Raw genomic sequence first — 71,116 nt, forward strand, 5'->3', positions numbered from 1 at the left:
CTTCCTACTTTCACGGGTATGAAAATAGTGTCTGACGCTCAGTGACACACTCGTGCTCTCACCGGGCTGGGCAGCCAATGACGAATCGGCTCCGTTCACTGAAATAAACACAGAATCTATGGACTGCTCGGTGTTCATGGAGCACTGTGACAATGCAGACACAATGACCTGATAAAACACATTTAAGGCATGGAAGAACTCTGCAAATGCATATTTGTTTTATGCAAATATAAAAATGTCTTGCATTCAAAATGTTACTCAAGTAAAAGTACAGTATTATCAGCTAAACTTTTTTTTTTTTTTTCAGGATATCCTCTTAAGGAGTGTTATATATTCTATGATTGGAATATTATTACTGATTCATTAATAACAATATTTGTATGTTGTAGTTGACCGAGGTGGAGCTAATTTGATTTATTTTACATATTTAGAGCAGAAACAGCAGGATGGCGACGGATCACTCTCTTGAGCGTGATCAGGAGAGTTTTTCAATTAGTAAAATAACTCAAATATATTAATTAACCTTACAGCGTGTTCGCACTAAGCACAAAGTGCAGATGAGGCTGATGGGAATATCAGTAGTTTGCATGTATTTAGTCATAAAGGAAAGTTGTGACCTGATGACGACGGTGGAGGCCAGATCAGTGGGATCACCAAAGTTATTAAAATGTTTCTTATAGGGAACATGAGTGCTTGCACCAAACCAGCAATCCACAGAATCATTGTCGAAACATTTCACGGTATAGGAAAATCCAGGAGTTCACCTAAGTCTGTAAGGTTCATCCTCTGGGGACCGTGCATATCGTACGTCTCATAGTTCAGATAATTCAATCTGTTTTAGAAATGAACTTATTACACATTGTTCTCTGTTCATTTTTCAATGTCCACTGGACTTGCTTATTGTCTATCTCTCTCTTACACACACACACACACACACACACACACACACACACACACACACACACACACACACACACTGCCAAACAATTATGACAGCTGGAGGAGGGAGTCCATTTAAATGATAATCCAAGTGGGGCCCACCATTTTGGGCCCCACTTGGACGTTGGGCCCCATTAATGGGTGTTCTCCCTGTCGAAGGGCCCAACAAAGTAACAATTGAGAGTGCACACACACACACACACACACACACATGCACACACACAAAATAATAAAGTCTACATTAAGCAAATCCTTGGTCCCTAACCAAATATTGGTCATCAATCTGAAAATTACTGCCAGAGAGCAACTTTTATCCCCAGTAATGCCAGATCTCCAAATGCTGAAGCTTTCCCCAATCTCATCCATTATTGCCCTCTTTATCCCTCCCATCTGCACGCTGTTTTTTTCCCCTCCTGATACGCAGTATATATGAATCATACGTGTGCTAAACGTGAACATGATCTGAGAGATTGAAACACCGTTGGCAGCTGTTTGCTCTGTGTGGCCGTGCTTTAACGAAGCACCTGCATATTTACAGATGTTAGCATCTGTTGCAAGTGCCCTGGTTTGGAGGTTTAATTTTAGAGGAGCAGCCAGATGGCGGACAAGAGGATTACCGCACTAAGCCTTTGTCATCTGCTGCTACACACTGACTGTTTATCAGCAAATACAAGGTGGACCTCGCCGGTCCCTCACAGTCTGGTCAGAGCTGGACGTGGATGACGAATGGTAAAATATAAGTAAGTTTCGGCTCATGCAGTGACAGCTGTGGACCAAACTTTCCACCAACTGACTCGAGACACTGCTCACAATTAAGTGTTTTGAGTGTTTTTGCAGGTTACTGAGCTCATTTGTAATGCTAATGGACAGGCACCTAAAACTCAACGATCGCTACTATTAGACGTTTTTCATAAAATCGGGTGGATCATACTAAGTCCATTGTTTCCAACATTATCACAATACGAACGCCAGCAATCAGACGACATGTTCAACCAGGATCAATGCAATTTAATACATATTTTGGCATCGTTTTAATGTAAATGATCAATTGGCATTCCAAGAAGATAATTGAGGGACTATGAAAATTACATTTAAGAAGAAATTTTAAGAACCAAAACTCTTATTATAGAGTCCAAGTGTGCAAATATGTATTTATGACAGATATGGTGCAACAGGTGGTTTTGGTGACCCGTCTTAGAAGCGAAAGCAAACCAATGGCTTTGTTCTATTCAGGTGACAGTGAGCCAGCATGCACAATAACAGGACCCTGACACCGAAGCAGACATTAATTGTACTACTACATTAATAGTAGTAGTAGTAGTAGTAGTAGTAGTAGTATTATTGCTCTTCCTACTGTCAAAATGTCAGGAACCCTGTCTGCTAAACCTCTGCTGGATTTTATTATCACTTTACAAAACAGCTAACAGCAACTTCTGACAAAACACACTTTTAACGTATTTATTGAGTGATTCAATTATTAAAATGACTTCATATTTTCTCAGAAACACATGAACAACAAGGGCAACAACAAGGTATACTGGAGCCAGAGCGCAGTCGATGGTTGATGTGTGTGTGTGTGTGTGTGTGGCATGTCTGCTGCGTGTACCAGATGCTCTTGAACTTCCATTCGTATTAGAAACAGACACCATCAAAAGTTGAAATAAATACAAAACATACAGAATGCAAACGATATATATCTGAGGCAGGCAAAAAGACGCTGACAGATTGAACCCATCTGTAACCCCCAGAATAAACCAGACACTCCACAACCGAGGTAAGAGCTCTCGGTATGTCATCAATGTCTTCTTTCCAGAGAGTGCAATCCTCTTCTTCACACTCTTGCAAAGCAATCATGTATTTTGAACAAGCTAGATAAGACTTGTCACTAAGAATTAACACCTGGCGTGTGCTGCTGGTAATAACATATGATTTTGTTCAGCTCTGCGGAGGGTTTGAGCCACAGCCAAAATGCTGCTGTTTACTTCCTTTTGCCACCGCCGCCAGACAGAATCATCACCAGCCTCATGAAGATGTTCAGCGTGTCCATGTAGATCCCCATACACCTGTGTGATAAAGAAGAATATGAGACCCGTACATAACATTGTTCTGCTGAAACCCCCCCCCCCCCAAAAAAAAACTGCGTTTAAAGTGAAATTGAATATTTTCTGTGAGTGACTTACGCGTTAATGGGGTCATATTTCTGCACGCCATAGAGCGGGTGCGTCTCTGCCCTCTTGACGACCTTCTGTGTGTCATAGAGGAGGAACATGCTGAACAGCACCAGGCCGCCATAGATGGCAATTGAGTACAGGCCTGCTCCGAACGCCGACGTGGGCGGCAGGAACATTGATCCTGAAGACGACAGGAAGATTTGAGAAGTACGGATTAAAAGAGATACAGAGCTAAATAATTAAGTCTAATTTGAATATGTATGTTATGAGGGCGAAAACTGCAATAAACCGACCAATAGAGGAAGCGAAGACCACTCCGAAGCCAACGGCCAACGGCCCGCCCATATTGAGGAACTTCTCACTCGGGGCACACATGGCCACGGTGGACAGACCTCCCACAATTCCTGCCGTGTACCAGGCGGCCCTCATCATCAGAGGTCCTCCGAGGAGAGTGAGGGGAGCGATGACGGCACCCATCACACCTTGTCAATAAACAACGCGAGAAGGACACCTCAACACCACATTCAAAACAAACAACAACAACAACAGATGTGTGCCACACGTCTAAATGTAGTGGTTACTCTGAGCCTTTACATGACTTCCCTCTAGTGTCCAATTGAGGCAACTACATAAGCAAAATAGAAGGTGAGACGTCGTAACAGAATAATCATGTCCCCACTGGACATTGTCTTACAAACCTGCATGGAACATCCAAGCGAGGTGTTTGGGCATTGGGCTCTGCTCATACGAAATGGACCTAACCAGCATGCCGGCACCAATCATAGCCGCAAACGTTGCTCCAATAGCCTGGGATAGGACAAACAACAGGCATATATATATATATATATAACTGTTGCAAAGCAGTGAGGCTCTACGTATGGTCTACTTGAGTCACGTAGCTTACCAGCCAGGAGCCTCTCATCATCAGACCCATCAGTGCCGGGGTTCTGCTCACTGCTACAGCCGACAAAGCCGTCAGTCCGATACTGCCTGCGAAGTACATGTAGGTGGAGTGGATCCTGTCCTTCACATACTGAGGCCAGATCCTGCAGAGAGAGAGAGAGAGAGAGAGAGAGAGAGAGAGAGAGAGAGAGAGAGAGAGAGAGAGAGAGAGAGAGAGAGGTGAATATGGAGCTCTTTGGAGGGGAACAAATGCTTCCTGCCGACCCGTGATTCAAAACTAAATTAAAGCTGCTACTCACACTGCTTTCTCAATGGCACCAATTTCATTGGACATGCCGAGTCCATAGTAGCACAGAGCTCCAAGGCCAACTGCTGCACCTCCAGCCAGAATAATTCTTCCCATGCTGTCAACTGTGGACACAACAAGATTACCTAAATACTTGATGTTTCACAATGAAACAAAGGGGCCGTCAAAAAGGTAAAAGGTTTGATTTGTGCCTCAAAAGGAAATTTGGCGTATTGGCTATTTAGACAGCCTTTAAAGAAGACTATGCGAGTTTATTGTATGTTGGCACAACCTTGGCATTTTCAAGAGAGTGGGTATTATAAAACTCCAGTCATGTAACAGCATGTAATCGTATATTTAACTAGTATATGTAATAGTGATTACTTCTAATAGCGGTATTTGTTGCTGGCTCAAACGCTGCTTCTTTGAGCTGGTCTCTGGTCCCACGGCGGAAACCGAATCTGGCCTTAGAAGAATAACCCTGGGGAAAGAAAAACACACGTTACACAAAACTGAAGTTGTTGATTAAGTGACCGGGATTTTTACACCCGGTCTTATCAATCAAAACAAGCATAAAAATAATATTGAACTTCATTTCAGCTATCATTACACAGTCCAAATTTCCACTGAGAACAACGGGTTTATACATGTAATCAATAGCTGATCTGCTGCAGAGTTCAAAATATGTGACCCCTTAATTACAGGGCAGTTGTTAAACCTTCTGTCAGGCCACTGAATTGCTGCCAACATCTCCGATTTTGTAACGACATCACTGGGCCATTCATTCTGAATATCAGGCTGCAGTTCCTTACCCTGCAGGTCCCTCTGAGGCTAATAACTTTGCTCCCACCCACGGCCTTGGTAGAGGCAATTAGTCAAATCTGAGGCATCAGACGTGCTTCAAACTAACGTTTACATACACGTTTAGTCTGTTTTCTCTCCTACATAGACATTGTTTGCTGTCTTTATCCATCATTCATAAAAGAAATTCTAGAAAATTGAGATTTGACGTATCATATGCAGTGTTTTATTTGCATTCAGTGTCGACTATCCGATTTAATCTAGAATAAATCAATATCTACTGTGATTCAAGAGTATTGCAGTCTAATCTCAGTGGGAGAGGTACAGAGTAATAGTAGTTGTATGCGCGTTGTAAACCTATGAATGCCATGCTGTCGGTAGTGACTGTACAGTACCTGCTGGGGCCTGAGCAGCGGTGGACAGGCCTTCAGGGTGGGCGCTCTCTGTGTCAGCACAGGACGCAGCCCGGCGAGAGGAAGACTCCTCAGGCACGTCAGCCTCGCCACCAACATGGTCACAATGTATTATATCCTGTCTGTAATATAAAGTGAGCGTCAGGTAACGTTACAGTAAATGACAAGACAGCAGTGTGACATAACTAACGTTATGTAACTACGATTACAGTCACAAAGCCGGTAAGGCAACACCGTTAAAGTAATGTAGTAATAACAGCTACGGACGTTATCTTTGATATCATAACATTCTACGTCAGTTAAGTAAGCTAGCTAACGTTAAAGTTAGCTAACACCACATAATGCTAACTGCTAAACGCAAAAGTCTTTGGGAACTTCCGGTATTACGGTGTTTCGTCTGACCAAATAGATTAACCGTTATTATGTTCTGATGTATGAATCTAACTTCACGACATTTAGATGTAAAGCAACGTCAATGTTACATACCGAGAGAGAAGCGTTCGTCGTTCAACCTTTCCAGAAACTACTGCGCGATTTTCTGACGCAATTGTTTTTGCAACCCTTCGTGACGATGCTTCCAATTAGTGCGTCATCATTAAGCGACAGGTTTGTCCGGAAATGGAGTTCTTTATTTTATAATCGTATAATATAGTGACAGTAATCATTGGTTTGAAGAAGTATTCAGGTCCAAGAAGCAAATAACCATATAAAAATGTTAAAAAAATTAAAACAGGTGTTATCCGCAAATGGTACTACTCAAAATAAAAGCTGCGCAAATATGCCCTTTTAGAGTGTTATTACGTCACTATACACTATCATTGTTTTATTATAACTCATGCAGTAATGTGTTAGGAGTGCTCAATCAGACGTAATTTAAACTACTTTACATATAAATACAAATATACACAACATAATTCAACATATATGATGGTATATATGCAAAAACATATGTCAAGTAACAAATGACAGTTGTCAAGTGTAGTGACCACAGGTATAGTAGCCTACTTGAGTAAATTACTTGTTTTTTTTAATTTTATTTGATGTAACATGAATCACGTTATAGTCAGAAAACAAGTGTTTTGGAATGATTTCCACATGCAGTCAATGTAGAAATAGAGACGCACGTCGTCCACTAGGTGGAGTGCTTGCCTCTTCTTTGGTTGTGACTACATCATAAATTACAAAAAAAAAAAACATAAAATAGACCAAATGACAGCAACACATAATAACAGTATTATGCCTTTACCATTTCTTATCGTGTGTTTTATATGTGTATAAAGTTTGTTTGTTATTCATTATCACAGACTATTATGGTCTGTGTGGGGTGGTGTCGGTGCGCCTCCTGCGTGAAACTCCGCTCCTTCACACCAAACTTTCCCCATGTGATTCACTGAGGCGCAACAGTTGGACCAACTTGTCATTCGGTTCAGCGGGCAGCCCGACCGGCACCCTCCTCTCCAACATGAGTCCATCTGATCCACAGGGTTCACTTCCTAAAACCAGTCGAGCTGCGTCTTCTTCGTTCGGATCGGATAGTTTTTTGTCACACGAGTGAAGTCTTGTTGGGAAGTAATGGATTTAATTTCTACCCGGAGTCGCTCTTTGAGGGAAGGCTGATCAACCGAAGCGGGAAGCCTCCAGACACCGCATCATGATGGTGGGTATGGAGAGTGGACTTTGAGAGGCTACTTTATAAATAACTAAAAGTATAAACTAATAATGTCACATGTTAGGCTCTAATGTCACCCTAAAAACAACATAGAGTGCAATAAAATCACCATTAAGTTGTCAGGGATGAAGGAAAGTGGCTTTTTCTTTTCAAGTGTCTTCCTATTAAGAAAGCATGACTTCAGTTTTGACGGATTGTCCCTTTGACCTTTAAATGCAGCGCATGCTCTGCAGAGACCCTGCACACTGTTGCATTAAAAAAGTCAGACTTTTCCAGTCCTTCAACCGGTTTATGAATTTGTAGTGACATGTTGCTGCATGGCTAATACACTGCTGCGTATTTAAAGTAATACAATGCATGCACTTTTATTTTCATTTTGCACTCGTGCTGCACTGCCACTGCGCTAGATCTATTATCAAAGTGCAAAATCACACACATTGGCCAACACATATGCTATCAACAAGTATGACTCTTCAGCGACCTCAATTAAACCCGTTGCTTGCCGCTCTCCTTTTAAGGATTTCTTAGGCAACATTCCTTCTATAGGCTACTAGTGTATATGATCATCTCCAAGAAAGATCTGGCCAAAACCTCTTTTTGATGGTGCATGATATACCGTAACTCTCACTAAAAACCGGCCAATCAAACAGTCTACCTTGTTTTCCTTTGAGGGGTCATGATAAACATTCTACAATAAAAAACACTCCATATAGTATAGATAGAAGACAATGCACTATCACAGTACAGGCTTGTCTTGTGTTCTACTGTATATCATGATTGTAAATTTTGCTTTTTCTGGAGAGTAAATTAAGAAACATTTCAGATGTTCACTGCCCATAATGACTTCAAACCAAACATAAAAAATGGCAATAATAGACACCACAGTATAACCGGTTTAGCAAAACAAGTTTGTAACATCTCATAGCATAGAGTGGCATGTTGCACAATCTTATTCTGCCAATACTTTTCAAAAGTTTTGTAATTTCTAGTCTGTTATTTTTGTATTTCGAGACACACAGCCTATAATTATCTCGCCTACATGCTGTATTTAAGAGAGGATCTAAAAATAATCCCTCTACCTGTTGTTAAGGGATTGGAATGGAATCGCACTGACAACATCTCAGACATTAGTGGGGTTTGGCTGGGTGGTGTTTAATTTGTCTTCACGTAGATTTACATTAAATAAGAGGCGGCTATTAAAAGCATTTGTAGCGAGATGATAAATGGTGCAGTGCCGGTTTCGTTATGAGTAGATGATCAAAAGTGTCATATGCCTCAGTGGTTTGTGAATATTCAACAATGTCAGCTCATGTGTGTTTTTCTTTTCTTTTTTTTTTTCCCCCACTTTGCACAGCAGATGCAATACGCTCAGATAATTGGTGTACATCTAATTTACCATATAAATGACTAAACCTCAAACCACTTATTTTTGTTGATGTGGCTTTCTTTGCTTTATTTAAAATCATACAAGGAGAAAACTAAAAACTGCTTTAATACATATTGTAGTACTCTAAAAGGCATGTCAAATTAACTTTTTTTTCCCCACTGAAAGAACAGTTAATTGTTCACTAATGTCTTATTCATTAGGTGGAATCTAGTTTGTCTTAATCTGTTCAGGTACAGTAGAAAATAAACTCAGATCTTCTGGTGGTTAACTTACAAACTGTTCCTGTAACTGCAGTGTTAAATAACCACTGAAGACTAGAGGACCGAGTCGTTTCCTGTTGTGCAACCGACTATCTGACGTGCACCATGTGACTTGTAGCATCAGGGGGTTACTCACTGACCCCCGTGACGTGTGAGCAACCTGGCAGTTTATGTTCCGCGATCTCAGCCCAAAGGAGGTTTTAGAGTCACCCCTGTGTGTAAAGAGACCTTTGTGGTTGTGGCATGCGGCAGGGTGGTGCAAGACAGAACTGATTTTTTTTTTTTTTTTTTTTTTCCTCCCTGAAGAAAAACGTGTCTCAGTACACAAGCTGTTCACCTTTTCATTACACGCCGTTCCACGTCAACAGTGCTCTATCGGTGCTGAAATACTTCCCATTCCCCCCCTCGGAGAATTTCGCAGGCAGTGTCCAACCATTTCCCTGCGTTGAGTTTTCGGGTCGATTGGACTGGCTTCTGTGCTCAACACGGGCCCGGGACAGAGGTCGCGACGGGATGTGAGAACTGGGCCTCCAGACGTGCAGAAACTCAAAAGACATTCGGGCTCATCATCGGAATTCAGAAAATGATGCTCATGTCTCAGGCTTCCGACGCAGCGCTGCTCGTTTCTTTGTGTCAAACGTGCGACTATACCTTGCTGTAGCCATCGAGTGAAAAGGTTGGGTCTGTTGGCTTTTTGGCTCTGCTGATTAATAGCAGCAGTTTCGCTAATGTGTCGGGGCCCAGAGGCTAAACCTGCAATCGTTTAACACTGATCCATAAGAAATCACAGACGCACTCAGGAGTCTGTGCGAGAGCACCTGAAGGGATCCAATAAACAAATGTTTTCACGGACCCAGACGTCTGATTCAGGATTTATAAAGACCGACTGTACAGTGCACCCTCTCTGTGTGTGTGTGTGTGCCTTACTTATATGCTTCTAAATTCCTAACATGGCATTTTTGTGGGCACACATCAAACTGACACCCTGCCAATTTCCTCAGGGTGGAGACGATCTCATTTAGCCTCGCCGTGCTATTGACCCTTTCTCTGGCAGACGAGGTAAGGCGGGATTATGCTAAAATCCAAAAAGATTAGTCAGGGATCTGAGCCAAGCTGCCATTATCTTAAAATATCATCTTTCAGGAATGTGTAAGACATCCCCAAAATACACACATAGGCACCGTTAAATCCACTCTTATCTTCATTTGACTTCCTCGCCGTCGGCCGTCTGCAGAGTAACACGAGTACCGAACGGCCCCGCAAAGGCTCGGAGCGCTGCAATTTATGTCTCAATGACAAGCAGGCTCTCCCCTTCAATTTCAGCACTCTGCAGTTATACCTTTCAGCGTTTGGACATGTGTCCCCTTCAGTCTCAAATCAGAAGCACAAAGACACATTATTGGGAAGCTAGCAAAGCCATTAGCCCCGCCACCAGATGGTCTACTGTACTGTGTCACTGAGGGCCTCTGTTGAAAGGATCTCCTCCCAGTGTTGACATGGAGCAGCAGCTGGTAGTTTGGACCACACTGGTACTATCAGTGGGCGGTTGGATAATCACTCTAACCGAGACAAGTTTTTTTTCTTTTTAAACAAGCGGCTTTGCAGTTGTGAAATTGCAGTTTAATTACAAAATTGTGCGCGATTGCAGTCTCTGGCTCATATTTCATTTGTGCTGTTGCAATTGTTTCTGACTCATAAATACAGCTTCTTTATGTGCCCCTCTTCGGTCTTGCAGGGTGGGTGGGCATGTTCCTGAAACGCACTGGCGCACTTAAAGATAACAAAGACTTCCTTGTAACAACTGGCTTAGATTCCAGCCTTAAACACTCGGCTATGTTCTATTCTTACCCTCTTAAGATATGATATTTTCGTCTCTGAGTAAATAAGGCCTCCATCGTTGGTTTTGCATTACACTGTACAGTGATGCTGTGTGGGAATGGAAAATAAAAAAATAGAAAAAGAAAAAAAAGGCATGAGAAGGAGAAGCTGTACTCTGTAACCGCTACTCTGACTCGGCATCACAGTGCAGTTTTACATATGCAGCGTTATATATACTGTCAACTTCCCCTCTTCCATGAGTGGTTAAAACAAATTCCTTGATGTGTTTCGACAGAGTGAATTGAGACCAAAGTAGGTTTACTCACCGCCGTGCTCAAATGTGCAAAATGTGTAACTGACAGGTCGATGTTCATTTCATTTACAGGGTGAAACATCGCCTACAACGGGGAATACAAATAAGTGGAAGGCTCTTTAAGAAAGGCGACTGGAGACTTGCAAGATTGGCAGAACCCATTAAGAAGCAGTCTGTAAAAGCATATCCGGGCACAGCTACATCCAAGAATGAGGATCAAATACACAATATCCATCGTCTTTTTTGTGGCACTTGTTATCATTGAGAAGGAAAACAACATTATCTCAAGGTAAGTCCATTTCAGTGATCAATGGAGTGCTTTAGAGATTCCCAGCAGGTTTTGTGTGCGTTTATCTCTTCCCAGCTCGAAAGAAATGTGGAGTTAAATAACACAGCCGTGACTTCTTCCGGTAAAAGATAATGCAACTTTGTGATTCCTCTCGCACTTTCAGGGTGTCAGATAAGCTCACCTTAAAGCAGACCCCCCAGACCCCTCTGCAGCCCAGTGGTTTCTCCCACATACTGCTGAAGCGCAATGGTTCCTTCACCCCACTCGGCAAGACGAACTCTGCCTTCACGCTGATGAAGCGGCGCCTGGAGGACTACAGCCAGCACCAGGAGGTGGCGACGGCCGGCGGGAAGCACATCCTCCTGTTAGCCACCACCAGGACGGGCTCCTCGTTTGTGGGCGAGTTTTTCAACCAGCAGGGCGACAACATGTTTTACCTGTTTGAGCCGCTGTGGCACGTGGAGAAGATGCTGACGCTGGAGACCGGCGGCACCAACGCCACGGCGGCAGTTAAGGCCTACCGCGACGTGCTCCAGCAGCTCTTACTGTGCGACTTCTCCCTGCTGGAGAGCTTCATCGACCCCCGACCCGTGGACCACGTCACCCCCGCTCTGTTCCGCAGAGAGTCCAGCAGCTCTCTATGCGAGGAGTCGGTCTGCAGCCCCGTCGTCAAGGGGGTCTTTGAGCGTTACCACTGCAGGACTAGACGCTGTGGTCCCCTGAACTTGACCATGGCGTCTGAGTCCTGCCTCCAAAAGGAGCACAGGGCCATCAAGTCGGTGAGAGTGCGGCAGCTGGAGAACCTCCGTCCTCTGGCTGAGGACCCGCGCCTTGACGTGAAGTTCATTCAGCTGGTTCGGGATCCTCGGGCTGTACTTGCCTCGCGCATGGTGGCCTTTGCAGCCAAATACAAGAACTGGAAGCAGTGGGCTATGGATGGGGACGTGCCAATTGACGACGGCGAAGTGAGGAAGCTGAAAGGGAACTGCGACAACATCAGGATGTCGGCCGAGATCGGCCTCAGGCAGCCGCCGTGGCTGCGCAGGCGTTACATGCTGGTGCGGTACGAGGACATCGCTCGGTTCCCCATGAGGAAGGCGACGGAGATGTACGGCTTCACCGGAATTCCGTTCACTCCGCAAGTGAAGTCCTGGATCCTGAAGAACACCCAGGCCTCCAAGGAGGCCAGCGGCGTTTACTCCACGCAGAAAAACTCCTCAGAACAAGTAGAGAAGTGGAGGTTCACTTTGCCATTTAAAATAGCCCAGGTTGTACAGAAAGTGTGCGGACCAACACTGAAGCTTTTTGGGTATAAATTTGTAAGCAGTGAAGAAATGCTAACAGATAAGTCTATTAGTCTGATTGAGGACAAAGTGTTCAACTTTTCATAGACTTTCACGGACCCAGAATACATTTATGTATTAAGGTAATTTATCCAGATACAGAGAGCCATATATTTTCTGTGTGCTATTTAAAGGTTTGTAATATTTAAAATAGTTTGATGAAGAAAATGTATGTGTTGAGCAGAAAGTTAATATAAAGCTATATATATATATAGAGAGAGAGAGAGAGAGAGAGAGAGAGAGAGAGAGAGAGAGAGAGAGAGAGAGAGAGAGAGAGAGAGAGACGTTACATATGGGAAAATAGGAATCTTTTGTTTTTGCACTCCGGACTATTTTCTCCGTCCAAACTGTATCGTCGTTCTTAGCAAATGTCCAAATCCAGGAACCTTCATTAGTTTCTTTTTTTAGCAACTTCAGTTAGCAACATAGGCTGCTTTTACACCAAAGAAACTTGAAAGGAAATGTTAATGCACAGCCAAAAAAAAATAAAATAAAAATAGCTTTGTATAGCAATGCTTATGGCAGGATGAGGAAACGCCAATGTTTTGTTATTTCTACGCATGAGACTTAGAAGTAATGTCCCATGTTAATTTATTTATTTCTCTTTTGCCGAGAGTCGTAATGACTCCAGCTCTGAATGTGCACAGCTTCTTTTGCCCTCTGTAGGCGCTTTTGTCTTGCACACATATACTGTAGTTTGCTGTACATGCATGTTTTGTAATTGGCCAAAAGTTGTTGTTTCTTTTTAAAGTTGTCCTCGCGAACGGAAGAACCCATTCCGTAAAAACAGATGTTTACACTGCCACTGTATGCGAACATTCCAACTGCAGCTGGTTTGCAGTATTGTGTGAGGTTTTTTTGTCGGCAGGTCTGTCTGTTGACACAAGTCTCTCGGCGGGTGATACAAAAAAAAAAAGAGGCCCTGATGCTCTGCCCCGCCAGACTGTTTGCTGATGTCCCAGTCTGCTCCTTTCTGCAACTTGTTTGTAACAATAAATTCTTTTACATTAACTGTAAAACACCTCACTTTTGGCATGAAATGACTGCATTCTGTCCTGAGTTTCACATTCAACTGACATGAGCACAACTTCCCCATTTCGTTCGTTAATGATCAAAGAGGTTAGCGGTGCGAGGAAGTACATGAGGCTGACCTGTGCAAAAGATAACAGTGTTTGTTTTTAAAATACAAGGAAAAACCCGTCAATGCAGTAAACAGCTGACCTGTAATAAACTCTACCTTCGTAAAGCTTCTAAGTGAGCATCGGCGTTAGTCGGGGGGGTCTGCTTTTAACTACAGCTTGTCGTTGCCGATGTATTTATACCAGACGTAGGAACACTGCAGTAGCAAAGAAGACTCACCAACACTGACAGATTCATAGATTATGTGTGTGTAGGTGTGGAGAGATGGGGTTTCTGAAGCTATTCTGACTCTTCAAAGCTCTTCCTGTTATTTGCTCCATTAGCAGTAAGACTTTATGTTCATACAAGAGTTTGCTGAGCAAACAAAAGAAAGGAAGAACAAACATTCACAGTTCATTCCATACTTTCAGCTGTGAAAGACCACTTTCACAGCTGGAAAATTGGCTTTTTACTCGGTTCTACTTGAACCGAATATTGAAGCTTTCTTGCACACCAACTAGTTTGTCTCTTAGGAGCCAAGAAGGAAGCAGCTGCCTTGACTCACAGTGTGTTTACCGCTGTGATCCCGGCTATTTAAATCTCCAAACCTAGTAATTACCAAACTTTACATATAACGTGGTCCAAGTCATTTTCGTCCACCTGACCCCACCCGCTTACAGAGACGCAGGGAGCCAGTCATTTACAGTCTCTCTGTCTCAGTCGCTCTCTTTTACATTAAGGAAAAGGTGACTTTCTGGTTTAAACATTTGCTAACTCACTCATCTTAGCTGTCACACGTTGCTAGGCAAAGCCACATCAGAGCACTTAAAGTACACTCACTCATACCAACAGATCATTATCTGGTTAGTTTGGGCTGGTTGTTCTATTTTAATAGAAGTGTTCCCAGGTCTACAGCTGCTTCTAAAGAGTCTAAACCTAATGAGAAGAGGTTCAGCATTCATAAACTCTGATGTTAAAGTGTGGCTTTATGTGGGACTTGTGGAGGGTGGAGTAACTGTACGGTTGAAGCAAATATAGAATAACCACTTTCCATGAAGTTAAAGCCTTCTCAACCCCCCTCCTCCACCCCCCACCCCCCCCCACCGCTGTAAAATGAGGGCATTTAGGTAGCCCCACCCTTATTATACGTTATATGGAGCCCTGCCACATCAACCATGAGGGGTTTGACATATGCAGAACAGCATGTGAATGATACCTCGCTGTAAGATCTGTGATAAACAGACACGCGATCGAGTTAATTCAGACGCGTCTCAGAGCTACGAATAAAACTCGATAATGACGGTTGAGGAGGAGACATAAATCTAAACACACAGTAAATTACCTCACGCGGAGGAATGCACTTCATAAAACTCAGGTAGTCGCGTGCGGTAAAGAGCGACTTTGCGAGGAATTTTATAAATGCACAAAACCGGCCGTATGCAAGTGATGGGTCTTCATCCGTCATATAAAAACTGGTGCATTTGGAAATGTCACCATTATCGAGTTTCCGTTCATCTTTGACCATTTTCCAACTGTACACGAAATCCATACGGGCAGATTTTCAAGGTGTCAGCAGAAAGTTGCACAAAGCTCGGCGGCAAACCTTGCATAGGAAGCACTTCTTGTCCAATATCATGCTGCTTCAAATAAAATGCGGGCAATAAAGCCTGTTTTTCCAAGGCCTTTATTGACATTTGGATCAAATTTCACAGGGAGCTGTCTCGTATGTTAATAAAGACAGACATTTTTTTTTTTTCGAATTTTGTGCTTAAACAGGAAACGGTAACCTGGGGATTAATGAGCGCTGTTAGTATTTTCACATACAACCCATAGACAGACATCAAAGATCTGCTGTGGTTTGGGTTTCCCCTGCCACAGATGCATGGATGTGTCGACAGACTTTGCAAAAGCAGCGAGTAAGGACGCCACCCTTACAGCTCGAACTTGTCAAAGATGTTGCAAAAAACATCATCTCGGTAAATCCCCCGACACATCTTATGTGTCCGCTCATCTTGCAGGCGGAAGTCAGCGACCGTTTCGTCGTGCTTTGTCACAGAAGACTAGAGATTTCTTTGTGACGCATAACGAACTCCGTTGTGGCCGACGCCGCCAAAAGAATCCGGAAAAACAACGCAAATGGACGCCCCATATTCTCTGGGTTTAGATTTGGCAAAACAAGTGCAAAGTGCCCTCGAGATGTGGTCAGAGGCTCGAGCTGTCTGACCGTCACAGCCACTTAAAGGTATAAAGACACAAAATAACAATACTTGTGATGACTGTGGTCGCTAGAAGAAGAAGAAAAAATGCAGTAACCCGTTTTCATCCTGACAATAAAGTCCAGACGTTCTCTGAGGTGTTTGCCAAAATACAAATACACAATCCTACTGCAAAGAAAGTGTAAAGTGAATTTGCATTCATGTTTCAGTTACTTTGTATTTGAATTTAGTTGATGCTTCAGGGTTGAATCCCTAAAAAGGTCCTGTTGGCGCACTACTAAAGGCCATGTGCTGCGATAAAGACCAGGGATTTTCGACCCTAAATACAATGTAATCTTTCATTTCCCTACTTGGTCCTCTCTCTGTTTGCATGTTCTTTTCACCGGACCATTCTTTATCATCTTGAATATGAGCTCAGTGTTCACGTAGAGCACTGCCAACCTCTCCGCCCCAATCGCACAAGAAAACACGGAGCATTACTCCCTCTCTAAATTTAGATATCTATTCCAGTTTGAAACAACAAAGACGTTTCGTGGTTTTAGCAATCTGACGTGACATTTACGGTGCAGTCAGCCCCCCCCCCACCCCCTCCAGTACAAACAATGGCTTTGTGGGTAAGGGGAGAGTTTAAGTAAATACTCAGGTCAGCAGGTGGTGCAAAGAGAACAAAATGACAAAGGGCTGCTCTGATTCTCAGTGGAAAGGTTTCATTCCCATATTTAGTACTTGTGGCTACTTTTTTTTTAACGAGGAAATACACTCATCATGCACATTTTTCAAACCGCAAAATTCATTTCTGCCATTACAATGCATTTGTGTGCTTCTTTTCTTTGTTTTTAGGCCTCAGAGAAGCTGACCAGAGCCCGGGGAAAACAGCATGCTCGTTTTAGATGAAGAGTGTGTGTAACAGACAGAATTAAAAAGAAAAACAATATATATATATGTTAAATCTTTGCCATATCACATTCAAAACAGCACCATTTCTTAGATGTCCTCGTTGTGCGTTACTCAAGTGCTGCAGAGCTCACATAAAACGGGGCTTACTGTAGGATTCTCGAGTACAAGATGCGCCACCATTTGCATTTTAAATTAATGTTCGTGAAAGAGCGGTTTCCTCAGCCAGTTCTGTTGGGCACAACACAAAAGCTTCAGTCTTTTCTCACATCAATACCTCCTTTTGTGTCAGCACCAAGCCAGAGCGGAGAGGTCTTTAAAAAAGTTTAGAGCGACTGAATGGGTCGCTCCATTTGTCCCACTCTGTTGGCTTTCCACCAAATACAGAGTAAGTGCCTTTCTAGTGCCACTATTAGTCACAATAAAACAGGCATTACAGTTTAGGGCTAAAACAAAAAAACAAAAAAAAAAAGAGTCAGAAAGAAGGAGCAGTGTGGGGGGGGGGGCTAATGGGAAAAAATTAAGCATCAATGGAGAACGTCTTCACTTCCCGTAAGATGTGGTGCTGATGCATTTACCAATTATAGATTGACCTCCAGCCTCAACACGGTAACGACGGGCCTTTTCCCTTTTCCCTTTTCCGACGCCATGTGAGCACCGACCACGTGACGCCGCTGCATGGCTGCCACAAACGATGACGATGTTTTTGCGCAGCAGACCGGAGTGACCTCTCAGGAAGCAGACGGCGGAGTATCCATTTTTACACGGAGAGAAACGATGGCGGAGAGAAACCGAACCGCAGACGTTTTCAGAAAAAAAAAAAAAATAAAAAATCATAACTGCCAGCTTCCGTTCCCACCTTTCTGCCCACTTCGAAGGTTTCCTCCTCAAGGAAAAGAAACAAAAAATAACTTTTGTGTTATTCATAACGCGTCATGTACCACTGACCGAGGAGTTTATTTTGACTATAAGTTGAACAATAATTACAGGCCGTGGCGCTACGTTGTGGGATTTAGAATCTGAAGTTGTCATGGCAAACATTAAATAGATCCTTTTTATATTTATTATACTGAGATACATTTAATATGAGTCAGTAACAAAAATAGAGCTCCAGGTCCACATTTTGACCTCAAATTTGACCTCAACACTCCCCCGGTCCAGTGTGCCACGAGCACGAGCATGTAACTCATAAAAGAACAAAGTCAGGATCATACGGTTATTTGTCAGGCTTAATGCTACTAACATTCACTTAGGATGCTATTTAAATCGCTTTAAGTGATGATGACAAGAAATCAATCCACCTTTAGTGTGGCCTAAAACCTGGGCAGGACATTAAATCAAATCCAACCCTAACAATGGCTCTATAAATAGAGGCGTACGACGGACAGACAATGAAACTCTTCACGGCTTCATCGCATGAAACCTAAAAAGGAGTCAACGCAGACGGAAACAAGTCAGCCCTTTTTTCGACAGTGGCCTCTCACTTTGACTGGAGCAGCAGGAAAGGGAAAGTTTTCATACCTTTGCCCCGGCCGTCGTACACAAAGCTTCTCTATTCCTGGCGCACAAAGCTGTGGTCTCATACGAATACGGACTGGTTGGTGCAGAGAAAGTGGCTATAAAATTCCCCCTTTGGAATTTTTAGAGACCAACGCTAATTGGCCAAATTTCTTATTGCAAGATTCACTACGGAAAAGGGGGGGCACCTACCCATCCCAAACCAGTCTGTCTTTGTCCATTAAAGCTGGTTTATTGCAGGATTTCTAATAGAATTAGTTACATAATGATGCATCCTGAGAACCCCTCAGAACCAAGACTCCACCACCACCATGCTGTTCTACAAGGGCAAAGGAAAAAAGCTTCTTTTTTTTGGGGGGGGGGGGGGGGGGGGGGGGGGTATGCTGTGCACCTGCGTGTCCTGGTGAGGACAAATTCAGGTGTGCATACTTAAAAACAAAGAACAAGAGAAGACTTATATTGTTATTATTATTATTACAGAGGTAGGGCAAACTGGACGGGCGTACATACCGTACAGGACAACCAATGCCGGCCTCAGAGCGACGTCCCCTGCAGCTACAGCAACATCTGCGCAGCACTAGAATATGCTGAACAGGTGGTAAGGCCCAGACCCTTCATTAAAGGCCTGGTGACAGATAGGAAGCGCACCAGCCGAATGGACTGAAAGCGCTTTTGTACTGTGAACTGTAAATTAAATACACATTTTGGATTCAAGAGGTTCCACAAAAAAAAAAAACGAGGATTCAAATTCTTTCAGATCATATCGGTGAGCATCGTATGTATTTATTTCAGTGGTTTATATTACATTCATTCGGCTTTACCTCCGCCGCATGCGCACTCATCTGGTGCAATTTGTGTTTTAGGTTCTTGCTGAAAGAACAAATCGACATGCAGACAGACGAAGCAAGAGATCAAGCGAAAAAAAACCTGTCTCACTCGCTCTACCACCACCTGAGCTTCAGCTGCCTCTGCTCTCCTTTCCCCTCTTTCAACCACCTCGGTACTTAGCGCAGGAAGCAGAGGTGTGCCTCCCCCCCCCCTCAGAGGGCCCCTCTCTTAAGGGGGGGGGGAGGCACACCTCTCTTTACTTTTCCGAGGGCAGCAGTTGAACACCTAGTTTCTTGTATTTAGCAGTGAATCTGGTTACAGTTGATCTGTGGAGGGAAAAACACTGACTTAAAGTCACCGTTACCTGGGTTATACATAGAGAATTATTCATTTCCATTCACTCCAAGTGTCATCAACATTCTTAACTCAACGAAGTAACATGACCTGTCTGTGTATTTGTTGTTTATTAACTGCGTTTCTGCTTTTTGTGTTTTTTTCTTGCGTTTGGTGAGCCGATTATTGTCAAACAACAATCTTCTTTTTCTGAAATCTGTGGTTAAAAAGGGCCTGATGCAAAAAAAAAAAAAAAAAAACCCCACAGAGAGTGCAAATCAGTACCCACAGGCGACGTGGGCCTCTCACATGCCTCGTAAACGACCGGGTTGCTCACAGGCAGATAAGTCAGCTCCCCAAATGCTTCGCCCTTGACTTTTCTCTTTCACAGACGCTGCTTATCAAAATCTCTGGCCGGCCGACGTGTAACCCGGCCGCCGGTAATCCGACGGCCGGTAATCCGACGGCGGCGGCGGCGGCTTTGAAGCAGAGGGAGCGGCGACCCCAAGCTGGGTCGCATAGCTGACGTTTGGCTAAAAAGAAGAAACGGAGATAACATAACAGACAGTTACCCTCCTGAATGAATGAGTCAGAAATGACCACATTTACACAATGCCTCCCTTTATTGTGGATTCATCACGTAGAATATGTCTCTCCTCTCTAATCAAGTGAAATATTGTCTCTCTCAGTCATCCTCCCTTACATGTGATGTAACTTTGTCTGCGTTGTATTCACTGAGCTTCAGAGATTAATCAAATTCATGCAGATTCAAGTGATAATTAAGATATGAAAAATAACTTTTATGTCAATGGTATGAATGTGAAGGTCTATGTGCACAGTATAGGATTCATATATTACATTAAAGGACATTGATATAACATAATATATAAAGTATGGCAATAAAAAAAGAATACAAAAAGAACAAAAGGAAAGGTTTCTGGTCACTGATTATGTTGAACATCTCGTCTCTTTGGTTTTGAGTTACTTTATGATGAAGTTTGAGTTTTGGAGACGCACACAGCTGAGAAACCACCAGTAAATAAAACGACTGATCGATATTACTGCTTTACAGTTGGTTTGACAAAATCTATATGAATCTAAAATGACACGATCACAATAAAGAGAAAACACACTGTGCCTAATATGGGCCTTTACACACTCCCCGCTGGAAGAAACCAAAGCAAACTCTGTAAAAGAAATAATTCACATGTTTGTGTTCTGACGTCAAACTTTAACGGAGTCAACACCCACGAGCAAACTTTAAATACGAGCGCGATCTCCAACCGTCAATTTAGCGTTGCAAGTAAAAAAAACAAACAACCAAAGTGGCCTCTGGTTTTACAAAGTCAGTGATTTAAAATGCAGAAACAGCCCTAAAAGAGTGAACAAACACCCCCAGTGCTATATACACACACACACACACACACACACACACACACACACACACACAAAACACTGTACGGTTAGCTTGCACGACACGCTAACACTTCACCAGAGAGACCGCCAGAGGAAACCTGCTGTGCAGCGTAGTACACAAACTAAAGCGGTTTAACTTGAGAACCAGCGCGAGGAACATTTAAACATAACACGCGGATGACTTTCCTCTGTTTGAAAAAAAATTCGAACGTCAGCAGAACCCCAGACTCCCAATGGAGGTATTTATCGAGTGACCTTTTGTCCCCGTAAAGGTCAGTTGGCTCCAACATACAGCACTAATAACTTTCAGCCACAGTACAGTCATTTATGCCCACTCATCACTCTCACTAGCATATACTCTTAACTTCTCCGAGCATCTCTCTCTCTCTATATGTGACATCGTTATGATCCCCCCCCCCCCCCCCCCCCCCTCCGACAGCCTTTACAGTTCGACAGCCTCACACATGCTGTATTGTGTTGACAGATATATGGGATACTGTGAAGTGACTGTGCTGGGTCACACAAGCTTGTAAACATTAAAATCTGTCCTCCTCCTCCTCCTCCTCCTCCTCCCCTTTCAGTTTTAAGCCGGATCTAATTCTTGAATTTCCGATGGCGCTGAGTTTACGCAATGGCGGCGGCTACTCTTCTTAATTGTCTTAATTGTGACTTAAGAAGGAAAACAAATGTCACGGGCTTCACCGTCTGCACCATCTGCATACTTTCTTCTGTGATTGCTTCCTGATTTTCTATAGCGAAGGAAGTGTGAGGAATTACCTCTTCAAAGGGATGTGTGGCCCAGCAGCACTAATCCCCAGTTAATGGCCAGTAGGAGCAACAGACCCCAACAACCTCACATCCTGCAGAGGTTTCATGTACATAATTCCTTTTGCCAGGTTAAGACCCTAATTGTGAAAATCTGAAATAATTGCAGGAGGGAAAAGAAAAAAAAAAAAAAAAAAAAATCAGAATCTATATCTTTTTCCTGATGAATCCATGAAAGTCACAACCTCAAACTCACACAAGATTATTGTGACACAATACCTCTCTTTTTTTTTTTTTTTTTACAGTGCTGTAATCCAACAAAGCCAATAAAGAAGTGAAGTTGTAATTAGTGATTAACTTTCCTTTTTGCAGGGCTGAGGCTGTTTGGAGCGGTTTGTTTCCAGTGACTCTGAGAAACAAGCACAGCTCTCCCTGGTGGCCCCGAGCTGAACCAACAGACCGTAATAGGACTCACAACCTCCCAATTTACAGAATTAAGGAGAGCCATCAGCCTGTCTTATTCTGCTGATTTGTGCTCAGGACTAACACTCTGAGACTTAAAGGGAAAGGGGACATTCTGTAAACGTGAGCCACTTCTACAGGATCAAAATCATTGACGTCAAATAAGAATTTAAGACCATTTAAAAAAAAAAAGGATTTCCCATTAAATTACTCGCATTTTTTTTTTTTGCTGTGGAATATTAACGCATGGGCTTCCTTGCAGAAAGGGGACCCCCCCCCCCCCCCCCCCCAATTAACGCTTTAGCGCTTCAAAGTCAAATATTTACTCTAATACAAGCGCAATTAATTGGTGAAACATGGATGTTTTGGCTGCACACATGTAGAACAGATGCCACTGAGCCTTGGGGAAGCGCAAACACTTCACTTTCACGTCGCTGATCTCTCGCTCTCTCTCTCTCTCTCTCTCTCTCTCTGGCTGCTTTGCAATGATTTAGCATTTGTTTCAAATTATTCAGACATCACAGTTTGTGCCATGTGACCTGTCGCCGCTCGTTACGGAGCGGTTGAGGCTGAAGAAGTGTGACGCCGCGCCGAGGCCGCTGTGAGCGTTTTGGGTGGTTTGGAAAAACACCAGTGTGAAAATATAGTTTCTGCAAATTTCAGGTAATCTGTTTAAGAAAACGGCTCGTTTATGTTGTTGAAAATAATATGAATCCAAATCAGTCTTGGGTTATGTGATAAAACTGACAGCTGTTGAAAAACCCCCCCCCATGATTCAAGGCTTTCCAGAGTGTAATTTATTTATAAATGTATATAGATGAAGATTGCGGTGTTGATTTTAGTTATACTGCAGGTAGTAATTTCTCTCTGAGGTTAGCAAACACTTTGATTGGTAATTTCTGGATTATTTGTGCTCCTCTTCCAATATTTATACTCTCCGTAATGGATATCGAGACAGTTTTTCAGCTAATGGTTGAAGATATCGCCCCCCCCCCCGAGCTCAACGAGGAGATCGTCTATTGGTCGAAGCGTAAAACGTTGAATCTTTAATCGCCTCACCTTTTGGGCTAATTCATAATTTAGTGAATTGGGAGTGGAAGCGTTTGGCTTTCCTGGCTATGGCCCGCTAAGTGAAATGGTGTGGAAAGTGTGAGGTCATTAACCTGTTACAGGTATGTTCTCCCCTAATATTGGGGATAATGTATTTCACCCAAGTGTGACAAAAAAAAAAGGGGGGGGAAGAACTCGTTTCACAGGTATTCCGTTTTTTTTTTTTTTTTCAGAAAACTTCATTTGGGAACATTAGCTTATGAAAAGTTAATATGGTTTTTAATCAAGAGAGATATCCCTTCATATCTGGGTGAGTTTTCCACTCTGCTGCTTGTGGACCGATAGAGGAAGTAGCACAAGATAATTTCCCATCATCCTCCTGTGCATATCCCACAGTGTTCATTGATGGCACTGAATTCTTAACCAAACCGTCATTTCTTTGCCATTGTGACTTAAACGTTCCGCCGAAGATACGACTGCATTCAAGCACGTTTGTAGAACAGGATGAAAATCTGTTTTTCTTTTTCATTTGGTTTTTGCTTATTAATGAAAATTCTCTTTAAACCCAATTTGAACGTTTTTTTTTTTTTTTTGAAAATATGTCCATTTCTTGACTTTTCTTTGTAATTATATGATATGTGGAATGAAGGAAGTTATTGAACTTTTGTATTAAATGTTCAGTAAGATGATGACAGCTGGATTAAACATCAGTACGAATCATTTGCCACGTGATTTTATATTGACAAAAATATCATATCGGACATTCATCTTAACCATATCCTGACGCATGATACTGAAGTTTGCTTTTCTACGCTGCCAGGAAAAAAATAAGTTTAGATTTATTTTTACACTGGGTGAAAAATAAAAACTAAATGTTCAAATACAGTAACTGAAACATTAGAAAATCTTAGCACAATCACTGTACAGTGTATATATTCAATGCGTATTGAAGTTGATATTTTAATACATTCAAGTTATCGTTTGGCTTTTCCATTGTATTTAGATTTGTACCTTCTTTATTGTATTGTATAGCTGCTGCAACACCTCAATGTCCCACAATCTATCTATCCAATTATACTTTGACATGTGGCAGATAATGCAGATATGTTTGCATTATACCATATTTTCCTTTGACTCAAACGCCACATGCATCTTAATACACTTAATGCTTCCTGACGCTCTGTTTGACTCCGGCGCAGACGACGCCATAACTCCTGATGTTTCGTTTTTTTTTTGTTATCGATCCTTCAGCCTCCGTTGAATTTATTTCTACGAGTCTATACAAATCTGCTTCTGTGCAGCCTATTGCACCAGAGGGGTTAATGTATTACACAAAGTGTTCAGATCAGGGATTAGATTTTCCCCCCAATTCCATCAGTCAATTCTCGGTGCTCTCGGGGGCATTCATCATTTTGACAGTTGCAGATAAGGCAATTATTTTCCTCGAGCGACTACAAAATGTAGACAAGTGCTTCTGTGACAGTGTGTCTGTTTGAGGGGGGGGGGGGGGGGGGGGGGGACACAAATATTATTCCACCAGTCACTGATGGCACATATTGCTTGCTACAGAAGCGATATCCTCTGTAACACAAAGGAAACAGATGTTATGAGCATTTCTGCGTCCTAATGCACTTCAGCGTTCCATCTTCATACAGTGGGAGCTCCACGCTGCGATTCAATAAGACGTCTTTACACACGGTTCGTTGTTAAGGCCTTTGTTTCCTGCAGCTGGAGGAAACATATACTCGGTAATAAAAGGCCATGATTGCGTTTGTTTTTTTTTACGGATGTTCTAATTGTCGTTTAAATACCAATTTGATTTACTTTTCTGACTCGCTTCTGAAAATGTGTTTCAGAGCAGAAAAGAAAAACACAATCAATGTTTAATCATTGCATTGGTTTCATTGCAACATAACAGAAATAAAAAATACATACAAATGTAAATCTGCATACTAACTCTGCAGCCGTGACGACCAGCATATAAATATGTATATTCACAGACGTCAAAGAGTGCAAGCAGTTAGTTTCACATTGTTTTGAGCAACGATGTCCACCTACTGTCCTGAGATCTGTTTCCTCAGCATGAACACACACACACACACACACACACACACACACACACACACACACACACACACACACACACACACACACACACACACACACACACACATGTTAAAGCTGACATGAGAGCGCTGCTGGCTGCAGCACCGTGTGTGTGTGTGATCTCCTCTATTAACCCCTGGGGGGCAGCAGAAGACCTTCATTTCTACTCCGGGTGCAGCTGCTTATGGCTGACTTACGCCACTGTCACCTACAGCTGAGGCTCAAGTCAGGACGTGATTCAGGCTGCTGATAAATCCTTCAAAAACCAACAGTGAAGTTTGCTCTCACAAAACAAAGATTCTTTCTTGTTCCGCCTCTGTCTCTCTTTGTCGGATGCTAAAGAAGCGTTCGCAAAGTCAAAAAAAACGTAACTATTAGCACAAATTGTTTAATGCAAATATTCCGAACTATTAATACTTGAGATCCTCTTAATAAATCAGTTTTATTTATTTATGCAAAACTTATATTTGGAGCAAAAACAGAGATCACTGTGAGATTTCAAAGAATGTCAAATGTCAGACATTAATGAGTCTAAATAACCGCATCTTAATGCATGATGACACTATTACAATTAAGAAATATAGAGAAAAAACAATCACATCCCAACATCTTTACTTCTTATTTTACAAATCTGTGACCCAAACAAATTATTAACGAGAGTTAAACAAGGCAACGCGGGTCATAAGTGCACTCTAGGTGGATTACGCCACTGATATGCGATAATACCCTTCATATGAGTATTATTAAGTGGCAGATTTGAAGTGGTCGGCGTTGTTTGTCAGAACCGCAGAGTTAATAAACGCGAGAGAGCGAAGGCCACGCAGGATGATGACGTTAGGCTGAGCTCAGGTCTGTCATCGGATCAAAGTGGGAACTTGTTCTCCCATCGCTGTCAGCACGTTTTAATGATTGTTGAACCGGGCCGAGCTGTTCCTCCCTAAAACTTTCCCATACCAAGTGTCTCATGGACTCATGGCTTAATCATTCACGTGCACTTAATTCGTCTGGAGCAACATTAAACTCAAATTACAAGGGGATTTTTTTGGCAAACATTGCTGACATGTCTGTCTTTAAAAATAAGGGAATATATATATATATTAGAAAAAGTCCCTCAGTAATGACAGACAATAAGTTATTATTCTATTGATCTGGGGTGGAAATAAGTAAACCCATGTGAACCTTAAATCTGCTTATTTTGACACGTGGATAACAAATCTCCACTAATTATTATTTTACTGTAATAAAACGTCATACTTTACGAGTACAAAGAGGTGTTGGAGAGCAATGAATGGATGTGCTCACGTAAAATAAGATTGTACGTAAAGTAAACCATCTACAGTGCCATAACTGATTAATTGTTAAAATGAAAATATAACTGTCTATCTCTTCAACATGATGCGATGAATTATATCTATCAGTATGTCAGACTAACGGGTTCATCTTGTACACTAAACACTATGTACAGTTTAAAGATGTCATTGCTCAATCGCATCATAAAACAGTAATTCATTCTTTAGCGATTTGTTTTTAGTCGGAAAAGCCAAGAGCTCAGTCTGTGATTTGAATATTCGTAAAAATACAGAAGAAGCAAAGATACCATTATGCCCCTTTCCTAAAAACATAGCTGTTCCTATTAAACCGCATCCTCAAGTTTACTAAAGAAACGTTGTGTTGCTGTATGTAGGAGTAGAAACAGTGACTCACTTGGTGAAGGAATTGAGAGAGAGAAACAGTTTTAAAGGATGGCAAAAAAAAATAAAAAATGATTCAAATAACAAAAACAGTGTCATTACTGGACTGACAATGGTTTCATGAGACTGTCTGAGCCGAGCTGCTGCGACGATAAATCAAACGCGGAAAAAGAAGGCCGAGGCCTTTATGGGGAGCGCCACCCATATATTGACTGCACATCATAGCAGCCCTCCTGCTGTAGGCTGGATTATAAATCCCTACTTCAAAAAAAGATATATGGGACTTTTGATGTGTCAGACCGGCCTCTTTTCTTACACCTAAGCACATGCCCCCCCCCCCCCCACAAATCTGTTTCAAAGTCTACCTTAAAGTCCCTGAGAAGTTACTTTACATGTATGGTAATTAGACATTTGATCCGATACAAAGTACAGCGTTAGTAAGACCTATAAAATCTTTGTACTTTTAAATTAGCTTACCCCCTTTTTGTCTGAAAGTGTCCTGCCCGTCCCACTGGACGCACGGCACATGTAGTGAATGAGATGGCTGGTGTAGGCCTCTACAGGGCAGACAAGTTGTTTCAAGGAGAGAGAGAGGAGAGAGAGAGAAGAGAGAGAGAGAGAGAGAGAGACGAGAGAGAGAGAGAGAGAGAGAGAGAGATCAGCCAACAGATGTTGAGAGGAGAATCCAAGCTGAACCGGGGGATCAGCCCCTTCAAACTTGTCCCAAAAGCGACCCTCTGTCCAGCAGAGACTCTCGTCTCTCGGCTCAGCCAGAGACGCAGACCTATGATGTTGTGACCTAATGAGTCCGTAGCACCGGGGTGTCATCAACCGAAGACCAAAAACCGTCGAAAGTTTTGCGTCGAACGCTTTGGTGAGATTCTTAGTTTTGCGTACTTATTCTGTGATCAGATATTTCCCGAGTGAATATGAAATGATCTCATCTTATTTACGACAACGCCAACATATCGAGAACTTGTTTAGTCAAAACACAGATGTGCTTGTGTTCACTGCAGAATGTATTTGGCAAATGGTGCAGACACGTTCAAGCGGCACTGATCAGGTTTTGTCCTCGGTGTTTCTAAATTAAGGAATTTAGTAATCAGATGTGGTTTATATTTTACAACTACAACTTTTTTTTTTTTTCCATCTATTGCGCACCGACTGTTGACTATCTTTTGGGGGGAAAATGTCGCCGGCAGAAATTGTATTCCCGGCAAGTGTTCAGACGACTCTTTGGGAAAAACAGCATTCAGGCCAGAATATAAAATAAGACAATAAAAATACAACTGAATACAAACATCGATCAAATATGAATACGTAAATATGCAGTTTTCGGGCGTCCCGTTGTGGTGGATGACCTCAGTATTCCAAAAGATACCTTCTCACCACTAAGCTCTCGGGCAGCACCGGCAGTCGCCATTTATCCTTCCAGACAGGAACGCTTTGTGACGCTAAATGCCTCAACGTCGTCTTTTTTTTTAAGCGTTAAAGAAACATATTTACATTTCCACCGCCCGTGGATTTTTTTTTTCCTTCTTGAAACTATTATTGTGTCGAGAGTGACTTATGGTAAGTTTACAGTCGGCGCTTAAGAGCACAAACAGAGATACACGCGTATATATATATATACGGAAGGAGATAAACACAAACGCACGCGCACACACACACACACACACCACACACACACACACAACACACACACACACACACACACACACACACACACACACACACACACACACACACACACACGCCATCCTTCAGAGCCATTGATTCTGTTTTGAATAGTGTATTTTCTCCTCAGTCTAGATAGTCTTGCACTGCCCATGCTGTTAGTGCGCCGGGCGTTTTCAAACTCCTTACATCCATTACATTCCACTAGGTAAATACCTAATGCTGGAAACATTTGTCAACGGGGTGCGCCTGGCTGAACAGAATAGATTATTGGGGGGGGGGCTGAGCAAAATACACTGCATTTCCAAACAGCACTATGCCTGTGACATATTAAAAATTTCACACAAGACCCCGTGCACAAGACCCCCCCCCCCCACCCCCCCCCCCCCCTGCACCGAAGGTATACGCAATATTTCAAAGGATAGTAAACGTTCCTGTTAAAGATTGGAACGTCGGTATTTCAAACAGCATCGAGCAGCGAGGCTGTTTCTGCTGCTTTTGGCAACGATATACAGCATAGCGCTGTTAAAACCTCTTTAAAGAGAGGGATGATTAAGAAAACCCAAACTATTACATGGTGAACACTGCTTATCAGGAGGTCATTCTCCAACTGCATCACACCTGGATTTCGTTTGTAACCATTTATCCCAAATACAGCGTATTGTGACTCCCTGACTTACTTCGGTTGAGACTTTTGTTAAGATGTTTTTCACTCTTTTTTTTTAAATCCTATTCACGTGTCTTTATATATCGCCCCGTGTTCCTTTGATATATTGTCTGAATGCCTTTTGTAGAGTACTTTTAAATACAAATAAACTTGCCTTATTAACGTTTTGACCCAACATCCGTCACTGACCGTCAAGTATTTATTGTTTAACACTTGTTTTGGGGGAAAAAAATGACCTAAAACTCTGGATTGCAGCGGGAGATGATTTCACGGATTAAAACCACGTTGAAGAGGAGCAACACTGCATTCCTGTCGTCTATTTTGACGGAACCTGTTGCAGAAACACTCCTTCAATGACTACAACATTCACGGAGCGCCTACATGACAATGGGAGAGGACCGGTTTGAGTCTCATTAATTGGATTAACGTCACTCTAAAATGGCCGCAATAATATGCATGGAGCCGAAAATTCATCTTTTTTTTTTAACTCAAGTAGAATCAGAACATTGTCACATCTAAATATGGAGACAAAGTAAAGTGTTGTCTCTTGTGAGACGGAAACACAACAGTTATAAGGTAATACATCCCATGATATTCACTAAAGAGAAAACACAAAAGTGTGTTTAACAGCTCTTCTGTGTTTGTTGGTTGTTGTTGGTGCCTCTCCTCTTTACTTAGTTACTGGGACGTCTCAAACTATTTCAGACTAATTACAATGTGGTAAAGTTAGGCGACAGGCCAGGGAACAAACAAGGGATTTGTTTGTGGTGAAGGTCCAGGCAGTGTTTAAGGTATTTTATTATTTCACCATTTTCTGCCACTTTCTTACTTAATTAATTGAACGAATACAAATTGAATTGGATGAATACCATGTTGCACATTAGTAACAGCCTATTATTTAGTTTGTTTTAAATCACTTTCTTCACACAGACAAGTAGCAGAGTAAAAACATTTTACTGTAAAATAAATGTAGAGAATTGTGCAGCCTCGGGGACATCCTTTAAAAACATAAACTAGGTAGTTCTTAGTTGTGTGTGACATACTTATAATCACAGATAAATAAAAGCCTTTCTTCATGTCAGCGTGCCTCTCTTCTCTATGCCTCTTTGATCTCCAGTAATTGATAGAGAATGGGACCCCCGTGGCAGACCCTCTTCAACAAAGATAAACAATAAAGAGCAAGGGCTAAAGAGTGGACAGGGGTGATGTCGGCTCTCTTATTTGGGTGCGTTTTCCATTCATTCCTTTAATATTCCATTCCTGGTTCTGCTCCACGGGTTTGTCTATTGTGGTCGCGCTGAATGGGAGAAGCGCAGGAGCGTCTCTGCTTCCGTTAATTAGAGCTTTTTTTTTTTCTTTTTTTTTTGGGGTGCTTCCGCTCCTTGAGGAGTCAAAGTTTAAGCAGCGGAGAGGGGAGGAAGAAAAAAAAAAAAAAAAAAGACAGAAGAAACCCTCTGTGTTGCTCCAAACGTCAGTCCTCCATTGTGGCTTCAAAGACATGAAAAGGTATAGTTTACCACCGGTCGGGGGTGTAGGTGGCTGGAGAGCATTATGATAAACTACAGGGCTACTTGTTGGCGTAGCTTTATAAGCACCGCTGGCGTTTTAGTAACTAGTGAGAAGACACAGCTTGAGTTTAGAGTACTTGTGTCGGAGCTGTAGTTACAGTGAAGCGCTGCACGTCTGAATATGAAGACATTCCGAGCACTATTATATGCATACTGATTGTGCAGGAAGCCTCACTTGTCTTTACACATGAAATGACCAATTGTTCGTACCGGCTTTAAGTGATTGCACGAGGAAAAAGATTTTTTTTTTTTTTTTTTTTTTGAAGTCCTGGGGTCTGTAATGACATGTGGCTACGGGTGTCCTTTTATACCTTGAGAATCCCTTTGCCTCATTAGTTAACACACTTTCTTAGTTTTGAACAATACCTTAGCTTGAGTTCTCCCAGCTGAAATCCCCCCCCCCCCCGCCGCTCAGTCGATATGTCCAGGGCCTGCAGCAGAGTTTCAGAGAGAGGGCCCTTTCCTCCCCCCCCCCCCCCCCCTCCTCCCCCCCCCTGTCCTAACAGCTTTAATACTTGTAATTATCTCTTGCTGGGGGAGGCTGGAAATTGGATTAGGGTGGTGAGTCTCAGCTGAATGAATTACCTCCATCTCCCCACTTGGTGGGCCACACACTGATAAAGTGCGGAGAGAAAAAAAACGGATTTGGATTCAGCCTTAGCATTCATGGCTTCCTTGTGGAAAAATGAAATTTTCCAACAGAAGGGGCCAGTGTGCCAGCAGTATCTGTCCACAGCATGTTTCATCTGCTCCTGCTCTTCTGGAAATGCAATTACCTGCGTTATCGGGGGCCTAAATGGTGACAGTTTGGCAGGGGAGCAGTTCCACCTGCCAAAGGCATCATTCCACAGTGTTTTTGTGACATTCAGTTTTCTCTCAGTTTTGAAATTATTCCTCCGCATTTCCACCTGTCAGGAGTGAAACAATACGCAGATATGTTTACAGATATGATTATATATCGTTGGAGACTGAAAGAAAAATTAGATATCCAACCTCATTTTTAGTGTTTAATAAGGTTTAGAAATGCTCGCTTCTGTTCGTGTTACTTATCCCTAACTCACACACTCCCGACGTTCTTTTAATGAAGTAAAAACATGACAAAAACTCCGCTATCGCCGCACATTTCTGACGGCTGTAACATTTCCTAAAGAGCAACGATCTAAAAGCCGAGTGTAGCAGAAGTAAGGAGCAACAAACCAGAGACGAGAAACAAATGGAACAGCCAATAACGATGTTTCATTTCTGTACTGTACCTCAGCCTTCACTTGAGTGACTGCACATAGGTTGATACTAAATTATTTAACAACACCAATTTCAGCTAATGTTCTACATGTGTTGTTTCTCTCAAAGGAGCGAAGCAAAGCTCCTTCAGAAGGTCTATTAAATCAATGTGTGGGAAGGCTTGCCGCTGTGGATAACTCACCTCCAATACATCTCACGGAAAGTGAAGTGAGTAATTAAACTGCTGGATTTTACACTTCGAACCATCAAAAAGGCAGCGTAGATTTCATTGTTTTCCGTGTTTCCAGATATATTTCGCGAGATAAATGGTTTGAAATTGGGATTTTTTTTATTACAAATCATCAAACACTTCCCTAAATGTTGCGTCTAAATGAAGCGAAAATTACCTCAGACTAAGCTGAACTAAAGAGATAATGCTCTGAGGAGAAGTTAGACTTTCACTTAATTTGGAAAGGAGCCAGCTTTATTTCCCCGTTGTTCATTAAGCAGTGGTTTTAATTCGGTTTCATATTTAATTCCCGCTGTGTCATTGTAAGGAATCAGATCAAACAGAGGACAAACTAGCCCTACATACCCGGCGCTCGCTATCAGACGCCCCCCTCGTCTTTTCCACTTCCCATTCTTTTAACCCCCCACTGAGGACAATCCTTGAAGGTAGATAAAAAGAACAACAAAAGATAATTAAATCTAAAAAAGGAGGGAAAAATCTCTGCTTTCCCACTCAAACAGTTGGGGATGGATTTCAGCACAGTAAGGGTTTGGCTAATTTATACAACGGCCTGATGGGAGTCCTTCAACATTTACACTCTGCCTGGGACATGGATGGGTAAAGAGAAATTATATTTGCCTCTAATTGTTATACGTCCCTATTTTCACTGTCTTACCTTATCACACTTCCCAGCGCAAATAAAACACACTTTATTTGCATTTGTCCGATTGCAAGACCATCAAAAGCCAGATTCAAAATAATTCACGATAAGATTATCAATTTACAGCTGCGCCGTTATCAGAGGAGTAAAGATTGCTTTGACGTGCCTTGTTGTTCCAAGTCAAACCTGCATCCCATCGGTGACAAATCTAAAATTATAATACAGTAATGCTTCACATAGACCTAGCTATTTAGGCGTGAATTTAATATTCATTGCTTTTGCAGCTTGGTTGGTTTTAAGGTGCTATCACCCTTATCCACCCTCCTCCCAACCCCACCCACTCCCCAACATCGCTGCCACCTACACTCCTATATCCACCAAACAGGGGCAAATGGCAGTCACTGGGACAGACGCGCTCTCTCACACACACACATACACACACACACACACACACACACACATATCCAGCCGTCTCTTTGTCCCTCCCTCCTTCACTCATTTCCCCCCATTCTCTTTCTCCGGCTGCCTCTCTCTGTCCCCCATCACTCTCCCTGTCCTTGTTTTTGATCTTCAAACGCTGGTAGGGATAATGACTACAAATCAGGGATGAAGGTGAGTGATCACAATGTGGCCCACCCATCCCAGCTGGCCTTTTTACTCCCCTCATATGATGCATCTTCCTGACTCTTTCTGAGAACCCGCTGAACTGCACCGTGAGGGTTTCATATGGAGTTCACATGGGGCTGAATACAGTTGGATGGACTCAGTGTTTTTGGCTTTGGTTCTCCATGAGCAGCATTGGAAACAATGGCGCCAATGCTAAATGTCTACGTTAAAATAAAAATATTTTCATATGGTTTGTTTAAAAATATGATTTAACAAACTGGGTCATAGTTTTGGTTTCATTGCTACTTAACTTTTTTTGGTGAATAACGAAAACAATACGGCACCACTACACTACACTACACTACACTACACACAGGAAAGCATGAGATAGCCAGACAAGCTAAGTCCTCAATTAAATTAAATTATCAATACAAAGTGAAAAAGTAAGTGTGAACATTATTGGCCAAAACATGCAGAGCTAATTCAGTGTTTGACTTTCACCTGATTTCATAACGGTAGTTGTGACAACGGTAGTTGAACAACTGCACACACACAGGATGGATGGATGGCCTCGGTTTTCACTATCAAATTTATTTAAATATGGACTTGTGTTGTTAAAAATATCTTGGTATCTGCTCTGTGTTCTCTCTAAGGACACACACACACACACACACACACACACCCACACCCTCAATGGTAAGGTTAGTCAAATCAAACAAGAAATGGTAAAGGATTTTGATATTTTGGAATTTAGAAATTCCAGTATTGTGACAAAACAAATACGGACATGTTTGAAATACTTGTGTGGTTGTCCTGTGCAATTGCTTGTGGAGCTGTGTATGTAAGAAGTTTTCCATACACTTAATTTAATGCACATTTTCACCCATCCATCTATTTTCATATGCATTTTCAATTTGAACAGAAAAAAATCTGAGTGGAAATGCAGAAATTTTGAAAAAAATCTTAAAATATTGCAAAAAAAAAAAAGTAATGTAATTTCTTCTGTTGATTTTCTGTAAATTTGGTTAAAATTTGGATGTATACCTGGACAAATCTCAATAACTAAGCTATTGAATACAGTCATATTTTGTTAGCAGGTAGGAATGATAGTGAAACTTTGCAAATTTAGGCCCAAAAACCAGGAGGCAACCTCCAGTGACTTAAAGCTGCATTCTACCGAATGTCCAGCAGGGACAACTCTGATTGTATGGAAGTTTATAAGAAAAGTAATCTATTTATTACAAGATGTATTATCTCAGTAAATATTGTAAACATAAGTTTATGGTCTCAATCTCTAGTTTCAAGTCTTCTTCAATACAGCACGATGAACAGTTATGGTCCCGTTTAAAGTAAAATAGACGATAAAGCTGGGGATGCTTCAAGGTGTGGCTACCTTGTGATTGACAGGTTACTACCACGGCGCTGGCAGTCTGGGAGTTGTCTGTGTTTTAAGGTCATAAAAGTTGACTGTTATGGTTTTTGGTTGCCTAAAAATGTCTTAATTACCGTTCGGTTGTACTGAGCTCCAAACTCTCGTGTCATTTCTGGTTGCAAAAAAAAGTCAAGATGGCAACAGCCAAAAAACACCAGATGACAACAGCCAAAATGCCAAACTAGAGAATTCAAAACGGCAAGTCCACAACCAATGGGTGACCCCTTCATACATGCAGTCTATGGTTAGAGACCTTCCAAAGCCAAAAAGACTATTTGATCGCAACCTACCACTCACACACACAAGCAAGACTTGACTACCGTTCTTAAAAGGAGACATCCCACCATTGGCGTTTCATTCAAAAAACGCAGGAACTTCCAAGATCTCCTTTCTGTTTGGATGTCAAATTAAAAAGAGTCCTAGTACCAGGAGTCCTATCCTTTCACATCATAAGTTTCTAATGGGCAGTATAGATGATTCATGCCAATCAAACATCTGTTCCGCGTTCCCCTTGTCAAGAGGAGCACCTGTTGACCTCTACCTGACCTCCGTCGATCAGACGACGGTTTCCTGTTTTCAGGCGGGAGGACGGAACAGACCAGGAAGAGGTAGTTTTATGACCACTGTTTACCTTGGTGGAGGCCTGCCTCTTTTCCTCTTTTTTTTTCTCCCCCCCCTCTTAATGTGCCCGGCAAAAAAATGTTTCACTAGGGAGCAGGAGGTGAAATTTTTCTCATCCAAATGGATGGCAATTTCCCACCATTTAGCACCTGAAGGTAATTAGCTTGAAGAGATTGCGGAGTGAGAAACACGTTCATGGAACATTAACTCTCGTACATTCTCCAGTTGCAGGGAATTAATAGGAAAGATTAAAGTTTAAAGAGAGCAAATGCCATTACCACACAAACCACCTCTCTGTGGCACCATCTTGGGCTAACTTTTCCCCCTCTTTGTAATAAGTCTGTATTTCACGATGGCATCGAGGTCTGGATTACAATAGCAGGTAATAAGCGGCGGCAAATGACACAGTTCTGCAGGTTTGCCACGCGGTTTGTATACGAGACAATGAGGAGCCTCAATAGCCTGCAGCTTCATTTTTCTCCATAACAGCTTCCTGCCTGCTTTTCTGTAACCTCTGATGCGATATGCTAATAACCAACCTTTCTCTCAACAGCATGTCAAGCAAATATAAATGAAAACCGCAAATTAATTGAGGTCTTAATAGTAAGTTATCACCTCAAAATGACACGTCTTAAATTAGACGGCTTTTCTTAATGTAGCTCTTTAAGCAAAATAACGTCTGAAAACAAGCTTTTATTATGTGTGTAGAGTAGAACATGTGAATGAACACTAATGTTTATTCTTCTTGGAAATAGCAACGTTGGCGACAGCGAACAGTGTGTTTTAAAAGATGATCAAAACCACACGATAAATCACACTTTCAGATTTAAGAGCTGAAAGAAATGAAATTGAGACATGGTGGAATTTATTGGCCAGAAAATCCCATTCTACTATCTGATTTGAAAAGTCCAGTCCTCCAAGCTCTCGAAAATCTATTTTCCACATTTTAATACCCCACATAACAGTCCTCATAATTCATCCGAGTGTGTTAAGCACAGTTTTATTAGATCTGAAACAAATTTTGGTGGGGGATCCTATAGGCCATTAACCATGGAGTAATTTTATCCTTGTTTCCTTAATGATGCCATAATGGCGAGTGAATTTCTTAACTAAAGACCAAAGAACATTTTGAAGGTCAGCTTCATCTGCAGACTCCTTCATGCGCTTCTCTGAGAGATTGGAAAAGTCGGAGATCTTAGAAGAGTCATTAATAACGCTAAAGCTGAAGGCCTATTTGCGTTCTCGCTTTCTACCTTTTAATGTTACAAATTCGTACCGCTCTTTCCTCTCCCTTTCCTTGCTTCCCTCTGTTTTGCAGTTGCTCTCATGCAGAAAGAATGGAGTGCCGAACGAGAGGGTAAAAATGGCAGCGCAGTGACATACAGATCCCAGATGTGGTGCCTCAATAATTTAAATTTTATGCCTTTTGTTATCACTTTAATCATTTTCTTTATTCGTTTTGTTTCAGCGATCGGAGAAACAGTTGATAGGCCGAAATGCCATGGGAACAATTTTTATTTGGTGTGTGGTGCAAAGTCTAATTAGAATTAGAATTTTGCTGAGCCTTGAAATGGTTGGTACTTTATCCTGATCGCCTTAGATATTGTTCGAAGTCAGTCATTTGTCATAGCAGAGCACGCTGGGAAGGCTGCTGCTAATCAAGACTCCATCTCCTCCACTCGTTTTCTGCTGCCATTGCACCTCTGTCCAAATAAATGCTGTTGGGTAAGGATGAATGCGGTCTTGGCTCTGACACCGACTCGTACGGGGAGCCCTGCGATGCAGCGTTCATGTTTAAACCAGACTTCAACTTTCAAAGAAAAGAGACAACTCTTGAATTAGTTCAGTAACGGCTCTTAGTTTGCGAACTATCCCAAGCGATTTAATTAATCTTTCTGCTGACTACGACTGTAAATGACGGATAGGAGAGGAGTTTAGTGCACCGAGGTGACAGGTGATGTACGGCGGTAAGAACTTTTTAGGACTTTTTTGGGAGACATTTCCCTTAATGATCCTTGTTTATGTGATTGCAGGCGAAGACAGATCTCGTGCGCTAATTGAAACAAATCACGTGATTACGGCAAGTCTCCGCAAGGTCACCGATCCTTCCGGTGGGTCCCCCCCCCCCCTGTAAAATGACACACCTCTGAGCATGGCCGCTCCACCCCCTGAAGATTAGCCACATAAATAAATTAGACCCGGGGACAAAGGAGCACTCGCTCGCATGTGAAACCTCAGTGGCGGGGGGGGGGGGGGGGGGCCCACAAGCAGTGGCGTTTTTTTGTCATTGTCTGTCAGGGACCGAGGACCGTTTTCCCCAGAACAGCACAGGCATTTTTGCCCCCCCACCCCCTCCCTGCGAGTCAAGGGTCTTTAAAGAAACCGAAGCTGACAACCGTTAACATTTAGAAAATGTACCAATAAATGGCTTTTATGCAGACGTATCCCAACGCCCTGGTGGCGCACACTGTCACGGACAGAGCCGCTCTTCAGGGGTGTCAGGTCGGGTGAAGCCGTCACAGCGGTTCAACCCAAATAAGCCCTCTTCTCGACACCTAAAGCATCCATCAGTGCTTTGGTTTGGTGAAACCACACCGCTGCCCCGTGGCGCATTATATTAAATTCATTTACACGCTTTAGTTATACACTTGCTGCAGCTGCACCATCGGTCAAAGGCCAACGTTCCTTTGATACCTGCAGCTGTAAATGAATTACTAATAATAATAATTACTGAAATCCTCTACTAGTTCTTTGTTTTCATTACCGAAAATATGAACATTTAAACTACTTACTTGATCCATTGTAACATCTGATATGCTGCATATAACTATGAATTATTATTATTATGGCATGGAAGGAACATTAGTACACAACTAGTGCAGGAAGAGATAAACTAATAGCAGCATTTCTATGCTGTTCAAGTGCTGGTTAACAGATGATTTAGGACTATGCACACGCATTAATAGACGTCCGATGCCAACCTCAAAAGGTCTGCTTTGTTCAGCTCAACATGAAGAATTGCCTGGAAGCCACAGCCTTCCCTTGGGCTCCTTTCTTCCAAATGTTCAGAAATTACCTTTGGTGGAAAAAGACCTAACATGGCAAAATGTGCCTTTCAATAGCCAGAGACGTTTTCTTTTTCAGCAACAAGTTTAATTGGAAAGAAGTAGAATTCACTTTGAACAGGCAGAAAAAAAATAAATCGGTGTGACAAGATGATCGATTACCTGTAACTCTACCTGACACAGAAATTAGGGTTTTTTAATGATGGGCTGCCTCTTCTTGGACATGAAATTCAAATGCTCTCCCAAAGTCTACCTTCAGCCATCACTTGTCTCTTGCGCTTGTACGCTCCAAACGCAGGCACTTTGTCTTTGTCACCGGAGAAAGGACATTGTTATTACCGACATGCCTTTGTATTAACCAATTTCATTCCTCTACAGGGAACATCTCATTGGTTTTACCTATGCGGATGGCTCCCAGGACAGATGTATATGATTGTGTTTTTATGAATTTTGCAAAAAAGAAGAAAAAAAACGTTTTATTGTTTATTCCTTGGCTACTTATCCTAAAAGATTGTGACGAGGAAATGGATGGGATGTGATTTTCCCAAAGTAAATAACTAACTACGGCGCAGTGCTGACTATATGGAATCAGTGATCAGGTTCAGCCTTTCCTTCCTATGTATTTAATATATTTTGACACTAAAATAACCATCCATGAAGGGGCACTCATTTACAGTTCATAAAATCCACATATTTCTCATTTATGACCGTAAGATCTGCTTAATGTGACACTTTTCTTGATCAAATTATAAGATGAAGTGTGTCAGAGGAGTTGTGGAGCTAACAGGAGGAAGGGTGGGGGGTGGGGTGGGGGGGGTGAGGTGTTTGCAACTCGGTCGCCTGTGAGAGTAGTGATGCAGCTCCCAGCCGGCTGTCCACATGGCTGGAGGTATTGATCCAGTTATCATTGCTAGATCATCACTATATAGACTCGGCAGCACAGAGAGACACCGACTGACTGAACTGACGGGAGAGTTTCACCGACTCAGTGACCGCCTGCAGAAGAAAGCCAACGCGCTGCGCTCTGGTCGGGACAAACAATAGCAGCGCTCAGGCCTGGTCCCAGTTTATTTTATAGTATTTCATTCTTTTGGTAGATTCCCTAAAACTCTAAATTCCAAAACGTCACAGTAATAGTTACAAGCTTGGTTGTAGAACTGCCCCAGATTTGGTAATGAACCTGCAAAATCTTGTTTTTGTTCATTTGTTTTAATTTGTTTTAACACCTCAACATAAAAATGTACTCTGGCATCCTCATAAACTTGCGATCATAATTCTTTTACACGTTTTAGCATCCTCAAAAATGTTTATGGACTTCTTCCCAAGTCTCCAAATTAAGCATTGCATCTCCAAAATGTAGTTTTTTTGTCATAATTCCATAAATGCCTTAGTAACCCTCAATCCTACTTGGGGTGCGACATTTATTTATATATATATATATATATATATATATATATATATATATATATATATATATATATGTGTCACACTGCAAAATCAAAGTGGTGTATCTTTAAATATTTAAATTACAATCAGAAAACTACACAAAGAAACCCAACGGAAGTTCCAATTGTCATTCTCTGGCGGCTGAGGGATCCTCAGCATCTGCTTGCGACTCGGGCCAGCTCAGGAAAAGAAACTTTATCCTCCAGCTATCCACTCCACTAACTCGCCACTCAGGTGGAGAAAAAAAAAAGAAGTGTTTTACAACATATTATTATATTTTACGGTAGGAGGCAGGAATGCGTCCTTAAATTAATCCAATCTTTATTTTTACTGTCTTCGAGCATCTAAACAACAACATTAGCAAGCTCTCAAACATGCAACGCTCACATTGCCAAACCCTCTCAGAGTACAGACAGAACATGCAATAAGAGAAGCAAATTGCCCAGGACATGCAAGGTTTGCTCCCCTAGAGCAAGGGCTATAAAGCTCACCTCACCTCGCTGAGTTATATGCTAAAGCCCAGATATTTCATTTGCTTGATCACTTTGCCTCATCATAATCACTTTTATACAGATTTATTGCAGCGTGGGTCACAGTGCAGTGGAGGTGCTGCATTCTCCAGCTGTTTATTCCTCCTAAGAGCTTTCTGCTCACCCGGCTCACATGGTCTTTGTCTTATTTAGAACGGAGAAAATGTGAAATATGACAGGCGATAGTGCCCTCATTTGTTCTGTAGATTGCCTCACACACACCTCCCCACATGTCGGTGCCAGTCTCGCTCTACCGGCAACTCCTATCCCCCCCCCCAACACCCACCCATAAGAGCCCACCCTCACTTCCACCCCACGCAACACTACACCCCCCCCCCCCCCACTCTCCCAAGTGTTGTGTGTTGTCCCCTGGCCTCGGCAGTGAGGAGGAGGTGGGCACGGGGCCGTGGAGCACAGCCGCCGCCACCAGCATCGCCTCTGAAGGATAATGCTGTTTATTGCATTTGTCAGGCGAGCGCTGCAATGCTTTGTAAGTCTATTGGCCACTTACTGCCATGTACTTTAAGCCGGTACTGATGTGCCTATTTTGTGTGGTTCTGCTTGTGTTATTTGGCAAATTGACTCGTGGCTGAAGGTTGGAAACGGTCCTCAAAGAATTATAACGCGTTGCATTCTGCTGCTCTTTGTCCCCTCTCTGTCTCCGTTTCACCCTTTTTTTCCTCCTTTATTTCATCCCAACGAATATGTTCCCTCTCTCCGTCTCTACCCCACTTTCTCCCTTTTGTTCATTTGAATAGCTACAGACTAGGACTGATGATTAAAAAATAAGTAATTCCATTACAATTTTTTTTTTTTTTTTTTAAGCCACAGCAGCACCTAGTATATGAGCCCTAGTGTACCATTATTGATGATATCATTATTATGTATAGGATCCCTCAGTGAATAATAACCCATTATCTTTCATTTTTCCTGTTTTTTGTCACTGGATGTTGGAAAGGTTAGGCAATTTATTTTAATGTTAAAACTGTCAGGCACTTACACAGCCATGTCTTGGTTCCCAATACATTCGGCACTTGGGGCCATGATTGGTTTTAAACTAGGCTACATCTTTGAACAAGCTATTCCCACAAATCTCAATGCAATTCTTTGCACTTGGGTTTTTTTATTGAATTGACTTCACGTCACACCGAGACAAAGTAGTCCAGTCCTAATAGTTAAGCTCACTTTAAATAATTTTCGACCCGTGCTGAATAACACAAGAACGTCCTGTTCCTGAAGTCTTTATGTTTAATTCTGCAGTGTTAGAAAAAAACAAAAAAAAACAAGGCAGCTTGATAGTGATACACATATACTCCCACCCATAGACAAAGGAAGAGGAGGAAGAAAAAAAAATGCTCTCAACGCTTCAGTGCATTTAAATTTATACAAACTCTCTCCTTGACAGTGATGAATGCTGCACTGTATTCTACAATATGTTTAATGCATAGGTCTGTTAAGTTAAGTTTTCTATTCCAGCGCTGTGCAGCGAAGTCACCTCAGTAGTGTGCAATATTACAAGTGCCACAACAAGAACACATCAGTCAATATCCGGTGTTTTCATCTCGTCGATTATGATTTCTTCATGTTTGGAATATTCACCAAATGACGGAGATTACCGAGCTGATGGAGGATTCACGTGGTACATGAACTGTGATGCAGCTGTTTTATGATATCTGGCATTACAATGGAATGCATTTCATTTGTATGTTGTTTGTATACAAATGCCTGTTTACTTCAAAACCATAACTGTAAAACAATCTCCAGCAACTTTGATAATTGTCATCTTTTAAGCAAAAAAAACAACAGATTGCTGTTTGTTTTGATCTTACACTGTTGTATTTAAGTAACAGGACAATGCATAAAGAGCGGAACTCTGTATATATATATATATATATATATATATATAATATATATGTATGTATATACATATATACATATATATAAATCATCTGGGACCTTAACACAAAAGGCATGATGGGGTTTAACATGAGTGATGATGCAATTTATTAACTTAAAAGAATAAATTGTGCAACATTTTGACAGATCATCAGCATCGCAGCGGCAATGTGGCAAAACTGAAATAGTGGTTGTTGTAACACATTGTTGGTGGCGTTTGCTCAGGTACCATGCATGCACCATCAGCAACCAATGTTTGAAGAGAGAGAGAGAGAGAGAGAGAGAGAGAGAGAGAGAGAGAGAGAGAGAGAGAGAGAGAGAGAGAGAGAGAGAGAGAGAGGGAGTTATCTGTTCACACAATACACAGTCACTCAGGCAAGGCTTATAGATTCAGGGAAATGGATTCCATGTCAGGATATCACACTTACCAAACCTTTAGAGTGTGGCACCTTACATCCAGGCCTGACTCCACGCTGACACAAATACTCTGTGGCCCATATAAAATCACCTCCACGGACGACCTGTGACAACAAAAGAGCATACGAGAGGTCAATTAATTAAATCCTGCGTAGTAAAAATCAGCTGGATGAGAGAGTCGTGAGCAACACGTCTGGAAGTCTGAGTTAACAACCAAGCTTTATGACCTTGATACTGATCCAATATAACTCCATATTGGTAGTCTAAATACAGTTAAATATGGATGTGCGATTAAATATAAACCTTTAAAAGTGTTTTTTTTGGGGGGTGTTTGTGAAAGGAGGGGGAACACGCTGCAACGTTTTTTTGTTTTGTGATCGCAAACTTGAAGGTGACAGCAGTAAGTAATGTTTTACAAGATTACACAGATGCAATTTATTGCATTTTGAAATGAGTGGGCTCTCGTAAACGCAGGAGGTAGGTGTGCTGCGACCTCTCGACGAGCGGAGGGAGCGGTAACGGCGCCAAACAAAGCCCGACTTGTATTTTTCCCCCGCACTATCTTCTCATCAGCTGAGGTAATTTGCCCAGGCACCGCTTTAAATTGCACCCCAAGTAACAGCTTTTAAATGGTTACCCATTGAGATACAGTAGAGCTCCTTGCGGTATAATGTAATTCAAACACAGTGATCGGAGTGCAAAGGTAGGATGTACTGCTGCTCTCTGCCCATGAGTTTACCTGCTCGGTTTAATGCAGGCGACTGAGAGAAGTAGTTCTTGTAGAATCTTTATTTAAGGACTGTTTTGGTGGACAACAGCACACGCCCAGGTTCAATAACGGAGGAATCTCGTATATATTAACCTCTCTCAGGTTCACCCAGAGTAAAATCTGTTCTTAAAGAGGAGCAACGACTTTATATTGAACCCTACAGACCTCACTCCTAACTCATCAAATATGCTGACTTACCTATTTCAACCCAAGACTTGATCTTTTCCTAACCCTAACCACGTAGTTTTGTTGTGCAATACAACTATAAACTAAGTATATGTTGTAACCCGTGGAAACTGTCTGCCGGGCGATCTCTCCTCACTTAAAAATCATCTCCAAACTTTCCTCCCGATAGCGCAAAACTGTGGCAAAGAAAACCGGGAACGAAAATGACCAACACAGCGCTGGCTCAGTCTGTTAACAGACCAGACAAATCTAGAAAAAGCTCACATCAACCCTACAGGACAATCCACCATTCCATTCCATTCAACCACCATCTCAAACAGATCTAGAGACAAAAACCCACAATCTTTCTTTTTTAATCTGTGTGTGTCTTCTTCTTCATCCTCCTCTTTTTTGTGTTTGCTTTGTTGAGGTTGTACATCTGCTTTTTGCTGTAAATACTTCTGGTATCCACCTGAGGTAAATAAAAGAATACAAATTTAAATACACATGTGCGTGTAAGGAGCGGACATGTATAACTAGAGCTTCACAGCTTCAAGCGCACAGCTCATTTCTGACTCTTCGAGCGGTGCTTGTTTGAAGAGTCAGAAATGAGAACGTGTCGACAGATCACCTTTGAGTCCGTAGCTACAAAATAACCATCTTTGCACATGTTGGTTGGTGCATCGGGATACACATGCGCCAACGTATCCTTTTGATGTTTCCATGTTGTGCTACTCCGACAATGCTGCCACAGCACAACAGCAAACCACAACCGGCTTTATGTCCCTTCTTTGGTTTTATGAGCCATACACGGAGGCAGGGTGATGTAAGGGCTGCTGAACCCTTCCGACTAGAGCAAAGAGTGCGATATGTAAACAGAGCTGCTCGTAGGCGCGCTGATTTACAGCGTTCCCGCCCCGCCCAAGAGCACAAGTCTCGCTCCCTGCTGAATTGGTTGCGCCGCTTTAGTGACAGTACGAGCTCCGATGCTTCTTTTTTTTTTTTTTTTTTTTTTTTTTACCCCTCACCAGTTTTTATGGCGACTTTGCAACTTCTGACTCGCTTGCTAAAATGTACCCCAAAAATGGTCGCCACACACACACACACACAAACACAGACCCTTCACCCCCTCCCCAACAGGAAAACCACTTCTGTTGTCAGAGATCAAGCATATCCTCAGACTCTTGATATGCCATCTGTATCTTCACCCCCCACCCCACCCCTTCTTGAGATTAAGTAAGGTGGGGTAACCAAGCCGCAAAAGGTTTTTAACATCTGTGCTGGGCTGCTGTAAGTGATACTGAGGAGTTATAATTAAAGGTTCCGACTGAGGGAACAGTGTTTAATGTGGAGCACCCCTCTGCTATCCATCTGAAGTAATGGGGTGCAATGCAAGCACCCGACTGCCACTCCCCAGGCCCCGTTTCACTCTCTCATCTTTACCCCACCTCTGATGGATGGGGAGGACCGGCGGCCAACTCTACAACGACTTCGACTGATAGCGCACCACAGATCTCTCTCCCTCTCTCTTTCTCTCTCCCTCTCTCTCTCTCTCTCGCTTTTGGCTTTCTTCTCATTGTGCTGGCATTGTTAACTGTTAACGTGAACGATAGCTGGAGGAACGACTTGATTCCAGATCGCGACTTAATTGAGACAATGCGATGAGGACGTATCGGGGGGGGGGGGGAAACGTGGCGAATGACAAATATCGCAGGAGCTGTCTTTGACCTTTTCCGTTGACGGTGAAAGAAAAAAGAAAACGGCACAATGCTGGATAAATCAAGCGCAGATCATTTTTGCGTTAACACAAAGACGTGCTCTTGGGTTTGATGGAGCCTGGAGATGAAGCCTGTGATAAACATGAGCTCCTTATACGAACATAATGCACTCCAGTGATGCACACACTAACCTGCATGCTATGGTAATAGGCCAATGTGTGATTACAATGAAGCGTTTGCTGGCATCCCCATCAGATGAAGCATTCAGGATTTTGTTTATGGTATTCTCAGATTTACCACGGCTGTAACACGAGCAAGTGCTGAAGACATCTTACGTCCTTAATGACACCTTCATCTGTTTCTGTTCTTATTTCTTCCACTGCGAACAGGCGGAGTTCCTTCAATCGCCTCAAACGCCGGCCCTCATTTTTCATGCCTGTGCCAGAAAATCAGTTGTGACAGGTGAATTCTGACAGTACAGAAAATCTACCCTCAGTCATTAGTGTTAATATTATGTTTCTTTGGCAATCCCTCATCATTTTTGGGCCTCATTGACTATTTTTCTTTATAAGATATTAAGTATTCAAACCTCATTTACATCCTTATTTTTCAATTTGCTGCCGCAGTAGTTTAATTTATTCCATATAATTTCTTTTTCTGAGAGGGACATTAATCATTGCCTGTTCCTTTTAGTGCCTCTGGGATTTTTTTTTTTTCTTTTTTTTTTTTTCTAAATCAATAAAATAAAGGCTCTTCCTTTGCTGAATATGATAAAACATTTTGCCAAGGGATATCAGTGTCCTAGCCAGCATGCTTCCTCCTTCTTGTTTTATTCATTTCATATTCCAGGCTTGTTTATTTATCTTTCGGCCTAATGCATGCGCTTGTCATACACACATACAGTACACAGAGGGAGAGGTCGTCCATTCAGCAAAAATAAAAAAAATAGAAAAGGGTAAGAGTGCAGCCAGTCGTTTTATCATTCCCAGCGAGTGGCCTTCCCCTTGATCATCTTCATAAGGCGCCACGTGATTTCTTTTTTTTTTTTTTCCCTTTCATTTTTAATAGCTGATGTGGGATAGTCAAGTGTGAAGAAGGGGGAGGTTGTTATAGAAATTTAACTATCCTTTACAAATTGATTCACACTTCACCAGCGCACAAGGTCCAGTAGGTAAATTACCAGGAGGACACAATCTTAATTCTCTGCCTCCGTGGCATTACCGCTCCGTCCGGAGACGATCGCGGCATTAGTGGATGTAGGTAGTTGTAGGAAGATAAGAGAAATGTGTCAAGACTCCATCTCTGAAACGGAAACTGAATGTGTGTAAGTGAACTCTTTGACGTTACGTCTCCATGGTTGTAACACAACCTGTTGTCTTTTACTTCCTCTTAAATGACATTGACGTCAAACAGGACATTTCACATATTAAGTGAATGAGTGATAGATCATAAAAAAAAAAAAAATTAAAAAAAAAAAAAAGTTTTCAAAGTGTTCAGCCAAATGAATGGTGGGGTCTTACTTTAAATGCCCCCCCCCCCCCCTCCCCCCCCTCCTCAAAGCCAAACTGCTCATTACTATGGGGCGTTAATCTATATTAAATCATTAGAAAAATGGTCGTCCAAAAGAGTTCAAGTCAGCGTTTTCCAAACATTCACTCCTAATGACATCATTCTTCTGCTGTCATTAAGGATATTAAAAATTCATTAAGAAGAAAAGTACTGCTGAGTGGTAACAAATCAGTGAGCATTCCCCCTTCAAGACTAAAGACTAGAGACTGTGGCAAAGTTTGAGGTAGATTGTTAAATGACATGGGGCTCGGTTTTAATGCCACTGAGGGGTTGTCAGACATGGTTGTCAAACGGACCATAATTCCACTTGTTAAAAGCAACAAAAAAAAAAACACACACACACACAATTCACATGTTACTTCAAATAATCAAAATAAGCCTGGATGTTAAACTGTACAGCACAGAAATGATCTTTAGGGCTTTCAAGTGACATTAATGTCTCTAATAATGAACAATGGCAAAACTATATCAAAACGTCACGTTCTCACAAAACTCGCGCATTACAGTCCAAGTATCATTTATGTAGTTTTATGCTCATAAAAACACGCTTTTTCCGCTGCAACAAGCAGCCCCGCCTTCACAAGCGTGAGACTGTTTATGCAGAAGTTTGTCAAATAGAACAATTTTACTGAAAATGCATGTTCTGGAAGCGACTGGATAAATGGGATTATACAGATTATATTATTATACGTTTTTCGATTCTTCAAGTTTTCTTTACAAATTCAAGAGAACACAGCGAGAGTAATTGATACACACATGGTCATGTTGTGGGTATAGTATTTCTTTACTTCTCTGCATATTTTTTTCCATGTATTCCTGAAACCTAGAACAAGCTAAGTCCTTAGAGGTCCAAAATAATACTTATGAATAGAAATAATAAAAGAAAAACACGACTGCTTTACAGTGCATGAAGCACATCCCTCTGCTTTACTCTTAAATGTCATGACATGATATCCAATCGTTCTACTTTTTTTTCCAGAAAACAATAACAGACCTTGGTATTAAGCTGGGGGAGCTACAGCAGCACAAAGCGGGCGGTTCACATTCCTCTCTGCTTTGCGGTGTTTTATAAGGTAATACCTGCCCATAATGTGTTTGTACTTTACATCTCACAGTACTTAACATTTGCACTCCATTTTGTCGGTCAGGGCCCAGTGAGTATGTACAACAATTTCATTTATGCTATAGGGTTCTCTCAGCATTTTAATGGTTTCAACTGAATACACATCTTGTTGGATATATACTGTATACACAGTACGCTGCATTTTATCGATGTAAGCCTATGTTCGGTGCCACCACGGCCCATTGCTCTATCAGGTTTGCCATCAAGACGCCGAAGCCTCGGCGCTTCTAGTAGCCTGTCCAATTCATCTGAGTATAACAAGTGAAGTCTTCGACCCCCTCAGTCTCTCAGCCACAACCAAACACATTACACCCAACCGGAGTCCTCTTTTTGGTTTCTACGGTGACGCCTCTCCACAGAGGCTCGTGTGCAAAGTGCAGCTGCTCTGCATGAATCCGGTACAGTTCTTATTAAATTTAAAAGTATCCTTTTATTTAGCGAGCACATGTCACGTGTATAAACAACTTATGTCAGTGTTTACTGTACTACAGAGCAATACATATGTGGCAACTAAGGGGGGGGGGGGGGGCATCCCATTAACACATTGTTGATACGTTTTTCTGTATAGTTGCAACCTCAGTCAGATTGTATTATTCTACCAGATTTTTCTTTTCATTACATTTTATTAGCAAAAGAGCTGCAAGTAGGATCACTCTGTTGTTTTCATAATTAATTGATTGATGATTTTGTCTATAAAATATCAGAGAATAGAGGAACATGTATGGAATATGTGCCAGACGATATCTTAAAATGTCTTTGTTTTGTTAAAACAATTGTTTAAAATTCAAAGATGTGACGTAAATACTAAAGACTGACGTAAAAAAACAAAAACAAGTAAAGACTCCCATTTGAGAAGCTGGAACCAATAAATGTATGTCAAACAATTTATCAATCATTATTATCCACTAATCGTTTCAGCAATTAAAGCTCCACTTCCAACTCGTGTCAAACTTGATGGCATCGCGCCTACAGGTGGCGCTACGGCAACATGACTCTTGAGATTTTACACGATCTTTTCTTGTACAAAGCAGGTAGGATTTACTGTTGCTTTTAGCTAAAAGCACCTTTAATAAACCAAGTGTATATCTTCTATCATTGAACTAGTTGTGGAGGTTTCTGGTCCTGTCCAGTACTGGGATGTCTCTTCCTTTATTCTCTGTAAGTGGTCGTCTTTTATTCGCCTGCCAAGATGGGAATTTATTCCGAACAAACTACTGGAAACATAAAACACATCCCGGAGGTAATCCTGCACACCAGCTGTACTCAACAACTGTAAAACAAAGCAAAACCTTGAATCACTATTTTCGGTTTTATCCGTCTGAGTGACAAAAAAAAAAAAAGAAAAAGAGAAACAGGAAGCAGAGAGGAGTTATAATACGCCACCCTCTTACCCCACCTCCTTCGAACTGATCGACATTAGTTTAAGGAATGTGAAATGAAAGAGGGAGTGCTAATGAGTGATGTGATGGCAGAGGCCTGCCTTGCTCGGTAGGACACACGTTGGACAGTGGAGGAGGAGGCGGCTGGGCACCCGGAGTAATAACGCTGATGAGATCTTAGCAGGGTGATCTGATTTCAATGTGAATTAGAGTTAAAGAGAGCTCCCTGCCGGGCTCATACTTAGGACAATCTCCCTCGCTACCAGACATTCATTGTTAATATGACATTCCCCGGGATCCTGGCTAATAACGGTCTCAGAGGGTGGGGTCTTTTATGACTGCAAGAAAAGAAAAAAAACAAAAACACACACACACACACACACACACACACAGCCATTCTGCCTTTTGCTTAATGTTTATCTCTCGGGAATTGCACAGTGGCGTGGCACACAGCGGCGACGCAATCTCTTTTAATTCTCTTTCTGGTCTGTTTACACTCACAGGAAGAGCTAAGAAATCAGGAGGGTGAGGGGTGGGGGGGTGGGGGGGGGGGGGGGGGGGCGTCTTCAGCAGACACACTCCGCCACATCTACCCTACAGCAGCTAATGCTTCAAGGCCATTATATTGTGATTGGAAATCTAATAAACAAATCATCGATCTTAATGCGAGTCTACGCCAAACATTGGGGGGGGTGGGGGGGGGGGGGGGGGGGGGGGGGGGGGGTGAGAGCCACTTGTGTTTCAAAATCTGACACAACCACACATGGAGGCTAGAGGATGATCAGCTGACTGGAGTCTCCGTTGTGATCTCGTGGCATCCTCCCTGTTCTGGCGAGTTCTAATTAAGGCCTCTGGGTAACTCCAGAGATTCCCCCCACCCCCCCCCCCCACCCCATTTCTTTCTCTTCACAATTTCAGCAAATATATTATTGAATCACATTATCTGTTTTTTGCTTCGGTCCCATTACTCACAGCGAACAATCTGTAATGATGGTCTATCATCAACGTGGTGGGTCGCGTTGCACCATTGATTGTAATCCTCCAAAACAGCTTTTATGTTTATGAGAAATCACCCTAAGAGCAGTCCGCATCGTATTTCCCTTCATGCAATTATATATTTTGGTGCGATCGCAGATACTTTTTTTTTTTTTTTTTACTATTGATCAAGGTGCGCATGCCCACACAGACAGAACCGGCAATGGCGGTCTCCTTAGCTTTCTATCGTCTGTAGTGGGACAAACAACACCGCGGAGTTGAAAAAAAAAAAAATCCATCAGAGCTGACAGGTCCATTACACGCCGACATCAAACTGCTTTTGGTGGTCTTGAACCCTTTCTGTCCACTCTGTCCCACTTGAAGTATTACAAGCAACTTGAAATATTACAGAAGAACAATTTGTCAGAGGCAAACGGAGCAGTTTTGAATTTGCGATCTGTGATTTTGTTCGTGTTGGACATTAATTCAACAAGAAATAAAAATAATAATAACAACCGTGACGGATTAGGAGCGACTTTTAAGAATGATTTATTCAGTTGGTTATAATGAGCGGTATTAAGAAGCCTTCATCACATATTCAAAAAGTGCTGAATTTGAATGTACAATGAGGAATACCCAGGACGTTCATTATGAGAGTTTGTTATTGTTGCGTAAGGGCGAGAGCCACCAAATCAGCTCCCGCAGGACCACTGCCTCACCAGGCCGCTCCGCTTACCCCTCCCGACTCGTCCAGAGCCAGTCTGCTGAAATAACAGGATCGCGGACATTTAAATGATTTCACTTGTGACAGGCCTGCTGTGACAGTACAACAGATTCTGCTGAACAAATAGGCCGTGGAGGGCTGCCGGGGGGGTCCCAGGAGTCAGGCCCACCGAAGCCCTCGGGCTCTGTTTTGTAAAAAAAAAAAAAAAGGGACTTGTTTCAGTATGGCGGCACTTCTGGAAACATATTGGACCCTTGTAACAATGAATGAAATGCTAATTCTCACAGACTGTGTGGATTGCGGGTCTTTGTCTGCGTGTGTGTGTGTGTGTGTGTGTGTGTGTGTGTGTGTGTGTGGTCACATGTGCCTAAGAGTAGACTTTACTAAATGTAGTAGAATTTGCTCAGAATGAATATCAGATGACATCTGCCTCTCTGACGACGGTAATAATTGAGATTTCGGTCTGAACTCTGAATCCGCTTCACGCTGGCCTTGGGTTAGAATGACTCGGGCCTTATTTTTAGAGCGCGAGGTGCTGCTTGTCCTTTGACAGCCGGCATAGGTGGGACTCCCTGAAGGCATTATAAGTTTATGATGGCGTGATGAGGAGGAGGCCAGCCAGCATCTGCTTAAAAAAAAAAAAAAAGCCAACCCAAGCTCTTTCTAAACTTACCTTTCTTTGTGTGGGGAATTGGACAAAAGCCATAGTTCCCTCTGGTCTGTCAAAGCTATTCTATAATCAACCAACCGTGGCTCTCCCCTTAAAGAATAGGAAGACATTATTCAGCTTCCTCCTTCTGATCTTGGGGCCACAACAAACCATGTAAGCCATGGCTGACTGGTTAAAGCGGAGAAAGAAAAAAGAAAAAAAGAGGAACACAATGTCCCCCCTGTCAGCGAGTGCAGATACAGAGAGGCCTATGAGCCGGGCACCACGTGACCCCCGTGGACCACCGCCTCAACCACGGTGGCCACACCGCCGCTGAGCAATGCCACACAGAGAGAGGCCTTGAACCCAAACGCTCTTCCGCTGGGTCAGACGTCAAAAAGAAGGGGAGTCATTGCAAAACTGCGACTACAACTGAAAGATTGTTTCTTAATCAAAAGCTGTTACCGCGTATTTAAGAGTCCAGCGTATGAAAGCGAACGAGTAATCAGTTAAGTATTCAGCCGTTCTGTCTGCCAGTTTGTCATTTAAGGAAGAATTTGTACCGTGAGAAGCCTGGAAGAAAGAAGAAAAAAAAATGAAGGGCTTTATTTTGTATGTGTGATCTACACAGATTGAAGCTACCACAACACTAGGAGCCGTGCTTGAGCTCATTTCCCCCTGGCTGACTGAAATGTAGAGACTTAACACTCACCCAGAACATTTACTGGCTGGATGGTCTCAGTTTGCCAAACTGCAAAAAAAAAAAAAAAAAAAAAAAGGGATTTTAAATTAAAGACGAAGGCAAACTCTCAATGCCGCGATTCTCACGGGGGAAAAAAAAAAAAAAAAAAAAAAAAAAAAGAGCAAATGGATGTGAATTCTGTAATACTTTCACTTAGCAGTAGATAATCCAGACTAGAAACATTATGACTTGAAGAAAAAAAAAAAAAAAGCATTCACTGTAGTTATTAAGTGTGTTTTCTCAAAACAAGTCTTCAAACAAAACACACAATCCAGGAATCTCTGAGCATCACAAAAGACACCCATAAAAAGCACAGTTGTTAATTAAAAAGCAAGAATAGAGTTGTTGTTTTTCAAATGACTGCTCATAAACGGTATAACGTAGCGTTCCCTGTGTGACACCATATATATATATATATATATATATATATATATATATATATATATATATATATATATATATATATTGTAATCCCAATTCTTTTTTTTCCCCGTGCCTCAAGCTTAACCGAAGCCACTTCAGAAAAAAAAAAAAACTGTTATTATTCCGCTGAGCAACGTTGATTTTATAAGTGTACTGCCAATGATCACGCAGTGAGGCACTGAATGTTAAATAGGTAAAGAGCCCCGTGGCAGAGGCATTGGCCCCCTGTTACCACTTAGCCCTATTTGGCCGGCCTCACTCACACTCATAATTAAGACCCCCTACTGTGAATATAAATGGCCCCCTCAATCAATAGTGATAGAGGGAAATAAAGAGACAAGAGACACGTGGAGACCGTGGGCACATCTCGGGGGCAAACATGATGGCGTTATGAAAAGGAGCAGCTTGAAAGCGGCTTTTACTTTGACATGGGAGCTAAGGTTGTAATTGTCCCTCGGGGGACCAGAAGCTCTTGTTATTAGAAAACAATTTCTCCCTCTAGGCCACTTCTTCTTCTTCAGCCCGAGGGCAGGTTTCACTCCTCCACCCCGTTATCCAGGTTCACACTCTCGTGATGCGAATGAATAAAAAGTTAGAAAGATTGTGATTCTCAGTTCTAATGAAGAATGAAATACAGTTATTACTGATTTGTCACAAAGAACAAACAGATCAGGACCGCAAGAAAATCTTCTTGCAGTCGAGGGATGAGTGAATTTGCACTGCTGTCTTTGTTGGTCTGTTTCCGGCTTCCTTTGTTCTGCTTGCCACCTTCATGTAATTCACACTGTCCTGCGCTAAACATATATCATTTCCTATATTTACCTCGTTCCCTGGCTAATTTCAAAAGGTTCATTTCCTGGAATGAATCCCCTTTGTCAAATCCATTGATCCTTGCAAATCTAGAGCAACATTACTGTTTGTATAACAAATTGACCTGTAATGTAGATTAAGTCAAGTGGGGTGGGGAAAAAAAGGAATGGGGGGGGGGAGAAAAAAAAAGAAGTGAAAAATGCCCATTAACATTTTGCCTTGTGAGTTTGTGTGGTTAATTTAAAACATTTAAGGCTGGAAATGAGCTTCTCCATCAAATGTCCCACTTCCATTTACATTTCTTGCATACAAGTCAATTTGTGGCTGCCCCACACCATAAATCATTGCCACCGGAATGCTGTGTCGGTACCTCTAGACATTACCCTGGCGCGTGGTACTTAAAAAAAGCAATTTAGAACTCCATTTGCTCAAAAAAAAACAGAAAAAAAAAACCAGTGTGCTTTCAGCAGACTCACACTTCTCCCAGCAAAATGAAGATTAAACAGCATTGCCTAAAAGAGTTTTATTGTATATGAATGTCTTACAATTGTTCTAGTTGTCTTTTTTTCCCTTCTTCTTCTGTGTGATGTATGTGCCTAGAAATGGGTTGAATAAACATGTATTAGTGTGTTGTGACTGCAGCTGGAGGCATTATTTTTTATTTTTTTTACAAAAGCACTAACAGTTATTTTCCTTATCGATTAATCTGCACTTTTCTCTCAATTAGCCAATTCATCATTTTGTCTATAAAATGTCAGAAATAGTGAAATATGCTGTGAACGAGTGAGTCCAAAAGGGGGGTGTCCTCAAATGTCTTCTTTTGTACAATAAGGCCCAAACCTCAAAAGACATCCAGCTAACTGTCATTTATGAGGAAAAAAACAGCAAATTACTGTAATTTGAAAAGCTGGAACCAGTGAATTTTTGCTTTAAAAATAACAATTAATCAAATAAAGTGTTTTAAAATCACCTAACAGATGAATCAACTGATAGTTTCAGCTCTTGAAATATTCATGTAACACGGCCGTATTGTGGTTTTTTTTTGGTATCTTTTTCCATCCGTGATATTGACCTCACAACCTAACCCTGAAGAGCCGCTGCAGCACCCTGGCAGAGAGAAAGTGGAAATAAACCCACAGGTCTGTTTACTGTGCTTCCATTCACCATCAATAATGGGCTGATAAAAGAGATGCTATCTGACCAACCAGAAAGCAGTGGTCAGTAAAATAGGTACAATATTGTGTCACGTATCTGGAAATAATTGATGACCCCCTTCAAAGGGATCTCAAACGGGGCATTGGGAAATCATTTTCAATCTATGGCTTAGCAGATGAAACAAATGCTCCCGGCTTGCTTTGTCAATTCTCACTCCTTAGGGTCAAACAAACAGCTTTTCCAGGGCCAGCTCAAAGGCTAGTGTACAGGCAGCCAAGCTTAAAATGTCCCTTGTCCTCCACAAAAATGATACAACGGAGCATTTCATATACCAACAGTTTGTTATTTGTCATTGACAAACTTATAATAAGAGGGGCCTTCGTATTCATTGACCAGGTGACCCTTGCATTCCCAAAGCATCCAGCTGTGTCCTCACAAAGTCTCTGGTCCATGTCTCCACTGAGCTCTCATTATGTCCAACTGTTTATTAAGACACAAAAGGAGGAAGGACGGACAAAAGAGACGCAAGAGGGGTAAATATAAGATTAGTCAAAAAATAACATGTATTGTGTAGTGCGTGTGCACTAATAAGGCTTTTCACTTGCAAAAGATTAGTCAATTAATAAATGGGAGTACTATTTTGATAACTGATTCATCCATAAAGTCATTTTTAAGTACAAATGTCATTCTTCTAACATAATTTACCAAATATCTTTTGAGTTTTGGACTGTTGGGCAGACGAAAAAAAAAAACACATTTAAAGACGTAACATCCGCCCCTGAGAAGCTGTGATGTGACATTTTTCGCGATTTTTATTTATTTATTAGAAAAAAACTTTTCAGATTAATAATAAAAATAACTGTTGGTTGCAGCTCTGTGTGTGTGTGTGTGTGTGTGTGTACTAAGTACAGGTTGAAGTGTGGGGCCAGTTAGTGTTTCAATGGTCTGTTTTTGATTTTAGCACGAGGGCGGTTTGTTGTCTACTCAGCAACTCCTCGACTGATTAGTTTAGCTTGAGTGATACCGGCGGCCACACAACGGAGGCTATGGAGGGAACATCCTCACATCCTCACAGTCAACACAAAGCAAGCAGCTAGAGTGAAGCGCCGCTGCTGTGCCAAACAGCTAATGAATCAATAAATTCAAATATTTACAATTATTTGTTGATGGAGTTGTTGTAATTATTTGTCGATGGTCGTGTGTCCAACAGCACAAATAAAAAATAAAAAAAACGATGTTTTATATGAATCCAATGGATGCAAAGTTGACACATTGCAACATTTTTTTATTTTATTTTTTTACATAATTAGCAATGCAAAATTCATGGCCGCTTTAATTGATCGACACTGAATTTCATAATTGGATCAGAACTTTGTGTGAAAGGGAACGTGTCATCAAATAAATGGCCGATATAATTCATCAATAGGCTGGGAACTAGACGCGCACCCCCCCCCCCCCCCCCCCCCCCCCACCCCCGTTTCTAATTACAAGCCGGCAAAACTTTTCAAACACATCCTCCTGTGGTGCAGAATTCCTCCTCTCCATTGCTCTGAGAACACTTTCCCCCATTTCTCCAGCTGGCTTGTCGCAGGCCGTGGGGGGGGGGGGGTGGGGGGGTGGGGGAATCGACCGGCCACGCGCACTGGCAGCCCCCACATCTTACACACTTCTGTGTCCACAGGCCTCCTGCTCGCCTCTGTGAAACCAACACTTTATTCTCCACCAGCAGGGCCAGGAGCATGGTGGGGGGGGGGGCATGGTACGGCATTACCAAGACAATGGGGCCATATGGGGAACAGAAGGATCTCCCGCTTCGCCTTTTCAGCGCACAACAAACGGTTGCAGCGTATTATGCGTGGCGGCGGTCACTTTAGGGTTACAGTTTTTAGCATAACAACTGAAGAGAAAGGGAGAGTCATTTTATCCCCATTTAGGGCCATTATTGGCACGACGCAAGGGGGTGAGATTTATGGTTTTTCGAACAATACCCTTCTCGGTCAACATACTGGCGACGGCCCGGGCAGAGATAATGGTGCCGCGGCGTCATGTTCATCAAATCAACATCACGTCAAAAGGCGGCCGCTCGGGTTGATTTGTGTGCGCGTTGACTCCCGGGCCACGTGAAATCTCATTATTCCTTTCTTCCCACTTCTTTAAATGCATATTTGACACACAATAGAGAGGCCCGGATAATAGCGAGAGCGACAAAAACACGTGTATGTGTCGATTTATCTCGTCGACAAGTCCAAGAGAAACAAACGCGAGCGGCGTGCACGGAACGCCAACGAGGCGGCCGTGACGTCACAACGCAGGGGGGCGCTGCGGAGTGATGCAACTGCAACTGTCTGAACATCTTGCGTGTTGATTGGAGCGTCGCAGATCCGGTGACGGTAGAGTGCAGATCCAATCCATTCCCGGTGTATGGCATCTTCACACACAGTCAACAAAGCAGGGAGAATCATATGGTGAAGTGTTGCTTGATCTACGACAAGCGCGTCAACGCCAAGAGACTGAGAGTTTGTCTCCGAGAGGATGCTTTAAATATCCTCTTCAGTGAACGGCTGGATTCTCCTGAGACCCCGTGTGTGTGCAAACTTTAACGAATTCAGCTCAAGACGTCTTTTTGGGTTTTTAACAAATACTCTAAAAAGTGCAAAAGATATGCCATCGGAATCGTTATCGGCGCCTATGGTGTCAATAATTATTCTGCATGTAATGAATTTTCTATCCTCGTGATCGTGGCTCGTAATGGATTTAGGACACCGAAGGGTCCTCTAAAGAAGATGAGAGCCTATTGATCCACAAGATAAATGCTCTTTAGGATGTTAATAGTCTAATTTGCTTTAATGATTTCTCCTAGCACTTCCCCAGTCAAGGACAGGATAATATACACTTAAAAAGGCATTTCAAAGCAGAAGCACGGGCAACTGGACGCTTCCTGCATAAAAATGTAGGGCGTTTGAGTCGAATGTTTGAAATTGATGATCAACCCCACCATTAGTTTTGTCTTTATTTGCTTCCTTCCGAGGTAATTATCATGGATTAATGTTTTTTTCTGGAGTTGTCACGCGAAATAACATTAGCGGTATCCATTTCCAGAATAACCTGCCCAGGTTCTAATAAGCAGAATAATAACGCTCGCAGGTTTTTCTTTGATGTGGCACTAAAGCGCACATTGAACACATGGTGTGTGTGTGTGTGTGTGTGTGTGTGTGGGATGGATGGCTGACGCATTATTATTTAATTAATTAGCTGTCAATTATCAACACAAATTATCCCAAAGATGTCTCGTATTTGTTAATTATTTGTGTGAGGAGATCACAGAGTGAACAGCTTTTTAGTGCATCTAATTTTAAATATTGAATAAATATTAACATGTCATTGTATAATGAGCCCTTCCAACACATTCTGTTAGTAAATCTTTTGCTCCATGGCTGTAAGTGACATTTTTTTTTTGGATTTTAGCCCATCACCGGAGCAAATTTTAATCTCAGACAAAAGGCAGTGTAGTATGACACACCAGAGACAAGATGAGCTATTGCTTTAGCAGTTTCAGGCATAAATGACATTGACTTCTGGGAGATGGAACTCTTTAACATGCTCTGCACCAACTGAGTCACATCTGCCGTTGACAAACAGCTAAGGAGTAACCTGAGTCTATGTTCTCTTTACTGGCAATTTTTACATTTTATCATTGAAGTCAATGAGCCAATCTGCAATTTACGCCGTGGAGAGCGGGATGAGTGTATTCAGAACCCGGTCACACACCCAATCTCCTACTAAAGAGCAGCGATAATGTAATAATGCCTCACTGATGTGCCAGGCAGTAATGGTGCTGAACATCTCCCATTCATCCAACACTACCTGATCATTGCTTTAACGGTATAATACATTACGGCTGGAAATAGCTGTAAACCTCCAACTTTATCTTGGGAAATGTGCACTCCTTTTTACCTCGGGAAACGTTCCTGTCCCTCGGTAATAAAAGGCAGAGCTATCAGGATGAAATGGAAAGAGATTGAAACCCCTCCGTCTCTGACAGCCAATGCACAGATACACAGAGTATGGCCCGGTTTTTTTTTCTCCCTTCTTATTCTGTAGCCTACAGGCTGTTTGTATTATTATGAAAATAGGTATTATGATCTTACGCTTCCTCCCAGAAGAAAATGGAAAAAAACAGGAGAAGTCCGCTTTTTTTCCTCCTTCCCCCCCTTATGACTGTAAAGTAGGTCTGATTGACCGTTACTTCACTCCGTTTCTTAGCCCTGTCAATTCTTGCCTCCTTGACAAATGACACTTAGTCGTCTGTCAATAATGGCCCACGTAAATGTGCTTAAATGGGCCAGGGCACACCATGTTATGGCTGTTCATCCCATTTTAAATTACTTTCTGCCTTACATAATTACAGAAACCTGGTAGGAGAGGGCAGTTCGAGCACAGAGAGGCGGCGTGAAGCACAGAGGCGGCGGCAGAGGCGCGTACGGTATCAGGCCGCGGGAAACATAAATAACACGCCGAACAAAGCCTCCCGATGACTGAGGAGAGACAGAGGAAGAGCAAGAAGGTGATATCAGCCATTAACCTTATATAAGGCCGTTTTGTAAATCAATGTCACTCACATTTAATAACAAGTGTAATCAAAGGAATTATGCAAATCTAATTTGATGCCTCTTGCATTATGCAAATGTCAGCCAAATATAATGAATCCTGACACCTGACCAGTGCAGTATACAGCATGGGTGGTTCTCGTTGTTAAGGACCGACTGCTGACAGTATAGAGGGAAAAAAGGGATAAAATGCACCGGAGGTCATCAATTATATTATTGCTACCGACTATAATAAGTAACCGATGTGTGTTTCTGTTTTATGTTCCGCATTTGGTCGCTGTAATATAAAGACATTTAGATCGCTGTGATTCCGCGGTTCAAGCTACGCCGGATGTTATTAAAAAAAAAAAAAGGTCTTTGTGTAAATTTAGCCTGGCAATTCGCAAAATGTTTCTGTAATGGATTGAACACGGCGAAATACAAGAGCGAAAACAAAACGTCTGCATCGGAAGCAATTTTTCCCCGTGTGTTGTATTAGTGACCAACATGTCTGCCGTGACCCACCGGCTCTGACAACAACCCCACAGACACACACACACACACAAACACACACACACACACACACACACAAGCGCCGCTACAAGTGGTTCATAATAACAAGGGGACTCCTTCGCATCGGACGCAGTCAGCTGGTTCACTACGACCGAACGTTACGGAGTAAAACAGCATGTCACGCTGCAATTTGACACGGTGAAATGAGATTAGATGAGATCCATTTCAAAAGTGCAGGAAGTGCGGAGGCCGGCCTGATCCAGCGCACAATCCGCAACGCACAAAACACAACGCGAGAGGAGGCGTGCCGAGGCATGAATGTTGACGCGCTTGCAGAATAATCCGCTTTTTGAAGGATGCTGCCACATTTTTTATGTCTATCCTTCAGTCAATCAGCATTGTGTACTATAATATTTATCGTTTTTCTACTGCGTTGCTTTAATTCACAAATTCTTGTTTAGAGGCTCACTGAAATTCAGTCTCAATCAATCTGAAATTCTTGACGAAATGATGGAAAAATACGTCTAAAACCGTATATATATATATATATATATATATATATATATATATATATTCATGAATGTTGATCTAATAAGAGGATGGATCGATTGACGTACAGATAGATAGATAGATCTAGATTAAGATTAGTCTATATCATGAATCATTACATTGATCTGGACTAAGATCAACAACGAAGCTGAGATGATTGGTAGGTTAATCAATGAGCTAATTGACAGAAAAAATGTATCTCCAACATTTCTGATAATCCACTAAATATTTAAGTCATTTAAATCTGGTCTTTGGGGAATTGCAATGGGGATTTTTACACTTTTTTTGGGACATTTTGCAGACCGTACTGACTGAAAATGAGTATTAGTTGGAACCATAATAAATAAAAAAAGAAAAAAAAAGAAACACTTCCACCTGAAGTCATTGCCTGTCGTGGCTTATTTCACTCACCTGTCAGTTGTTTCTCTACAGGCTATACAGCAGGAATCGTGTGCCTCAGATGGTGTGTGCTACTAAAGAGTGTGCACCGCTCTAGGAGTAAAATGAGCTTCGATCTGTCCCAGAGGTAGCCCATCAAGAGGTGGGGAGGTTAGTTGGTCGTCACGGCCATCTAGACCCCGGCCTGTGAAAGCCTTGCCAGAATCAATGCTAATTATGCTGCCATCTGCGAGGTGCCTGCGCTAGGTTGACACCTGTTCACTTCCAAGTGACGCACAGAAACTTCAATCAAGCCCGGGGAAAAAAAACGAGACGCTAACGCTGCCGAAGGAGGGAAATGATTGGTAAAAAAGTATCGACGGCGGGTGGATAACCAACTGTGGAAGATGCGGTTGTCGTATGAAAACTTCGCTCAAAACGGAGAACGTCACCGTTTCTGGAGATGCTCTACACACACACACACACACACACACACACACACACACGAAAAAAAGGTCTAATTGACCCTTCCACTCTGTCAGCACACTCGTTTTCTCTCCTGGAATCCCAACTCGGTGTGCACGTGTGATAAATGTCCCGGGGCTGTAGCAACACTGTCCCTTTTCCAAGCTAATTTATCATGCAAAGACAAATCAGTCAGGAGGACTTGATTAATATTTTCTGGGGGGGTGGGGGGGGGGGATCTTTTCAACTTTGGAGGCTGTTCTAGCCGGCCACATTAGGCAGAGTGGTTGCAAGAGGAAACCAATAAACTAGGTTTGGCTGTTTGCTCACTGAGACCGGGGGCCTGTCAATTCTTTGCCCCTTGAAAGAGATCTGCCATTAAGGTGACATGAGAAACAAATGAGGCCAATTTCTCCTCCAATGTCCCATCTGATATGTCAATAAAAAGGCCCAGCAGCCGCAGGATGCTCCGAGATGGATTTTTCCTTGCAGCTAGACAATCAGTGGAATACATCTAACTTTCCTCCGATAGGTGAATCACTCAGACAAAACCAATGGACTAGCGTTAAGTAGCAACTGCAGATCTGATTTCAGACAAATATATGAATGAGATTTTACTCCCCGGGTTTTGTTTTTCCTATCATACAAGATAAGATAAGCCAGGCAATGCATTTGAATTATGTTTGTCTTTTTGCTGGGTATAAAGCCGGACCCAGACATCAACATCTCCCTCACAGCGACGTGTTTGCAGCGGAGGATTTCATAATATCAGGCTGTAAGGATGTGACACAGAAGCTTAAATCTCCAAAAAAAAAAAGAAAAAAAAAAAAAAGGTGGCTTTGTTAAGTTGACCAGCCGTTAACCGCACAGATCAGGATTCCTGCCTCTCTGATTGCGCGTGTACAAATGGGGTTAGGGTAGAAAAAGTAAATACTAAGAGCAAGTAAATGACTACACTGTGCACACATATCTTTCGATAATAGCTTGCAAATTAACAAAGTAAATGGCGGTGCAGCAGACCTGCGTTTTCCCCAGCCTCGGCGCAGGACTGACGAAAACAGAAATTGGAATAGATCACAATTAGAAGCATTACGGACCCACATGTGATTGCGATACTTACACGCGGAATTATAGCCTCATCTGCTGAGCCGCGCCATCGATAGGCATTCATTAAGTATGCAGCTCATAAAGTCAAATGTTTTTCGATAAATATCATGGGAACGAGGCTCGAGATGCTCCGCGTTCGGAGACGTACAATGGCAGCATATGTTGAGGTGGATTGAGTCCTCGGGCTCCAATCTGGCTTTCTCTCCCTCGGACTTAGAAGATAAATTACGTGGGCTATTTTTCCCCATTATGTTAATCAAAAACACTCCGCCATGTGCATTACTATTATTAGATTGGCGACAGAAGACATCCTGTTGTCGACGTGAAATTGTGAGACTGAGCCTTAATTGATCACAAACACAGTTTTAGGATAGTCAAAGATAATTCAACAGCTGGCCTTTGTTTATATCTCTTGTTAACACGTTATATATATGTTTTATGGGGTGTCAATTGATGTTGTTTCATATTACAGCAGCAGCCTATTTACAAGGATGCCTCGGTGTGTAATGAGAAGCATAAATGACAAATAAGGTAATCTCACTTGATTTTTGAAAAAACAAACAAAACCAATATCCATTCTAGTTGCTTTTTTTTTTTTTTCTCTTTCTCCCCCCCCCCCCAGAGCAGTTTATGTGCTATTGTTGTTGTGCGTGGAGGATGTGGTTTATGTGACTTTAAGTAAAACAAACAAAAAACAAGCGGTGCACTTCTGGCACTTAAAAAAAAAAAAAGGGTCTGAGAATGTGCGCCGGACCCACCTGAGCCGTGCTAATTGTTTGTTTTTTTTCCGAGATACGCGAAGACGGTCTCAGGCACCGTCTTAAATTCCAAGGTTGCACTTACAGCCTGCTGGACGTCCTTGACCGGAGCCAGACGCAGGTCTAGAGAGGGCCGTTTGGGCCAACAATGTCATTGTTATGGCCTTTGTCATCTCAATTAGCAGGCGGGTGCTAAAACACAAGAGCTCTAAATGGTGGCATCAGTGTTAACCTGGGACACAACACACTGCCCATAAACCCCAGCACTTATGCCTACTGCTGACCGTGCTGTTTGTCTCTCATTACCTTCCGGCTGAAAAACGGGGCCCAGAGGTTACACTAATGACCCACTCTTTCACAAAGTTACCGCAACTACTGTCAGATGGAAGTATGACATAAAAGTTATCGTCTGCGCACACGACCCCAGCCGATCCGCTAGATCCGTCAGCAGTTTGAACACGATTTGGGCGAGGTGATACAGTGAGCCTCCGTGTCGTTCCACGGTTTTTGAAACGGCGGCTGATTAAATTAGGCCCATTTTAAGGTCAATGTATTTCTTTAATCAGTTGTCCCTTTTGATCATCCCTGGGAACAGCGCTCCTCAAACTCAGTCCTTGGTAATTGGTCCTCCTTTGCCGGCTCACTGTCTGCACTCGTACGCTCACGCTTTAATGTTTCCAGGCATTTTTCCGGCACAGGCAGAGCACGTAATGCGGCGCATGTTTAACAGTCATTTCCATAAGTAAGTGCAATTTCTGTACAGTTTGTTCCTGTGTAATGAAGTGAAATCTTGTTTGTATTTCCCCCTATTTCACACGGAAAGCCACTCAAGCAGCTACGCGGGAATTAAAGCGGCTAAAAATTACAACACAAAAAAAACTATCTTTAACTAAATGTCACACTATTAGGAAATAAAATCAATTACTTGCATACTAAGTAGTTCCGTTTTTTGCTATTTCTGATTTTATATTTTCGGCAAGAGCCCCCCCCCCCCCTCGTTGTTATTGTCTGAGTCTATAAGTGACCTTAACAAGAAAAAATGCAAATGATGTTGCAAGAGAAAATGGCTAACATTTATTTATCCTCGCTGTTCTCTTGTCTTGTTGGTGTCATTAGAACAGTTCGCTGCGTCCCATTCTCTCCCATTATCTCTGCTATCAACGCAGCACAGCGAGATTCCAGCAGGGCTATAAATACTTCCCCTGGACCACATACGGCTAGCACATCATCTCCCAGACACAGCTTAATGATGGAACAAAAAAAAAAAAAAAAAAAAAAAAAAAAATCTAATGTCTTTTTGCCCCCTTTTCTTCCTCACATTCTCACAACACCATGAAAAGAAAAGAAAAAAAGTCAGCCAGCTTGCAGAAGTTACACACACATTTAGTGGAGAAAAAAAAAAATACATTTGCACCTAAGTGTCGGAGACGTCTTAGAAGGTGTGAGAGGAAATGATAGATGTCTGTCTTGATCATCCACCGGCGCAGGTTTTCTTTTCTTTTTTTTTTGTCGATTGCACCAGGGTCACTGACGCCGGCTCCGCAAATCCATTAGAGCGAGAATGCAAAAAAAAAAAAAAAAAAAAAGGACACTTTATCTGAATTCATTATAAATGGATCTATATCTTATGTTTAGGGCCAAGGACACGATTTGTATCACAATGCAAATATCTATCATTAAATGTTGACAGTTCATTTTTCCTGGCAAAGAAAGAAAAATGTTTTCTGCGCGGCACTCTTTCTGCGCCGTTGTTTTCCCCGATAAGGCGCCACACCAAAGCGGTTGAAGCTGATTTGTTGTCCAAATTGAGTGGTTTGTCATAATTTCATAAAGGGGGAAAGTATCCAGTTTCATGATTTGCATGTGTTGTAGCATTACAGGTAAACAGTATGATAATATATCCTGAAATATAACGTGAACGTACTGCACGCCGTGTTTGCTTGCGTGCATTTTATGATATTGGGAAAAACAATATCAGGAATCTGGATTTTACTCAGATTTAACAAACAGCAACAGACAAGTGCTAAAGACAGCAGTAAAATGCTGAATAAACTTATTTTGACAAAAAAGTTCCTTCTGTATTCCTCTCAAACCAACACCTGTCCAACCTCTCCTTCACACAAACTGACACATCATCATTTCTTTCCTTTTTGTGCACTCGCAAACTTAGCCGGCACTTTGTCCGATGCAGGGAGTTGAAAATCGCTGAGCACATGGCTGGGCATGTCAGTCAAAGAGCAAGAGGAGCGTCCCGTTGTGTCGCTATCTAAATAACGGCTATAAAGCGTGGCTAACGGTGTCCTCTGAAACGTGCTCAGGTGGAAAGAACTAGACAAACAGAGACAGCCACCGCAGTGCTCCCTGACACAGAGGACAAAGTGAGGGCCTCATTTCCTCCCTCTAATCAGTGTTTACATCCACCTCAGTGCCAATGGCTGGTGACTGAGCAAGACGTGTATCAATCACCAAAGGCAACGTAGCCGGGGAGGACACACTGATACACAAACTCACTGCAAACACACACACACACACACACACACACACACACGCGATGAGACAAACAGACACACACCAGCCTGGTAGCAGGGATAGCAACTCGCTCTCATCTTAACCGCTTCCTCTTCTATTGTTCTCTCTCTCTCTCTCTCTCTCTCTCTCTCTCTCTCTCTCTCTCTCTCTCTCTCTCTCTAATGGGTGCAGAGAAATTACAGCTAATTAAGGATGTAAATGGTGGCAGAGAGTGACTTCTAATTCTGCATTAAATTGTCTCTTACCTCAGCAGAAAAAAAAATGTATCAGGAGGAGGCAATGTCAACTTTTACTGGGGTGGGTTATTTGCATTTTCTGCACGCATTAATTCTGGGATGTGCGGCGCCTACGGAGCCAAACGGAGGGCATGAACTGCATCCCAGCAGCCCGGTAGACCGCTCCTCTCACCCCGTGGTCTCCTAGCTCCTTTCGCTAAATAATCGCTGCACAAGACGCACTAGGGGGCGTAGCGGGCAGAGACAAACGCACAGAAGTCTGTACACTGCCGTCGCTCACTTCGCTCCACAGATGTTTACAAGGTCACAGCGCTGGCCGTAAAGACCGAACGCACGCAGGGAACACAGCTCAATGCGAGGAGCGGCAACCCCGGGGTTAGGCGTCGTGGTCGAGCGCATTAATTATCTTTGCGGCAAAAAAATTCTTGAGGCGAAAGCGAGCAGATTTGAGACGCGGCCAACAGAAGCCGGTCTTCGCGGACGGCGGAGTCAGAGGGCACGCCGGCAAACATGTGGTAGGTGCCAGGCTGCGGGGGTCAGAGAGCCGGGCACCAGGGAGGAGAAGGATTAGAGATTTATTACGGCTTTTCTGCAAAGTCATGCCGTCAGCCATATGTATCATTGACACAGGGGGGGGGGGGGGGGGAATCTATGTATAAGACATCCAAGCAAAAATACAGATAAAATCCTCCCTATCCTCCCTCAGAGGCCCAAAAGACTGCGTTTGCGCCCTGGCCATTGATTGACCCCCCCCCCATGTGAAGGACCTCATCATTCTCTCAGCTGTTCCTTCGTTTCATCCAGCTCAATCCATTTACATTTAAGAACAGCTCTGCTCGGCCTAATTAGTTCCACGGCTCCATTAGTCTACACTGTGGTCAATCCATTCATCACTTTGCATGTTAGTTAAAAGCCCATTTCTCTGATCCCTGTCACTGTTCTCTGCCTATTACTGCTTCTAGTAAGGACAGTGCAGGGGGATTATGGGTAACTAATTACCAACAAGATGACATCACAGTATAGGCCCAACCTTATTAGTGACTTGTGGATACTGAAAATGAGGTCTGATGTTATATATATTGGATTTTATAGAATGTCCACATGACAGCTCTAATGGGGATGTGTATTGTTTGTCTGATAAAAAGGAGCTGAAAGTGTTTAGGTTATACAAAAAAGGAGGCTTCACATAAAGGAGAAAAATAAAATAAAGAGTAGAGCAGAAAGCGAGGGAGAGAGAGAGAGAGAGAGAGAGAGTAAGAACGCCAGAGAGGAAGAGAGGCGGTAATGATCCCTGCATTGAGAGACTTGGCTCACCCACTGGCATACTGGCTCGTATGGTCCACTGACTCCAAACTTGCTGAGGTCTAAAACTCGCATTACGCCTCAAAAAAAAAAAAAAAAAAGCCAGGCAGGCAACCAGGACCTCAACACACTAAAGCTAATTAATTCTCAGACATAATGAGACGTTATCATGTTTGATGTACAGTTCACATACTCTCAGGGTGCTCTCTGCTATCAGGACACAAACTGTTTTTTTGAAAACTCGCCTCTGACAAAAAAGGACGAGAATCATTTAGTAGATGAAGTTCTCTCACGTCGAACGACGTGGAAGTGACCTCGGCGTCAAATTGTTGGCGGTTTACAAACGGAGGCGTCCCAGTTCAGAAACCCCAAAAAAATGCTACAAAAGACAATTTAAAGCAAAGGATCCTGGAGAGTTTTGCATTCGTGGTCATTGTGTTTGAGCAGCTCTGATGTTTCCTCGGTTGATTTTTTATATATATATATATATATATATATATATATATATATATATATATATATATCCTGTTGGTATTCACTTTACCGTCGCCAGGTCGTCGCCGCTTTACGTCGGCAGAAGACAAGTGCGGCGAGGATGATTCTCAGGGTGATTCAATGTCTGGTACGGTCCCCTGAAAGCGGAACTCATTTCCAGGCCAAGCTACCCTGCAGTCCCAGCAGGGAGACATGAAGCAATCTCAGGCCTGCGATGCCCTCCCACACTACCTGCTGCCCTTTCACTCCCACATCTTTCCCTTTTATCGGGAATCTATCGCCCCCCCCCCCCCCACCCCTCTGTAAGCTAACTCCATCTGAAATGTGTACATCTCCCATCTCTCACTCTCTCTGGTTTCCTCTTCCCATGATGGATGAGCTCCACACTCTGGGGCGTCTCAGCCTGTCCATCATGCGCTGCGATTAGGAATTAAAAATTGCAGACGTTTCACAATAGCCACCCTCCATTCCCCCCCCCCCCCCGACCCCCGTCACCACCACCACCACCCTGCCTCTCACGCAAACCACACCTGCCGCCGCCATAACCAAAAGCCAAATCGCCGCCATCGCCAGCCTAACACACACGATCCCCAACTCAGATGCACCAAACACCTACATTCATCTAAGTGGGAAAAAAAAACATAATTTATTTTGTACTTCCCAGATAATTTACTTTTTTTTCCCCCCCTTTCCTTTCTACAGGAATTCTCCATTTCCCTATAAAATGAAAATTCATCTAGAATTACATCTTATGTCATCATTATGTTTATTAAGCGTGGATGATGTATATGAACAGCGCTGGCTTGCCGCTGAGTGCTTAATGATGCATAAGATTAAGCCGAGGCTCTCAGCTGCGCTGTGACTCCCCTCTGGTACCCATACTGCCGAGGCATGCTGGGAGTACAAGCTCCAAACGGCCATCAGGTGAAAAGGAACTAACATCTCTCTTTTTTCGTCTGTGAGCGAGGCTGAATGCGGTGTGTGCTTATGTTTTTGTGCACACCGCTGAATGGGGAGTGTGTTCCTTCCCGAGCACATGTAAGAGCTGCAGAGGAATGGCACGCCATCAACCTGCTTTATAGCATCTGTCCACCTATATTAGAGATAACTTGCTTTTTCGCCTTGCTCACTATTGCTCCTATCACGCTGTTTTCCTCTATTTCATCCTTTTCTCGTCTCTGCCCCTCTATCCATCCCTGGACCCCTTCTCGCCGCGTCCTTCCTCCCTTCATTTCTCTTCTCCCCGTCTCTCTGCCACGCCGCTGTTTTGCCGCAGCAGTCTACGACAAAAAACATTATCCTTCTGCTGCTAAACAATCCAATAAACCTCTCCACAGGGAGGAAGTTAACCTCTTGTCTGTTCGACTGATGCCTTCCAGACCACGTGACGGCTGCCACAGTAAATTCAAATCATTAGTCTCCTCGCCCCCCCCCCCCCCCCCCCCCCCCCCTCCCCCCCTCCCCCATCAGAGAAACTTCTATTAGTAATGGAGACCTCGTAAGAGACCTTCCACGGAGAGAGCACTGCCTTCCCAATTCCCGGTGGAGAAATCCCGCGCAAAAAACTAATTCTACTTTTAATAATCTGTCATCAAGACCAGAGGCAGTCATAAATTATGTGGGGGAGCATGTGCGAGAGCGAGCCACAAGAGGGAAATCAGGGTGGAAAAATCAAAGCCCAAGTTTGACAAACTTTCCTGGAGATAAATAATAACTTACAAACCGGATTAGTTGTTAAGTCACAGCTGAGCGCGCAGTCAAGCCATTCCAATCAGCCAATGCAGATGAAGAATTTATAGGAAGAGCTCATCATTTGTTTTCAGACTCTCCTCCCTCTTTTTTTTTTTTTTTTTTATGCATCCCACCTTTTTCTCATTCCTGTCTCCTTCAAGCTTATTATATTCAGGGCTTGTTGTCGCACCGTGGGCTGGTTTCTATCCTTTAACTCCTCGCGCGCCAGACGAAAGACCGCAAGTAGAGGCCTTTCTAAAAAGGTGACAGAAGGAGGAATGTCTGGCTCGTGTTGAAAAGTAAATACAAGGGAACACTGGGGTCACCTCACCAACTGCAGTATTATGGGGTCTCCGGACCTTAATTGACCACTAAAACAAAAAGGAAATCATCACGGGAGAGGCTGTGTTGAAAGTAAAAGACACATTTGATACATCACCAAGGTGCTTTGAGGGGAAAAAGGCCATCAGCCGCGAGGGTCTGCTCTTTGTTCCCGTGTCAATATCCCTGTAAACTATCGACATGCATCATAATCGTTCCCTTCTATCAAGTGCAGACTAAAGAACAATCTCCATTAGGTGACAGCGCCCCGGCAGGTTGATAAATGCTCCCTGACGAAAAGGGAAGGAATTGCGTAAAACAAAGAGGCATGTTCCAACAAGTCTTGTCAAAATGGTATTGATTTAATCATCTGCAGAAATACACATTCTTGGTTAGTGTAGCGTGCAGCAGAGACGGCGGCCGCAGCAGAAGCTGGGATACGCTTTACAGTTGTTGACGCGGAGACGCTCTCCCTCATTGGCTTCGCAGGTGATGAAACACAAGCTGGGCTGCGCTCTAATTTTTTTATTTTTTTTGTCTTCCCGCTCTCACTCCCTCGTCAATCAGCCGTTATTCGAACAAAGTGTCAGAAAATCTCCTTTTATATATATATTTTTATTTAGGACCAACAAATACAGCTTAACGCGAGTGGGCGAGACTATGTGGAACGCGCCGCTGTGGCCAGCCGTCTCCTTGGCCTCTCGGCAAGAGTGCAGAGGCGATAGATAACAATAGCCCTCCATCATCTCGACACACCAATGGTATTCCAGTGGCTGGAGTGAGCCGGCCAGAGGTCTGGGAGTGTTTATTTAACATCGGGGGTGTTGGGGAGAGAGAGAGAGAGAGAGAGTGTGTCTCACCTTGGGACAAATGGATCCCCTTCTCCTTCCTGCTTTGGCAGCCTCAGAGTAAACACCAC

At 42.6% G+C, this 71,116-nt stretch overlaps 2 protein-coding genes and 1 long non-coding RNA gene across 4 annotated transcripts in view; 1 reads left to right on the plus strand and 2 right to left on the minus strand.

Moving 5' to 3' along the window:
• Window positions 1–2,383: 2,383 nt before the first annotated feature.
• Window positions 2,384–6,083, minus strand: ghitm (growth hormone inducible transmembrane protein). Its single transcript, XM_068736962.1, has 9 exons — window positions 6,000–6,083; window positions 5,496–5,635; window positions 4,684–4,780; window positions 4,313–4,424; window positions 4,015–4,156; window positions 3,809–3,917; window positions 3,404–3,592; window positions 3,120–3,291; window positions 2,384–3,002 (listed from the first exon to the last, which is right to left on the minus strand). The coding sequence occupies exons 2-9, from the start codon at window positions 5,610–5,612 to the stop codon at window positions 2,918–2,920; spliced, it is 1,023 nt and encodes a 340-aa protein (XP_068593063.1). The 5' UTR covers window positions 5,613–5,635; window positions 6,000–6,083; the 3' UTR covers window positions 2,384–2,917.
• An 843-nt stretch (window positions 6,084–6,926) lies between these two features.
• chst3b (carbohydrate (chondroitin 6) sulfotransferase 3b) lies at window positions 6,927–13,604 on the plus strand. 2 transcript variants are annotated; one of them, XM_068736935.1, is made up of 3 exons: window positions 6,927–7,170; window positions 11,033–11,249; window positions 11,413–13,604. In XM_068736935.1, exons 2-3 carry the CDS (start codon window positions 11,170–11,172, stop codon window positions 12,638–12,640), a joined length of 1,308 nt encoding a protein of 435 aa, XP_068593036.1. In that variant the 5' UTR covers window positions 6,927–7,170; window positions 11,033–11,169; the 3' UTR covers window positions 12,641–13,604. The 2 variants fall into 2 exon arrangements, with proteins under 2 accessions (XP_068593036.1, XP_068593037.1); XM_068736936.1 differs by lacking the exon at window positions 6,927–7,170 and having other exon boundaries at window positions 10,664–11,249.
• A 29,344-nt stretch (window positions 13,605–42,948) lies between these two features.
• Window positions 42,949–71,116, minus strand: part of LOC137892015 (uncharacterized) — a 37,457-nt gene continuing 9,289 nt past the window's right edge. The window contains exons 2-3 of the long non-coding RNA XR_011105391.1: window positions 71,058–71,116; window positions 42,949–43,130 (exon numbers count right to left, since the gene is read on the minus strand). The exon at window positions 71,058–71,116 is cut by the window's right edge and continues 91 nt beyond it. This is a non-coding gene — a long non-coding RNA (uncharacterized lncRNA). The remainder of the gene's footprint in view (window positions 43,131–71,057) is intronic.

Source organism: Cebidichthys violaceus, unplaced genomic scaffold (assembly GCF_023349555.1).
Source record: "Cebidichthys violaceus isolate CVI_PGR_0920_01 unplaced genomic scaffold, fCebVio1.0.p SCAF_74, whole genome shotgun sequence".
NCBI classification, from domain to species: Eukaryota; Metazoa; Chordata; class Actinopteri; order Perciformes; family Stichaeidae; genus Cebidichthys; species Cebidichthys violaceus.

Coding starts and splice junctions, on each gene's coding strand:
- chst3b (XM_068736935.1), top strand. CDS start 11,170: ATGAGGATCAAATACACAATATCCATCGTCTTTTTTGTGGCACTTGTT. Junction 11,250..11,412: donor GAAAACAACATTATCTCAAG/GTAAGTCCATTT, acceptor TCGCACTTTCAG/GGTGTCAGATAAGCTCACCT.
- ghitm (XM_068736962.1), bottom strand. CDS start 5,612: ATGTTGGTGGCGAGGCTGACGTGCCTGAGGAGTCTTCCTCTCGCCGGG. Junction 3,918..4,014: donor TGATGAGAGGCTCCTGGCTG/GTAAGCTACGTG, acceptor GTCCTATCCCAG/GCTATTGGAGCAACGTTTGC. Junction 3,003..3,119: donor AAATATGACCCCATTAACGC/GTAAGTCACTCA, acceptor TTTATCACACAG/GTGTATGGGGATCTACATGG.